This window comes from Bubalus bubalis, chromosome 2, assembly GCF_019923935.1.
Source record: "Bubalus bubalis isolate 160015118507 breed Murrah chromosome 2, NDDB_SH_1, whole genome shotgun sequence".
Classification (NCBI taxonomy): Eukaryota; Metazoa; Chordata; class Mammalia; order Artiodactyla; family Bovidae; genus Bubalus; species Bubalus bubalis.
The window spans coordinates 29,809,659-29,870,606 of NC_059158.1; the positions used below are offsets into that span (position 1 = coordinate 29,809,659).

A 60,948-nucleotide genomic window follows, 5' to 3' on the forward strand; every position below is an offset into this window, starting at 1 on the left:
GCTGAAAACTGCTGCTGATTCTGTCTAGTTGCAATCACAAAGATTTCTATTTTTTAAAATAATACTTGGCAAAACTAATACAATTATGTAAAGTTTAAAAATAAGATAAAATTAAAAAAAAATAATACTTCTACTTAAAGATTATGAGTGGATTTGAATCTTCTTTCATACTTCCAATTCTCAGCCTGATTCTTATTTTTATCTTAAATATTAAAATCGTCATGACCAAAGCTTCCAAGCAACATCTTCCTCCAGGACCCAGACCTTTACCAATTATTGGAAATCTACACTTCCTTAATTTGAAGAGGCCATATCAAACCATGCTGGAGGTAAAGAAATAAATAGTTTTTCATTTCATGTTTATAATTTCCTCAATCATTTTACCTTTGTGGGTTTACTAGCTTGTATGTATTTAAAACTGCTTCATATAATGTATAATGAGGGAATTAGATTCAAAATTAATAAAGCTGCTTTAGTTTTTAGTTTTTTTTAAATTTGTATATGTAAAAATATTAGTCAATACATTTCTATTATTTAAGGTGACATTTTTATCCTAAAATATTTATGACACAGAACTTTTATCTCAACTATTTCAATCTACGTATTTCATATATACCCTCCTATGAAGGGACTGATCTGTGATCATAGAGACTTTTAGTTAATTACTCAAAACAGTATGTGCAAAAGATACAACCAAGAGCTTGTGTGGCCCCAGAAACTGAGACTTGGGATTTAGTTTTGAGCTTGCATTAATTAGCTGTGAGAATTTATGTAAGAAGTTGGCCTCTGTTTCCTCATCTTTAAAATTACAGGGCTAGATCAAATGCTTGAACAATTTTCTTCAATTTTCACTTTACAGATTTTATAGTTCTTGACTGTGGGGTAGGATGGAAGGAAAGAAAGAAGGAGGGAGGAAGGGAGGAAATTTATAGTTGGCATTTGTCTGTTAATTTCAATTTTTAAGTTCTAAAGGGCAGATAATCAAAATTGAGTTCTGCTATATTCTATAACTTCCTAGCTTGAAAATCCTCACACAACATATATTGAAGAGAAGAACAGTACTTTACCTCAATGGGCAACTTAATAATAATACCAGTTTGTATTGTAGTTTTTATTTTACAATGACTGCAAGGATTCCACTCACTTTGTACAATCACTCTAGGAGGAAAATAGGGAGTTGTTTTTATCTCAGTTTTACGTATGTGTAACTCAAAACAAAGGTCCTTCTAGTCAAGGCTATGGTTTTTCCAGTAGTCATGTATGGATGTGAGTTGGACTATAAAGACTGAGCACCAAAGAATTGATGCTTTTGCAACATGCTTTTGCATGTTGGAGAACTCTTGAGAGTCCCTTGGACTGCAAGGAGATCTAACCAGTCCATCCTAAAGGAGGTCAGTCCTGAATGTTCATTGGAAGAATTGATGCTGAAGCTGAAACTCCAATACTTTGGCCACCTGATGCAAAGAACTAACTCATTTGAAAAGATCCTGATGCTGAGAAAGATTGAAGGTGAGAGGAGAAGGGGATGACAGAGGATGAGGTGGTTGGATGGCATCAGCAACTCAAAGGACATGAGTTTGAGTAAAGTCCAGAAGTTGGTGATGCACCGGGAGGCCTGGCGTGCTGCAGTCCATGGTGTCACAAAGAGTCAGACACGACTGAGTGACTGAACTGAACTCAAAACAATTGACTTTATTTACTAACTAAAGAATTAGGGAGAAGGCAATGGCACCCCACTCCAGTACTGTTGCCTGGAAAATCCCATGGACAGAGGAGCCTGGTGGGCTGCAGTCCATGGGGTTGCTAAGAGTCAGACATGACTGAGGGACTTCACTTTCACTTTTCACTTTTATGCATTGGAGAAGGAAATGGCAACCCACTCCAGTGTTCTTGCTTGGAGAATCCCATGGACGGAGAAGCCTGGTAGGCTGCAGTCCATGGGGTCGCACAGAGTCGGACACGACTGAAGCGACTTGCAGCAGCAGCAGCAGCAGCAAAGAACTAGGACTTGAGTTTTTTAATCTTCTAAAATTATTTTATGGCTTTTTCTCCTACATTCAAAGGTCACATAACACAAAGGTTAATTTCTCGGAACAATTTCTTTCAATAAAGTCCTTCATCTAATTCCATATACCCCAATCACATTTGTTTCCTCAACATCCCTGTCTTTGCTTACATATTAACCAGCCTAATCTCTGTACTACTTAGTCTTCCATTTTTTTTCTCACTCCCACCGCTGTACTATTGCTTTGTGCTCATTTCACCTATGAAATGTCTTCTCCCTTCCTCTCCCTCTGCTGTCTACCATTTTTCTTCCTTAAAATTTACCTAAGTTTTGTTCTTTGCTGGAAACATGCCATGTCCTCTTTTTTTTTTCTTTTAACTGCTGGAAAATTGTTTTACATGCTGAGTTCATTTCTGCCATACAACTATGCTCATCAGTCATCATTATGGATATATCCCTTCCCTTTTGAGCCTCCCTTCTCTCCCTGCATCCCACCCATCTAGGTCATTAGAGCACCAGACTGGGCTTCCCATATCCTCTTATACTCTTAATAAACAGTGGTTCTTACCTGAAGGACTCTGTCCTCACAGTCTCAAATTTTCATATTTATTTTAATTTTCACTTCCTTATAAGATTGATCTTAATTTACATTATCTTCCTAAATTGTAGCGCCCTCCTGCAATTCCTGTCACAATCCTAAAGTTGTTTTCTAAAATCAAGTATCTTAAAGAACATTAGCAGTCCCCATCTCATTTCCTACTTGAAGTGAGTGAAAGTGAAGTCGCTCAGTCGTGTCCGACCCTCAGCGACCCCCTGTACTGCAGCCCTCCAGGCTCCTCCGTCCATGGGATTTTCCAGGCAAGAGTACTGGAGTGCGGGGCCACTGCCTTCTCCGTTCCTACTTGAACCCTTAGTCCAGTTAGGACCACAGGTTCTGTCCCAGCAAGTACAAACATATTATTTGCTGAACTTTGTCCCTTACTAGCTGTGTGACTTCTTGGCCACAATACCTTGCCTATACAGCAAGGATGATGATAAGATCTACTTCTCAGGTTGGTAATATGAATAGAAGTAAATAATGGTGCTGGGAATAAAGTTAAAGAGGCAACAAATGTTGGTTCTTACTATTTTTCATTATCAAAAAAAATGGAATTTTTTGAGTAAGAAGTGTTATGTGGAAAACAAAGAATTAATTTGGTTTTCTGTGGTCATAGCATCCCACAAAAGACAGGGCATGAGTATGGTTGTCAGGTAAGTCAGGTCAGTGTGGTAGTCAGGAAAAGTTTTGCCTCTCTAGAACCCTGCATGGGCATTTTCTGAGACCCAACAAAATATACTAGGGAGCAGGACTTTCCTGGTGGTCCAGTGGCTAAGTCTTCATGCTCCTAAAGCAGGGGGTCCAGGTTGGATCTCAGGTCAGGGAACTAGAGCCTACATGCCCCAATGAAGAGTTTGAATGCTACAAGGAAAGATTCCTCATGCCAAAATGAATATCAAAGATCTCGTGTGCTACATTTAAGACCTTGTGCAGCCAAATAAATTTTAAATATAAAATAATTTTAAAAATAATTTAAACTACCAATTTATATATATATTAGGGAGAAGCTATACATCAATTTCACAATATTAGGGCACTGTTACTACGAAAGCTCAAACAAAATGGAGCATAAGGATGGTCCATAGAAGATTGATAATACTGTAAATAAGGCTGAAGCAGGTGTAAGTAACCACAGGAGTATCTTTATAAACTAGCACTGTTCTGGTTTAATAAGGTCATAAAACTGGTTAGTTTGTTGAAGTAAATTACCAAATATTTAGAACCAGTTCACTTGTTACTATAGCACAATGCTTTAGTTGCTTTTCTTTTTCTTAAACATCTAAGCTCTCCCAGAAATATGGCTCCATTTATAGCATCCAAATAGGGCCAAGGAAGGTGGCGGTACTCTGGATATGAAACAGTGAAAGATGTGCTGGTTAATCACACTGATCAATTTGGGGAACGGTTTCATATGCCTATATCTGAAAGACTTTTTGAAGGAAAAGGTATTAAACTCTAAACTTAAAATATATCCTTGTGATTAAAACTATTAAGTCAGTTTCCTTGTATTCTCTTGCATAATTTCTTTCATGATGGAATTTTTCCTTCATCAGCATATATACATTACACAAATAGGATTTACTCCAGAGAAAATTTATGATTTATGGTTTTATTCTTATTATATATAATAACTAATTTTAGTAAATGAGTTAATTAGTAGCTAGCTACTTGCTGAAAAACACGATACCAGGGAAATGCAATGATAGAGAACAGAGACCACCCACTTAAAGAGGTCACAATCTAATGACTGCATAGACCCATTAAACAATACACTTGCTGCTGCTGCTACTGCTGCTAAGTCACTTCAGTCGTGTCCGACTCTGTGCGACCCCATAGACAGCAGCCCACCAGGCTCCTCTGTCCCTGGGATTCTCCAGGCAAGAATACTGGGGTGGGTTGCCATTTCCTTCTCCAATGCATGAAAGTGAAAAGTGAAAGTGAAGTCGCTCAGTCGTGTCCGACTCTTACTGACCCCATAAACTGGAGCCTACCAGGCTCCTCAGTCCATGGGATTTTCCAGGCAAGAGTACTGGAGTGGGGTGCCAACACTTAGTGTTGTAAATATACTGAAACGTATTTTTACCTGGATAAAGTTGTTGCATCTTGTTCATGTGAATCTTTCTTAAATGCCTTGATAAAATCCAGATATTCTACTTTTATGGAATTTCATTTATCTAATGACCCTCTTGCTTCCCTGGTGGCTCAGTGGTAAGGAATCCGCCTGCCAATGCAGGAGACGCAGATTCCATCCCTGGGTCAGGAAATTCCCTTGGAGAAGAAAATGGCAACCCACTCCAGTATTCTTGCCTGGTAAATCTCATGGACAGACAGGCCTGGCAGGCTACAGTCCATAGGGTCACAAGAGTCAGACACGACTTATCAACTAAACAAGAATAACTCAGTTATTAGATGAGCTGTTTAACACTAACACTTTAACTCGTTAACACTAACTTAATAACTCTTTAAAAATGGAAATGATGTTACTTTGACCATTATTTTTAATAAACAAATATTGGCTCCGAGTAAATACCACTGAGCCATTTTAATGCAATGATCTTTTTAAAAAGTATTTCCCACATTCTTGTCCTCAAAACACTAATTCCATGAGATGTTAGTAGATATTCTCTGTGAAAAGGCAGCATCAAGGAATTTGAGAAATCCTACATGTTAGACATTGAATCCTCTTCGGATGCATGGGTTTGTCTTTATTAGCAAATTAAAGCTTCTGAGAAAAACACCAAAGCCTGTTTAATTTTATTTAATGACATTTTCCCTCCCTTATAAGCCGTTGGGGCATTTCTTATTCTTGGAATTCTCATGAATGTCTCATAAAATCAGCATTGGGAAGCATTCAAGATTCTTAGTCTGTAGATTCCAGGATTCACCTTCTCTTTTTCCTTCTAGAAATTTGGAACAGCTTCCTGTCTCTTGCTTCTGGCATCTCTGCTCTTTTCTACAATACCTCAAATAGTGTTGGCTGACTTCATGGTTATATATTAAATTGCTTTGATTTTTATCAATATTAAAGCTAGTAAAGCCACACAAGCGCTTAGGAGAGTTAAAATAGGGTTCCTGACAAATCACAGAGGGAGCCTGGCCCTGCCAACACCTTGTTTTGGGCTTCTGGCTTCTAGAACTCTGAGAGAACATATTGCTGTTGCTTTAAGTCAAAAAAGAGCTAGTATTCTTTTTCCTCAAACAAATCATTTATTCTAAGAATCAAGCAGAGTTTTTGTTTTTTTTAAGTGACCTAACTGGTCATAGAAAACATTATTCAAAGAGGAAAATGACTACTTTCCACCAGTCTAGTAATCCAAAACTATTGAAATGGGTCTACGCATTCTTATACCTATTTTGACTAAGCAAAAGAAAACTTCAATATTTTTGTTACCATTGAACCATTTTAGAGTGTTTATTTCTTCATCTTAAATATATTTAGGACTTTGAGACTAGTATTTAAAAGAAGTTCAATTACTCATGGTGCTAAATTAATGTTATTCATATTTTCACCCTGATAAAGCTGTACCTTGCTCATGTGGCTCTTTGCTAAATGTCTTATTAAATCCAGATACCTTCCAGTATTAGAGTATTAAAGGACCACAGAAGTCCCTCTATCTTTTAGAGAATAGCAGTAACCTCATAGCCATTCTGTATTCTAAAATGTGAACACTTAAATATACAGGTGAGATAGTTTAAAGAGTCATATTTGATGAGTTTTATGTAGTACAGTATCCATAGACAGATTAACATTTCATTAATATAAGAACTGAATGTGAACAGAATCGAACCTTCACCCAAGGTCTTTCAAAGAAAGGCATACCCTGACATGAGGTAGCAAAGCAACTCTGCAAATATTTATCTTTTTCTTTTAGATTTTGTATTGAGAATAGCAAAGTTGGTTCTACCCCATTGCTAACACCTAGGGTGACTTATGGAGACAGCAATGGCACCCCACTCCAGTACTCTTGCCTGGAGAATTCCATGGACGGAGGAGCCTGGTAGGCTGCAGTCCATGGGGTCGCTGGGAGTCGGACACTACTGAGCAACTTCACGTTCACTTTTCCCTTTCATGCAGTGGAGAAGGAAATGGCAACCCACTCCAGTATTCTTCCCTGGAGAATCTCCGGGACAGAGGAGCCTGGTGGGCTGCCGTCTATGGGGTCGCACAGAGTCGGACACGACTGAAGCGACTTAGCAGTAGCAGGGTGACTTAAGTCTATGCTAATTTCCTAATTTTGGCTATCAGTCAAACTCAGCAATTCCTTCCGTATCTCTTAAGCTTCCCTAGAAAAAGAAGAAAAATGCATACAGAGGAAGGTCTGGGGCTGGGATCTGAGCCAAAGGAATAATGCCACCATCCCACAAACTCCACCAGGGAAAGATGCGGTTAACCTTAGCAACCCTCTCTTTCTTTAATTTTCTAAAAGTTATCATATGCTCCAACTCTTGTAAGAAATTTCTCTCGTATGTTTATTATTTCCTTTTGACATGCACAAATTCACATGCCTGTTTAGTCAATAAATATTGACTGCACATCTACTATATGCCACAACATGTGTCTCTAGAAACTACGAATAGGTGCTATATACAGATTAGGTATACATAGCAGTAATGTGGAAGCTTGCTCACAACCTTTGGTTGTGACTTTTTCTTTGGGTAGTCTTTTGTCTACTCGTCTCTATGTTTCCCCAGCAACAGAGACTTTGTCTTTTATTGTTCACCAATCTCTTAATCTGGAGAAGGAGATGGCAACCCATTCCAGTGTTCTTTCCTGGAGAATCCCAGGGACAGGGGAGCCTGGTGGACTGCCATCTATGGGGTTGCACAGAGTCAGACACGACTGAAGTGACTTAGCAGTAGCAGCAATCTTTTAATCACATCTAGCATGATGCAAGCATAGCGTACACACTCAATAATTGCTTATAGAATTATCTGTTGGAGAAATAGAATTTTAAAAAAAATCTCCAAATCCAGAAATCCTTCTCTCCACATAGGTAATAGAGAAAGAAAACAATTTTATTACTGAACTGCGTTAAACCAGAACGTGGTGTGTATCACATAATCTGCTAAGAAATTGCAAAACCAGAAAGATATCTCACCATTTTATATAACCAAGCAGATACAACCTGTTAAAAAAATGTTATTAAGATAAAAGAGAATTAGTGTTCAAGTAAGAGGATTTGACAGCACTGTTAAAAGATAAACTGAGGCATATTACCATTTGTCACTACTAAAAGATAAACTGAAGCATACTAAACATTTTGAGTTTATTTAAGCAAAAATCAACTTGAATCTGCCAGCATCCATTCTAGAAGCAAGGAAGGAACATCGAGAAGCTGTACAAAGTGAAAAACTTTTATAGTCAGAAGGGAGAAGGAACAAGGAAATTATACTGGGCAAAAAAATACGGTTATTTTAAAGTTATTTTCCTTTAGGGGATGGTAGGGGTCTATCAGGCAGATGACCTAACTAGCGTGATCAGGTAGTTCCTGATTAACTGGTTTTACGGTTCCACTTACGGGACAACTAAACTATAATTAACTCACCATTTGGTGACTTGAGGCTTAGCATAACCGACTCCATTTTTGGCCTGTTGTCTTGCTCTTAGCAACACACAGAGTTCATCTTAGATTCACTGGGTAATTGGGGTGACCATCTGTATTAGCTGGCTTTATACACAGGAAAAATAAATTTCTCATATCTTTTTCACAGGAGGTAGTTTTGCAACTTAGAGTCTTGCCAGTCACCAAAGTGAGTTTCCTCTCCTTTCAGAGATACTGATGTTTATGTTCCAAAGAAATGGCTCCCAGGTCACTGAGAAAGACATTCCTAGGTCATAAAGCTGACCAAAAGACCTATGTAGTTTTCAAAACGCTGAATATACAATTCAAAGAGAGGAGGAAGTACTTATAAAGTTTCCTAAAGTAAATACTCCAAGAGAAAGAGAAACTTCTGCCCTTACTTTCAATAGAGAGAATTTAATTCTTTTTAGTTTTTATTTATCATTGGAAATTAGATTTTAAAAGCTTTGAGGAAAAAAGAATGTTTTCCTTATTACAAGGAATTTTCTTCTCTCATAGTGACACTTTGAAAATTTTAAGATTCACCTTGACCACTTCACGGAACTTTGGAATGGGCAAGAAGGCCCTAGAAGACACCATTATAGAGGAAAGCCAGCATCTTATAAGGAACTTTGAGTCTGACAAAGGTGTGTAGGATAAAAAAAAATCTTATTTTTTATGAGAAAGAAGTCAACAAAAGGTATATTTTTAATTATTTATTTTGACACTGTTTCAGACTTGTAAAAAAAATTCCAAGAATATACAAATAATTAACAGTATCTTTCTAGTCTTCTCCAAAATTCCCTAATGCCATCCTGTTACCTTTGTTATTTTTTTCTCTCCCTCTTTTTTGAATTGTTTGAGATATTCTGCAGAAATGCTGTCCCTTTATTCTTACATATATTCATGTATTTTCTCAAAATAAGCAGACATTCCCATCTATTTCCAAAGTCCCATTTTTCAAAATCATAAAATTAACATTAACATGGAATCATTAATTAATCTGAAGAATTTATTCAGATTTCATCACTCATGTTCTAAACAAGTCCTGGCTCACACATGGCATTCAGTCATTATGTCTTCTGCCTTCTTTAATCTGGAACAGTCTCTCAATTACAGGTATGTTTCTTATCCCTTTAAACAATGTAGAGATAATTCCAGGTTACTTTTATCAATGTGAGGCGATAAATAATCCAAAAACTCATTTTCATGTCAAGCATTTTGTCATTTCCTTAAGAAAGTGAGCTCATTCCTTATTAAAAATGAGTCCATTTGATGGGGAGGGAGGAGGGAGGAGGGTTCAGGATGGGGAACACATGTATACCTGTGGCGGATTCATTTTGATATTTGGCAAAACTAATACAATTATGTGAAGTTTAAAAATAAAATAAAATTAAAAAAAAAATGAGTCCATTTGAATATTATCATCACTGATGCCAACATGAATATGGAGAGAAGTTATCAAAGGTAGATGACCCTGAGATGAATGCAGAGGAGAATCAGAAGCCTTGGGGACCCACATGCTAAATTGCAGTCCCTGTCCATTTAGCAGAAGCTCTTGGCAGTTTGGAGAAAGTACATTCAGAAAGACCATTATTCCTTCTCTAGTGCTAGGCTCCTAACAGACATTAATTTCTCAAGGCTATGTATACACAGCAGGCCATAAGCCCTTGTTTGTATATGAGGAAGAAACCATATTCTTTATAAGAATTTCCACTTCGGCTTTACATTTAAGGTAGGTGCTAATGTTAAAAGTGAATCTTAGCCACTAGAATGCGCTTCACTTGAAAATAAATACACATCTGCTGGTACATGTTTAATACTCTGAACAGTTTTCAGTGATACTGACAAAAATAGAACCCAGTGGCAGAAGAGGCTAAAACAAGGAATTGCTCTGGATGAAGTTCTTTAAAATATGATCATTTCAACCATCTAGATATCCTATTTTAAACTTTTAAAATTGAATGCAGCCTAGAAGGTTGAGATATTTCCCCAGAAAATATGCATTAAACTCCTACACACATGTGTACACCCACACTGAAATGCCCCTCACCTGGCCCATTCTAACTTCTTTGAGTCAAAGCAGCTTTTCTTTGACATACATTTTTAGTTTTCCTTGTGGCAATCTTTTAAGCAAATTCTGGGTATTTTTCAAGGTCCAGCGTAGTCTCACCTCTCCTTGTAGGGCATGGTCACCAATAATCCCTTTTCTCTATGAAATCCTTCCTTTGACAGTCTATCCCAATCAGTCTGGAATTGGTTTAATACTCTGTGCATACAGTTTTCTCCTACCACCCAAAAGTAGACCGTTCCTACTAAGTCTTTCATAAACTAGAATGGCATAAAATGAAGAAGAAAATACCTTGAGATTCATCTTAATAAGGGATGCACAGAACATATCGAGATAAAGCACAGATGTTCACAGATACAGTTCAAAGCTATGGCGGCTTGATGCTGAATGTAGTTCTTCAGGAAGACGCTTGGTGGCGCCACTCAATCCATGTTCCAGCTGCCTTTTCAAGGGTTTGCTGCAAAAAACAAAATCAACAAAACAACAGAAACTCCACTTAAGGATTTTTGCTTTTTTTTTTTTGTAAAAGCAAAAATAATCTTCGGATTTCTTTTGGTTTACAAAACAAATAATGTAGATCTTTTGTGAAAGTGAAGGGGCGTTAAAGCAAACTTTTGAGAATCGGCCACCTGTATTCCCAATCTGATTAATGAGTTCTCTTGCAGGAAAGCCCCTTGAGGTCAAAACACTAACGAACGCTTCTGTGGCTAACATCAACGTGTCTGTGTTGCTTGGGAAAGGGTTTGACTACCAAAACACCCCATTCCTAAGACTCTTAACCTTGATAGATCAAAGTGTGAAACTCATTGTCAGTCCTCCAACTGCAGTACCTGTATCCTTCTTATTCACTTTTACTTCCTCTAAGGTGCCCCTGACTGTTTAAGAGACCATGAAAAAGTACTTATTAGAGAATCACCATTTCAAAAATATACCTTTTCTGAAACATTGAGTATTAACCTGCTTGGTTAAGAGATCTGATCAGTCTCCCATCACAGATTACTGCTTCAAGTATCCTATGATGTAGGGATTGTGAATTACACCAATAAACAGTTTATTATATGGCTTTAGTAGATTCTTACCTTCTTGACCATCTTCAATCTGTCCTACTAGTTATACATGAAATGTGGATAAGCCATTAATGAGCAAGGAGCATTCAGTGGAATCCACTCAGGAAAGTGAATTTTAACAGAAGAGGACTGTCAGTTATCACAAAAATTATAAAGCACTAAATAAAACCTTAATATTTATTCTGAGCCATGTCAATGCACAATAGTTCTGCAATCCAGTTTTTCACATTTATGGATTCAGTTGCTATCTTATAGAACATATGAAAAAAGAGCCTTGTCCATTAGTTCTCCTTTTTAATAATACCATGGACAATCGACCATATTATTTCACTTTGAAATTTAAACTCAACATAAAAATGCAGATTTGCTCTGAACACAAGTGCTAGAGAACACTGGGTTGGACAACAATGAGGACTAATTTTATTTAACTTTGATCTTTTATCTCTGGTTTTATTAAGTCACTTGCAGGGGTTAATAACCCCTTTGTGAATCTGACCAAACATATAAAGCATGTCTCTCAGAAAATGAATACACTGATAAATACTAAATTTAACAAACAGTGAACTTTTTAAGGGTCAGGGAATATTGGACTTAAGTGATATTTCTCTGAGACTTGTGGACAGTCATCCTGGTGCAAATTTTAAAAAGAATTATTCTGATTCTTCAAGGGAATGATAGTCATAAATTTGTTGTTCAGTCACTAAGCCGTGTCCGACTCTTTGTGACCCCATGGACTGCAGTGTGCCTGGCTTCCTTGTCATTCTCTATCCCAGAGTTTGCTCAAACTTCTATCTGTTGAGTCGGTGATGCTACTATCTACCTTATCCTCTGTTGTCCCTTTCTCCTCCTGCCCTCAGTCTTTCCCAGCAACAGGCTCTTTTCCAATGAGTCAGGTCTTAGAACATCTGGTGGCCAAAGTATTAGAGTTTCCGCTTCAGCATCAGTCTTTCCAATGAATATTCAGGACTGATTTCCTTTAGGATTGACTGGTTTGATCTCCTTGCAGTCCAAGAGACTCTCAAGAGTATCCTCCAGCACCACAATTTGAAAGCATCAATTCTTTAGTACTCAGCCTTTTTTATGGTCCAATTCTCACATCTGTACATGACTACTGGAAAAGGCATAGCTTTGACTAGACAGACCTAGTATACCACACTGAACCAGAATAGTTTGACTTGGAATCACCTGGGATTTTGCAAGCAAAACACTTAGATTTATAACTCTGACCATAAAGCCAATATTGCTTTTATATCTAAACCCTAAGTACATACATCTATGACCAGAAGTGTAACATGCAAAATACTTTGGGTACACAGAATTTATTGTAAGTCATATCAATATTTATTATATGTTAACTGAATTCTGATAAATGAAATCCTGTTGTCTAGTCCAATCTGCCACTGTTAATTGAGATAAAATCTAAGTCTATAGGAGATGCTATTTCTATAATGCTTGTAGAAATAATGGTGTCATTCCCATTATCGCAAGCATTACATATGTATATTTAATTTACTTTGTTGTTTTTTATTCTCTGAGCTTTTCAGTGTGTTTCCTGTTTTGAGGTTCCTCCTAAAAACTTATAAGAATATACTCAGGAATAAAGATGAATTATTTTCCTTTATAAGGATGACTTTCCTCCATCACCATCATAAACTTGACAAAAATGATCCAAGAAGCTTAACTGATGCTTTTTTGGTCAGACAGCAGGAGGTAATGGCATTTTCTTCAGGGGTAACTTTAGCATATTATTTATTATTTGATTTAGTTAACAGCATCTTCAGGAAAAATACTTCTTTCAGAGAAGAAAGATAACTGGACTCAATAATAATAGATTTGTACACTACAAAAAACATTACTTATTACATTTTGCATTCTCACATATTTTCCACTTCTTTTCGTATCACTCTCTGAAGAAAACAAGATATATATGGAAGACCTCAGATATGTTATCTTGTGGAATTAATATTCTCTTTTCTTTGCAGTCTTGAAAAATATGTTTCAATTGACAAACTTGAGAGATCATTTAATCTTGTTTTAAAGAAACAGTGCCAGTAATATTCTAATCACTCACTTAAAAACTTATTCCCAATCTTCCTAAATGAGAAACAGACTTTCCCAGTTTTTAGAATTACTTATTTTTTATTAGTATCTGGGATGTGCTTTATCCTAAAATTCTGCACAACAGTCTCAAAAAATTTCCATTCAATTGAGGGAAGAATGCAAGGTTTTATTCTTTAAATTCACGAGTTGTGATGATTATCCAGATAAAATTATTTCATCATTAATTATTCCTTTTCCTCTTTCAGGAGAAAGACACATCTACTGATTATTTCAATGATGATACTTCGGTGGTACTTGTTAATAATCTGTTTGCAGCAGGTACAGAGAGCACGGTTTCCACTCTGTGCTGGGGGATTCTGTTCATGTCACGATATCCTGAGATCCAGAGTAAGTCTCCTAAGATGCAGGGCATTGTCTTAAGGAGAGGAAGCAGAAATCTGTTGGATTGGACAATGCAGAATTCTAGAGCCATCCTGGATACCTTTAATTTGTACCCTTGAGGAGAGTTTGTACCTTTAGTCTCCTTGTGATATAAGAAAGCAGATTTGCTCTCTAAACATCCTGAGATGATCTGAAGGGTCCCCAGAGGAGTCTAGGAATAGAGGACTGGGGGTGGAAGCAATGTGGGGTAAAGATGAGTCAGAACTCAGAGTACTTGGGTTTGACTTTCATTTTTAAAGAAAGTGGAGAGACTGTTCCAACAATCCCTCCCACCACAGACCCTAACCATTCTCTCTTTTACCCAGAAAAGGTCCGTGATGAGATTGCCAAAGTCATGGGGTCCACCCATCCTTGAATGGCACACCGAACTCAAATGCCATACACAGATGCTGTCATTCACGAAGTGCAGAGATTTGCTGATATCCTGCCCACAGGCTTACCCCGAGCAACCACCACAAATACTATATTTGAAAACAACTATATTCCAAAGGTAAGGGCTTAAGAAGGGGGATGAGGGGAGAGGGCAAGAACATCAGAATGCTGCTCAAAATCACAGAAGTGCTGAGATGAGCTGTCAGGCAATCTCTGCCCTCCCTCTGGTCCCTCCATCCTTCCTTCTTATTCCCTCCCTCCCAGTTTCCCCTCACCCCAGCCATTCAACCAGAGGTAATGGAATGTCTACATACACAGTAGGTGATATTTGCTCAGTGTGACTTTATAATGTATGATTAATTTTTATGTCATAGCTGAGGAAGTTGGGGTGGCTTATTTTTGAGGATTTGTTTTGATGGGCTTGTTAAATTTAGTATGTCTGCTGTCACAGTCTCTGGAGATAAAAGATCAAGGCTTTTGGCACCGCCAAACCCACCAGGAAGGCTCACAGTCACCAAATGAGGACTTTTAAACTCCCGCCACATGAATTTATCAAAAGTTAAATAACATGCTATTATCACACCGCAGATACATGGTTAAGTCAGAATTTGTTCCTAGTTCTGAATCCAAGGTTTGTGTTTTTCAGCAGGTACCAGATGAAAATTTGTTAGAGTATATGAATACCCTGCTGCTGCTGCTGCTAAGTCGCTTCAGTCGTGTCCGACTCTGTGAGACCCCAGAGACAGCCTCTTACAAGGCTCCTCTGTCCCTGAGATTCTCCAGGCAAGAACACTGGAGTGGGTTGCCATTTCCTTCTCCAATGCATGAAAGTGAAAAGTGAAAGTGAAGTCGCTCAGTCATGTCTGACTCTTAGGGACCCCATGGACTGAAACCTACCTCAATCTCAAATGCCATCTCCCCTTTCTCTACTTCCTGTTCCTTCTAGAATACACTGCTTCTCTAAAATTGCCAACTGAGTCATTGTATGTCTCTAAGAGCCACCTTTTTAGGAAGGAATTTCATCTCTGTCACTAATAACACTTTTATCTCTAGGGCACTGAGGTCATCTTTTTGTTGACCTCTGTACTTTGAGATCAAACACAGTGGGAAAACCCAGCCACCTTTAACCCTGAGCATTTCCTTGACTCTATCGAGAAGCTTATCAAGAAGGAAGTTTTCATACCCTTTTCAGTAGGTAAGGTATCTTACTTTAGAAAAGTGATTCAAAAAATCTGGAGAGATTTGGCCCTGGCTCAAGGCCAGGGCTAAGGTTCTGTAATTTGCCATGTGGCACTAAACTTCAGAAATATGGAAGAGTTCTTCCCCAGCTTTCAGTTGGCTGTAGGACATTGGGCATTGGAATGACATTTTCTTATGGAATCCTGGAAGATTCCTTGTGGCTAAGGCTAGCGCAGAGCCTTGGGAATTTGAAGAGAAAGTTGAGCAGGGCAACCATGGGTAAATCCACTTCATCTATAAAAAGACTTACTTTAATTGTGCAAATACCAGTGTTTCTTTTAGAATTTCTTCTTTCTTTTTTTGCAGTATAGTTGATTTACAATGTTGTGTTAGTTTTAAGTGTACAGAACTATGATTCAGTTAATATATACATATATCTATTCTTTTTCAGATACTTTTCCCTTATAGGTTAAGCTGAAACTCCAGTACTTTGGCCACCTCATGCAAAGAGTTGACTCATTGGAAAAGACTCTGATGCTGGGAGGAATTGGAGGCAGGAGGAGAAGGGGACTACAGAGGATGAGATGGCTGGATGGCATCACTGACTCGATGGACGTGAGTCTGAGTGAACTCCGGGAGTTGGTGATGGACAGGGAGGCCTGGCGTGCTGCGATTCAAGCGGTCACAAAGAGTCGGACACAACTGAGCGACTGATCTGATCTGATAGGTTATTACAACATTTGAGTATAGTTTGTTGTGCTCTACTGCTATACGAACTTATTCCAGTTTTTAAACATCTTGACATTTCCCCCAATAATCCATATTTTAAAAATAGTACTAGCCAAATACTCTTCTTCAAGTGCCTTAGCATGATCTAGTTTCTAGTCATACATGCAGTCTCAGGTCTGAGACTCGTGACCTCATGCTTGGCGTTCTAGTCAGAGTCCTGTTTCTTCCCACCCTCCAATGTATCACCACACCTGACTCATCTTCCCTGTGTGCCTGGCTCACTTCTCTCCGTGTGTACCAGAACTTAGATACAAAGATGTCATACGAAGGTGAGACCTCCTTTAGCTCACTTTCCTATGGGTTCTCATCACATACTTGGTTTTACCTGTCATAACCCGTTTCACATTAAAACCTTAAAAGTGTCTCCCTCAGGGGAGCCCAATTAATTTTCTCTTTCCAATGCTTCAACTAGCAGACAGAGCTTATAAAACTCACAAGAGGTTGACTGACTCACACATTCTGAAGGAGAAGAAATCATATACGGATGGTTTCCATCTTTGTCCACACCATTTTTTCAGATTTTTGATCTGTAACCATCCACCTCTTTAGGTTCCATTCACTACCATCCACCTCTTTAGGTCCCCTCTCTAGTGTGCTGGGGAGTCACTGGCCAAGATGGAGCTTTTGCTTTTCTTCATGAGTCTCCTGCAGAAGTTCGCCTTTGAGCCACCCCCTGGGGTCTCCCATCTGGACTTGGACCCAACCCAGGATACTGGTGTCGTCATCCAACCAATGCTTCACAAGATATGTGCTCTACCCCGAGCCAGGGTCTGCATGCCAGCTACTGTCCCAGTTCTCTGTTATTTTGTGGTCCTTTGCACCGACTGCGCTGTTCTGCATCTTGACAGCTGTGTACTCTGCCAAGTCCTTCACTGCTTCAGCAGGCAGTCACATCATCCCAGAGGTCTCTAGTGTTAAGTCAGATTGGGTTCCTCTGTTAATCTCTGTAGCAAAAACCTCCTTACTGCCATTCTCCAAGACAGTACACATACACAACATTTGACAAATAGAACCTTTACTAGTGCCGTAAGGTTTTGCCCTTTAGTCCGAGAAACTGTCTTTTTCCTCCAAGGCATATGAGACATCTATGTATTACTAGCTCTAATTGCTTGGGGCAGGGGAGGGGGTGCAGTTTTAATTGGTTGGTGCAGGGGAGGGGGGTGTTGTATAATGCTTTGTCTAGAATGCTCATGAATATCTTTAAAACTGCAGTGAAGAGAATTTAACTCTTAAGCGAGGGTCCCATTAAACATAAGATATTGGCTTCATTCATTGGTTCAATCAACATAGGATGACTAATAACAGATCATTGCTTGTGAGTATGACCAATTTGCTGAGGTCAGAAAATGAGGCTCCAGCTTCTGACATAACTGGAACTTGAAGACCACCCCCCTTCTCTATGTTCAGTGCTCTGAGTCCCAGTAAAGTCATACCCAAGGGACCTATGAGCAGAATAAAGAAATCATTGTCAGTTCCTGTGAGACACAAAGCATCTTTAGCCTTTACAAATCAAATGGATGTCCCTAATATCAATATAAACAATTCTCCCCTGCTCTTATCTGATTCCTATCAAAGCCAAAATTGTACTGGACAGGGTTAAACAGTAAAAGAAGGTTTTATTTAAGGCTATTGAAATAGGAGAGAGAGGCCAGAATTTAGTCTGAGCTCAATTCAACTGAAACAAGGGAGGGAACGGTTTTTAAGTGCTAAAGGTTTTTAAGTGAGCTAGTGGATTCAAGGGATTAGATCTGATAGAGTGCCTGAAGAACTATGGATGGAGGTTCCTAACACTGCACAGGAGGCAGTGATCAAAATCATCCCCAAGAAAAAGGAGTGCAAAAAGGCAAATGGTTGTCTGAGAAGGCCTTACAGGTAGCTGAGAAAAGAAGAGAAACAATAGGCAAAGGAGAAAAGGAAAGATATATCTATCTGAATGCAGAGTTCCAAAGAATAGCAACGAGAGATAAGAAGGCCTTCCTAAATGATCAATGCAAAGAAATAGAGGAAAACAATAGAATGGGAAAGACTAGAGACTTCTTCAAGAAAATTAGAGATATCAAGGGAACATTTCATGCAAAGATGGGTGCAATAAAGGACAAAAACAGTATGGACCTAATAGAAGCAGAAGATATTAAAAAAAAGGTAGCAAGAATACACAGAACTATACAAAAAAAGATCTTAATGACCCAGATAACCACAATGGTGTGATCACTCACCTAGAGCCAAACATCCTGGAGTGCAAAGTCAAGTGAGTCTTAGAAGGCATTACTATGAACAAAGCTAGTTGACGTGATAGTATTCCAGCTGAGCTATGTCAAATCCTAAAAGATGATGCTGTTAAAGTGCTGCACTCAATATGCCAGCAAATTTGGAAAAAACTCAGCAGTGGCCACGGGACTGGAAAAGGTCGGTTTCCATTCCAATCCCAAAGAAAGGCAATGCCAAAGAATGCTCAAACTACTGCACAATTGCACTCATCTCACACGCTAGTAAAGTAATGCTCAAAATTCTCCAAGCCAGGCTTCAGCAATATGTGAACCATGAACTTCCTGATGTTCAAGCTGGTTTTAGAAAAGGCAGAGGAACCAGAGATCAAATTGCCAACATCCCCTGGATCATGGAAAAAGCAAGAGAGTTCCAGAAAAACATCTATTTCTGCTTTATTGACTAGGCCAAAGCCTTTGACTCTGTGGATCACAATAAACTGTGGAAAATTCTTAAAGAGATAGGAATACCAGACCACCTGACCTGCCTCTTGAGAAATCTGTATGCAGGTCAGGAAGCAACAGTTAGAACTGGACATGGAACAACAGACTGGTTCCAAATAGGAAAAGAAGTTTGTCAAGGCTGCATATTGTCACCCTGCTTATTTAACTTCTATGCAGAGTACATCATGAGAAACACTGGACTGGAAGAAACACAAGCTGGAATCAAGATTTCTGGGAGAAATATCAATAACCTCAGATATGCAGATGACACCACCCTTATGGCAGAAAGTGAAGAGGAACTAAAAAGCCTCTTGGTGAAAGTGAAAGTGGAGAGTGAAAAAGTTGGCTTAAAGCTCAACATTCAGAAAACGAAGATCATGGCATCCGGTCCCATCACTTCATGGGAAATAGATGGGGAAACAGTGGAAACAGTGTCAGACTTTATTTTTCTGGGCTCCAAAATCACTGCAGATGGTGACTGCAGCCATGAAATTAAAAGACGCAGACTCCTTGGAAGGAAAGTTATGACCAACCTAGACAGCATATTCAAAAGCAGAGACATTACTTTTCGAACAAAGGTCCATCTAGTCAAGGCTATGGTTTTTCCTGTGGTCATGTATGGATGTGAGAGTTGGACTATGAAGAAGGCTGAGTGCCGAAGAATTGATGGTTTTAAACTGTGGTGTTGGAGAAGACTCTTGAGAGTCCCTTGGACTGCAAGGAGATCCAACCAGTCCATTCTGAAGGAGATCAGCCCTGGGATTTCTTTGGAGGGAATGATGCTAAAGCTGAAACTCCAGTACTTTGGCCACCTGATTCAGAGAGCTGACTCATTAGAAAAGACCCTGATGCTGGGAAAGATTGAGGCCTGATGGAGAAGGGGACAACAGAGGATGAGGTGGCTGGATGGCATCACTGACTCAATGGACATGAGTCTGAGTGAACTCTGGGAGTTGGTGATGGATAGGGAGGCCTGGAGTGCTGCGATTCATTTGGGGTCGCAAAGAGTCGGACATGACTGAGCGACTGAACTGAACTGAAAGCTGTATATTGTCACCCTGCTTATTTAACTTATATGCAGAGTACATCATGCGAAATGCTGGGCTGGATGAAGCACAAGCTGGAATCAAGACTGCCAGGAGAAATATCAATAACTTCAGATATGCAGATGACACCACCCTTATGGCAGAAAGCGAAGAGGAACTAAAGAACCTCTTGAAAGTTAAAAGGGAGAGTGTAAAAGCTGGCTTAAAATTCAACATTCAAAAAATTAAGACCATGGTGTCCAGTCCCATCACTTCATGGCAAATAGATGGGGAAACAAAGACTTTATTTTCTTGGGCTCAAAAATCACCACAGATGGTGACTGCAGCCATGAAATTAAAAGACGCTTGCTCCTTGGAAGAAAAGCTATGACCAACCTAGACAACTTATTAAAAAGCAGAGACATTACTTTGCTGACAAAGGTTCATCTAGTCAAATCTATGGTTTTTCCAGTAGAGTTGGGCCATAAAGAAGGCTAACCACCAAAGAATTGATGCTTTTGAACTGTGGTGTTGGAGAAAACTCTTGAGAGTCCCTTGGACTGCAAGGAGATCAAACCAGTCAATCCTAAAGGAAATCAGTCCTGAATATTCATTGGAAGGACTGATGTTGAAGCTGAAACTCCAGTACTTTGGCCACCTGATGTGAAAAGCTGACTCATTGGAAAAGATCCTGATGCTGGGAAAGATTAAAAGCAGGAGGAGAAGGGGGTGACAGAAGATGAGATGGTTGGATGGCATCACCAACTCAATGAGCGTGAGTTTGAGCAAGATCCAGGAGTTGGTGATGGACAGGGTAGCCTGACATGCTGCAATCCATGGGGTCACAAAGAGTCAGATACAACTAAGGGACTGAACTAAACTGTGAGCTAGTGGAAAAGTCCTGGAGTGCAGAGTGTGGTCAATGTGTCCTGCACACTGAATTATTCTTTCATTTGCAAATATTTTTCTCTGATTCTAGATCTGTGTTTGCTCATTTTTAGCAACAGAAGTTAGGTTTCTACTCACCCTTAGAGCCTGGGCGATAGGGACAGTAAGTTCCTTAAAGGTTACATCTCCACAGGATGTCTCCCATGTCCTTGAGACATCCCTATATTGTAAAACTGGCAAGAGATTTTGAAAAATATTTACATCTTAAAGGGGCAGAGAAATAATTCATAATTAAAAGTGTTCTCAAGTAAATTCTCTAAGGAAAAGGGAGGTCAAGGTCTAGAGTCAGAAACTAGCCTGCTTAAGGTTAATCAAGGAGAGAAAAGTACTAAGGCCTTGGTCAACCCCAATCCAGCATTCTCCACAAACCCATTTTAGGATGAGTCAGATGGGGGACTTTCCTGGTGGTTCGGTGGTTAAGAATCCACCTGCCTATGCAGGGGACACGGGTTTGATCCCTGGTCCGGGAAGATCCCACGTGCTGCACGGCAACTAAGCCCTTGCACCACAACTACTGAGCCATATCCTAGAGCCTGTGTTCCAACACGAGAGAAGTCACCGCAGTGAGGGGCCCACGCACCGCAGCTAGACAGCAGCCTCCACTCACCACAACTAGAGAAAGCCTGTGTGCAGCAGCAAAGACCCAGAGCAGCCAAAAATAAATAATAATTTAAAAAGAAAGGATGAGTCAGACTGGGGAATACTCAGGTACCTTGGCTTCCCAGTGGAACTAAATGATAAAAAACAAAAAATGGGGCTTGCTAATTTTAATTTGTTTTAGCGTATTCAAGAGACAGCTGTATTTTCTGACTTGCCCATAATACATAATTGGTGTTCAATAATATATAGTTAATTCTAAATCTAAAGTCAAAATTAATTCATGGACTGCTTTCTTTTACAGAGATCAACAGAAACAGCTTTGATTCAAAATCAGGAATTTGAGTTCTAATTCCAATCCTTTCAGTTCCCCATTTTTATGACTTTATGACTACATATTGGCAGAGGGATACTTAGTGAATGTGACACCAGAAGCAGATGATTTTTAACATTAATATGAAAAATGATATTCAATAGTAATCATACAGTAAAGAATTTTGATCCTTTGGTGAGTCTGATATAATTATTATATATGAACAACTGTCAAGCAGTTAATACACTTTAGTAAAACTGTCTAATTTTTACATTTAGTAGAAATGTCTACAAAAGAAACAGAAACTACTAAATTATACCATTCATGGAATGTTTTCTTTTCCTGATTCATTCTTTAAAAAATCAATAAATAATTTCATGTTAATTATCCAAATCCAATAAAACCATTCATGGGTGAACTAAATTTTCACTTATAGTACAAAAAATATTACATTTCAGTGTTTCCTTATCTAAAGTTTTATACATAAGTCACAGATAATATCAGAACTGAAGTAACTCGAGTTCTCTTTCTTAATCACTACAACTCCTGTGTTACAAAATTATACTGACTCTACTGTTGAAATACAGGAATATATAGGGGTTGGAGACACAAAGTGCATTCCAAGTGAGTAAGATTCTGAAGTCTTAGGAACTTACTCTCTAAATGAATGCATGTAGCTGATTCTATGTGTGTGTGTGTGTGAGAGAGAAAGAGAGAGAATGTGTGTGTATATGTATACATGTGGTTGAGAGAGAGAGGGAGAAAGAGATTGATTGGTGGGACAACACTGAAAGTTCTTATATTATCTTCCACACAGAAAAAAACAGTAAAGGAAAATAAAGATATGCTCATTGGAGGCTTATGTCTGAATTGTTAAACTTCAAACAGTAATCACAGGAATTTTTTTACAATTTAGATTAACAATAGGTTTCTTCAGAGACAAGTATTTTATAACTAAGCCCATAGTGATAATAAAAAAGCCGATAGGCTTTTAGTCCAGCGTTTTCATTATTTTTAAATTTCTGAAGATGATGTACTGCTTACTTTTCACTCCTGGGATAAACCCCGCTCATTGCCTGAAGATAACTCTGTCACTGAATACAGGTCACAGAACCTCCTTTCTTCTACTCCTATATTTTAAGATTACTTTACTTGTTAAGTTTGTACATTTTCCCATCCAGTTGGGATGTTGGGATGGAAAGATTGTAAAGCCTGAGCCTATATAACCTCTGGAATCTTAGTCAATGTTGAGGCTGGCTTGGGAAGTCCATAGGCTGGCAGATGGCTTCTTTCTGAAATGTGGACATCAGTGGTCAGGGAATCCTTACACAAGGTGTCTGTGTTCACAAGTCTTCCCTAAAAGTCCTTTGATTTAAAAATCCTCTGGTGCCCTATATACCTCCTTGTCTCTCTCCCAAGTAAGCTGAATTCAGGGTATTCATTTGTACCTACTTTTTCATGGACCCAGCAGGCTTTCAAAATAAACTCAAAGTCACAAGATTTTTTAGAAGTGAGACATATGCCTAAAGATTATCTAACAGGCACGCAAATCAGCTTTAACACTCAGGGTTCTGAGCCTGGGGCAGGTTTGTCCAACAAATCAGCCTTAGGATTAGGCTTGTGCACTTAATAGCCTCAGTGATCGATCAATGGATTTGCCCTCTGCCTACACGGACGCTGAGCAGTTCTTATTTTACTCTCAGTGAGGTGGCACTAATCCATTATACAGCATTTTGGGTGTCAACAGTCAGGGCTGAACTATGCCAGAGTATAGTTCACTCCATAAAGAAACTCCTTGCAATGCTGATTTCTAAGAATTATAATGTGATTTTCTCCAAAAAAAGAATTCTGTGACTGGACCTTCCAGAATTCTGTAACTGGGTCGTCTAGTTTCTGTCTTCAAGATGAGTGATGAACACTATAAATGGACAATAGTCAGATCACATGTGATAATAAAAAAAAAAAAAAGACAGAAAAATAGTCTTAGTAAACACCACTGGTTTGAGAAACTGACCTCAAGTCCTCTGAAACAAAAAGTGAGTTTTTAAGCACTGAGGTTAGTTGGTCTCTGAAGTTTTGAAGCTGAGTCCTGACTCCCTTGTAGAAACTAGGACTTGGGGCCCTCATCTTTCTAGATTATATTTCAAAGGAATTGCTTCTGGTCCTTGAGACAGACAGTCCTGCTCCTGGGTTGTAAAACTGGCAAGAGGTTAGGAGATTTATATCTCAAAGGGGCAGAGAAAGAAATTTACAATTGCAAGTTTTCTCAAGTAATGCTGAAATGGCTGCAAGATCCTATGGTCTTCCCGTCGACATCCTCCACTTGCCTTTTGTCTGTGGAAAAACTTTAACCAAAGAACGAGTTTAATCAGAGAACTGGGAAAACACCGAAGCAAAGAAAAGCAGGACAAAACAATAATAGTTTAGCTATTAATACTAAGCAAAGTTAAGGACCTTTAGTTGCTTTTCGAGGGTTATAGATAATATTCTGAGCCATATCCTGTGAGCAGTGTTGCAGATACCGAAATCCCCACCAGGCAGAAGCTAACTACATGATGACTAGACTGTAGCCATGACTTAAGCAGCCACAGTTCCAAGTACTGGCCTCAAGGAAACAAAATGACTCTGGGACTGAAGATTAACTGTACTTAATCATGATGACACGAGTCAGACCACCGATGACCAATTTCAAGATGACTGTCAGAGCTGATGGTGCTGTTTCTTGCACGTAGCCACCACCCCCTGTCTATAAAGGCTCTAGCCCGCTGGAGTTGCCAGTGGGCCAGCATCTAAAATAAGGCGAACTGTCCTTTCCACCAACCTTGCTTTGGAATTGGCATTTGAGTGGCCAGCAGCCTGATCCCACTTTCAGTTAAAATGATCTAAGGAAAAGGCGCTCAGAAGCTATAGTCAGGAAAAAACCTGAAGTTTAGCTTGAGCTGAGAATAAAATTAACATCATCGTGGTCACTATAAAAGTTTCCCTCTACCATGCCTGCCTTCGCTCCCCTGTCCAGTACAGGTGATATTAGCTGACTCCCTTTCTGTAACCAAGCTCTGAATGAAGAGCCTCTGTTTGTCCTATTTTTTAAGGCTGCAGCCTCCTGAAAGTACTCAGTGGATCTTAGAAATCTAAGTTTGAATTTAAATTAATTCCCTGCTTTGAAACTAACCAAGTCTTATGTTTTGTTAACTATTAGCTACATTGTGCCTAATAACTGATTATAATTCCCTACTCTTTCCAAAGTAAACTGGATTGTTTCTTTCCTTATCTTCATCTATAGAAACAAAGTTATAAAGATTCACCCTCCCTAATTAAAGAGCAAAGTACTGACCACAGTTTTAAGAATGTCAGGGTGTTCAAGAGTCGCAGTCTTTGTTTTCTTATCTGAATCAGTTGATTCAAATTCAGGCTCCACCTTCCCCCTACTCCCTCCCAATTCATTGCTAGTGGCTGGCAAGTCCTGACTCAGCCTGTTAAGTGTTGTAATTGGGCTTTCTTAAAGACTTCCTGCCCCACTTCCCTTAGGGAGATTTTTAAGTATTGTTTCACATTATTAGACAATAAAAGAATCACATTTCTGAAATAGTTTGACCTTCAATAACCAATCAGTCTTTCATTAGGAAAACTTTAGAATAATAAGGCTTAAAAAAACAAAAAGACAAAACTTTTTAGAGATCTATTTGCCAATTCACACAGCAATACATATTTCACTCTTTTGTAATCTCTAAATGTTTTCATAATTCTACAGTGTTATTTCCACAACATTGTTAACAATTACTGAGGAATATATAAAAAATAATTTTTTTTCAGTTTTTGTAAGTGACAGAGTAGGATACAGTAGTAAATATAGCATATATGTCAATACCTGTCAAGCTTTAATGTGACTCACCCAGGGATCTTGACAAAATGAGAAATCTGATTCAACAGACTTAAGAGTGGGGCCTAGAATTCTGGATTTCTTAAAAACCCGTCCTTTAGGATGTCCAAGTTGCTGGTTCACAGACCATACCTTAAATAGGATCCTAGTATGCATTTGTTTTGGAGAAGTAAATGGCAACCCACTCCAGTGTTCTTGCCTGGAGAATCCCAGGGACGGGGGAGCCTGGTGGGCTGCCGTCTATGGGGTCGCACAGAGTTGGACACGACTGAAGCGACTTAGCAGCAGCAGCAGCATGCATTTGTTTGGAGAAGGCAATGGCAACCCACTCCAGTACTCTTGCCTGGAAAATCCCATGGACGGAGGAGTCTGGTAGGCTGCAGTCCATGGGGTTGCTAAGAGTCGCACATGACTGAGCGACTTCACTTTCCCTTTTCCCTTTCATGCATTGGAGAAGGAAATGGCAACCCACTCCAGTGTTCTTGCCTGGAGAATCCCAGGGACGGGGGAGCCTAGTGGGCTGCCGTCTGTGGGGTCGCACATTGTCGGACACGACTGAAGCGACTTAGCAGCAGCAGCAGCATGCATTTGTTAATATGCATTTGTTAATATGAAGACAATGCTCAGATTTTATATAGTTTATGCTCAGAAAAGTTGTATATTTATATGCACATATATACATACATTAAAAAACCAAATACATAAAACCAGACTGGAAACATACCAAATATTAAAAGAGATCTGGGGTCACAGGTGAGTTTTTGTTTTATTTCATGTTTCTTTTTCCTCACAAACTAACATTTCCTTAAGTTTTTTTGCAATGAAAGTAACTTTTTCTGTTGACGGAGAGCTTTTTCTCTTTATCCTTTCTCTCTTTTTTTTTAAGCAAAAAGGCACACAAGAGCTAGTGACGACCAACAAGAATAAGATCAGCAAGTGGAATGTAATGACTCTCAAAGTTGACGGAGGCTGTGGACAAAGGTTAAAACAGGCTGACACTTGCTTGATCAATGGCAGTTACGTGGCTGTCGTATGTCTTTGGCCACTTGAGTGGTCAGCTGGCTTCCGAAGTCGTTGCTGTGATTCATCCACATAAGACAGCTGTAGATGATCCATTTTTGGTGAGGTGGAAGTAAGACCAAAGATCCAAGACCCAGTCATTCTCAGAGACTTGGCTTTAAGTCAAGTTGGCATTGAGGATGCCCAAGCTTCTGTCTGGCTTCACTCCCAGGACACTGTTAACTGGGAGATTCCTCAGCTTCTGTCCATGACAGGGTTCTGCTCAGGGATCAGGAACACCTGTGAAGCAAACCCAACAGGACTTCAACTTATGACTTTCTACATCAGGGAGACAGCTTTTAAAAGAAAATCTATAAGCATATTGTAGGCAGTTGGCAGGGAGGATGATAAGTGCCTTAAAAATAATTTTGACTTAAAGGAAAGGAAATTAACCCAAACATTTGTATTACAAGAATTTGGCTGACTAGAATAAATACATTTTTGAAAGAAAGGAGATGAAATGAAAATTCTCTTATTCTGCTTTTCCGAGATGACAAGGGTGCCAGATTTCAAATCCCAGAGGGCAGATAGACTAACCTGACAGGTTCTAAAGAAAGTACTGCAAGCTTGTAGCTGCCAGAGAATCAAGCAGTCTGTGAATCCTCTTCAAAGGCTATGAAGCGCAGCGCAACTTAGGCCTCTTAGACTTAGGATCAATCTTATCACAAGCTGGGGAGAAGGGGGGCTATTACTAAGGAATTTAAGGAATGTATTTACTGATCTATTAAATGTTGGGAAAAGCTAGAAATAAACCTCTTCTTCCAAGAATGCAGAAAAAAGTCCATAAAAACCACTCATTTAGGATCTATGCGTTTTTTTGTGTTGTGTGCCTTCTGACGCTTTTTATTAAACAAAAGCCTAAAGTGAACTAAACAATAAGAAAAACAATAATAATCGTTAACCTTGAGCATTTACTATATGCCAAGCACTGTTCAAAATATTTTTTATCTAACTTAATCCTAGGAAAAAACCCTGTAAGGTTGATACTATTTATTATTCTTATTTAACAATTAAGGACCCAGAGGCACAGAGAGGAGAAGCACTTGCCCCAACGCTCAAGTTAGAGGTGGAGTGGTTTCGAACCCAAGTAGTTCAGCTCCTGAGTTTGCTCCATAGAGAAGGCAAGGGAAAGATACTACCGTTTTGGGTCAACTTTAAAGAGGCTTTTTGAGAATTCCCTGGAGATCCAATGGTTAGGACTCAGCGTTTTCACTGCTGAGGGCACAGGTTTGATCCCAGATTGGAGAACTAAGATCCTGCATGTCATGCAGACAAAAAAACAAAAAAGCAACTTTTCTTGTCTATATTCAAAGCTCCACCATGTGGGGCACAAGTTGACTCTCAACAACTTATTAAGTCAGATCTGAAATTTGTCTGCTAAGTTAAACCTCACATTGGAGCCAGGCAGGGTTGTTAGGTAAAAAGATAATTCATTTCATGGAGTCTATATTACTTTTTTGACCTGCCAAGCAATTTTGAGCACAGATGAGCTCTCAAGATACTTAATTCCTCTCCAGTGAGGGTCACACTGGCCTGAGAACTGCTAGTAGTGAGTCTCCAGGCTACAGGCCTGGCCAGACTCAGGAACACCAAGGTGATCTTAGTATTTCTCATAAACATGAGTCAGAAAACCCAGGCTGCCCTCACTCATCTCTGACTCCCTAGAACTAAGTCCTAAAGGCCATCCCCAAACTTTTACAAGAGAGATGACCAGATCATATTATCTACTTAATAAGCATATGCAGTAACTAGCTGTGTGACCACTTGACCTCCAGGTCTAGGTTGGCTCATCTGTGAAGCAGGGATGTATCTTACCTGTCTTGTCTGGCAAAAGGTGGATCAGACCACATCTGAGGGTCTGTCAAGCTCTAAATTGAAAATAAGGGGCAAAAGAGGAGTCTGGGAGGGGGCCATGTTCAATAGTTTACTCCTCAAGAGTCAGAGTCCCCATTTGTTTCATTAATTCCTGCAGTAACCAGATACTCCTTCAGTTCATCAGATCATCTCTAGAGGGGGTGCCTTGCTCCTCACACACCTTCAAACCAGGCCCCACTACTAGAGTTAATAAAGATGGTGTTTAACAAAAAAATTTTAAAAATAATAATAATAATAATGACTTGTTTCAATAGCATCAAAAGAAATTTTTTTCCCCAACAGCATCAAGAGACATGTATTTTTGATTTGGTCTCGACTACAAATCTTAATAAGAAACTCTGAGTAAGATATAGTCATTTTATGGCAAATTATACATTTCTATCTACCTTTATCTGCAGTATTCCAAACATTAAAATAACTAAATTTTTCATATTAATGGCATTTTTACTGAACTAAATTAGATACTTTGGGGTTAAAAGTGAAGTGAAGTGAAATCGCTCAATCGTGTCCGACTCTTTGTGACCCCATGGGCTGTAGCCTACCAGGCTTCTCTGTCCATGGGATTTTCCAGGCAATAGTACTGGAGTGGATTGCCATTTCCTTCTCCAGCGGATTTTCCCGACCGAGGGATCAAAGCCCGGTCTCCCGCATTGTAGACAGACGCTTTACGGTCTGAGCCACCAGGGAAGTTTGGGGTTAAGTCTTTTTAAATGGCATTTCACTTTCAAAGTTCTGCCTTCCGTTTTCCCCCCTTCTTTTCCTAGAGCCTCTTTTCTTCTCAACACTTGTGTTAGTCGCTCAGTCGTGTTTGACTCTTTGCGACCCCATGGATTGCAGCCCGCCAGGCTCCTCTGTCCTGGGATTCTCCAAGCAAGAATACTAGAGTGGGTTGCCATTTCCTTCTCCAAGAGATCGTCCCGATCCAGGGATCGACCTCTGGTCTCCTGCATAGAGGAAGCCCTAACACTTATATGTGAAAAAAAAGAAAACAAGTAGAAAGATGTGCACATCAGAAGAGTAACAAAAAGAGATTTTGTTTACTGACTGCTTTGTTTTTCATTTTATTTTCCCATTTCTTTTTACTTTCTATTTCAGTTTTAAAACAAACCTCTCTCCCAGATAGTCCCACCTCCACCCGTTGGCAGAGAGCCAACCTCAAACTTCCCTTCCGTTTTCAGGTCTCACAGAGAAAGGGGGCGGAGGCAGAAAAGTGACCAATGAAAAGGAATTGCAAAATAAGAATTAACAATAGATTTTCTTATTTTAAAATTCCCGCGTTCTACAAATTTGAAAATATATCTTTCTCTCTTCTAAGGTCCGCAGACCGCACAGTATTTAAGGAGGTATTTGTTGCTTACAGTTCAGTCTTCATTGGGTGCCCTGTGCCTTCCTGGAGAGCACGGCCAGACTCTTAAAATGTTCTTGCTGTTTTGTTAATCACAGGATGGAGTTTCCGGAAGCGCATTTTCTTGATAAGCGCTGCTTCACCTTACCCGAACATTCCTCGGGCTCCTCTAGCCCACTGAACCTTGTCCGGGTATCAGGTTCGTGAAACGATCCTCTCTGCGTGGACACGGGTGCTTCTCTTTGTGCCGAGAGCGCGGGGTTCTCCAGGGATCCTGACGCCCCGCAACGCGTCTCACTCCCTGTTGGTGCGGAAAGTGACCGCGGTCATGGAGCGCTCCTCTGTCAGCGTGGTCATGCTACCCTTCGCCCATGCGACCTCCAGGACTTCTTGTGTCACCTCATAATCCAAGACCCGCACGAGCAGGGGTTTGGGAGCTCGAGAGGGAGCGTCTACACGGCTGCCAGAAATTCGAATTTTCCGTGGAAAGAGAGGAGAAGAGCAGTTGGGTTCCCGGTCTTGTCCTTGCGCTTTGAAAAGGTCCTCCTCATCGGCCACTTCTTCCGGCGCGGCGTCCCTCTTAGTCCCCAACCACCTCTCCGGGTGCAAAAGAAAGAGCACTTTATCTCGGACCCAGGAATCACAGTCCGCATTCTCCCCCACCTCGCGGTCCTCCTGGGCGCCGCCCTGCCTGCGGCTCGATTCCGCCGCCAAGAGGTTCGGGGCACCTGGGGCCGAGGGAGCCCAGCGCCCCGCCTCGGGCGCAAATAGCTGGGAGCGTTGCTCGCTGCGGGGCGAGTCTGAGAGATCTGGAGCCCCGCGGGGACCCGAGGCCCCCATTCCAGTATGAGGGCCATTCATTCGGTGATTCTTCCACGCAATTTTGCAGCGAACGCCAAGCCAAGCTCCAGAAAGCGCGGGACAGATGGACGTGGGCGTGGCCTCGCGCGCCCCGCCTCCCGGGACTCGGACTGGCCACGCCCGCTACAGTATTGCGCCCACGCTCTCCGGTACTCCCGACCTTTAAAGGCGAAAAGCCTTCCCTCCCAAACATCCCCCGCTCAATCCCGCCCCTTCCACATCCTACACAGCCTTTCCTCCGCCGCCTCGGATCGCACTTCGTCTGCTTACCTGTGATCCTAGCCCTGCAGCTGTGGTCTCATTTCCGAGTCTCTCTCCTCTTTCTTCTCCGCTCTATACTGATTTCCAGCCCATCTCCGTTTGTCTCCAGATACGGTAGACACTTGGACTGCACACACACACCCACTTCCTCCTCGAAATGCCAAGCACAAAGTATGCCTTCTTTCTAAGGACTCTCCTTGGAGTGAAGGAACAAGGAAGTAAAAACCAAAAACCACTAATTTAATAAAGGACTTCTGATAAAAGTTTGCTTGACTCCGAACCCACCCCACCAGGTTGCCAAGCTTATCGAACGTAGCTAGAAATGTGAAACCCTTTGAGAAATGGCTTTTGGCCGTATTCACAGTGCTCACACTGGTCTTTCGTTTTGGTTATGATCTTGCTTGTTCCAGGAAGGGGCATTAGTGCCTTTGATCAAATGGAAATAAATAAAACCAAACCGCTAAAAGAATTTCAGGGTTTAAAATTTTGTGTTCATTTTTAAAGTTTCACATTTCACTACTCCCCTACCTCCTCCTCCCCGCCCCCGGCCCCGCAACACACACACACTTCTTCTCTTTAACCCCCCAAATTAAAATACATGTATATGAATCTCTGGGTAGACTTTCAGAATCTAATTTTTAACAGGCCCTCTGAATTGGAATACCGGAGAAGACTTGACAGTCGCTTGGACAGCAAGGAGATCAAACCAGACAATCCTAAAGGAAATCAAGCCTGAACATTCATTAGAAGGACTGATGCTGAAGCGCCAATACTTGCCACCTGATGTGAAGAGTGGACTCATAGGAAAAGACCCTGATGCTAGGAAAGATTGAAGGCATGAGGAGGGGGTGGCAGAGAATGAGATGGTTAGATAGCATCACTGATTCAATGGACATGAATCTGAGCAAACTCTGAGAGATAGTGAGGGACAGGGGAACCTGGCTTGGTGAAGTCCTCGGGGTCGCAAAGAGTCTGACATGACTTAGCCACTGAACAACCACAACAAGATCCTCTGACACGCTTAACTTTGCTAAAGGCTAATGGTGGAGAACTAGCTAACAGAAAAAAACAAACAAACTTAGTTTCTGATTTCCAGTTCGAACTTTGTTTCCAGGTACTTGCTTTATTAGAAAGTGCTGTTTTCCTGTCTGCTTTAGAAAAATGACTGCAATGGTGGAAATTCCTATTGAAGGACCAAGTAGTATGGTGAAAGAGATATTTTGGAAAGAGAGAACCTTCTGAGATCTGCCAAGACATTAAAAAAAAAAAATGTACAAGGAGTAAGAAAACCTGAATCATACCTGGCTAATTTGATGCCTGACCTGGGGCCAGTTACTGCTAAATTACAGTTAACTGAAGTTTTTGAGTGTTTTAGACACTCTATGTATTTAAACTCATTTATTCTTCACAACGAACTAAGGAAGTCGCACTATTCCCATAGTTTCCTTGAGAACTTTGAAGCACAAAGAGGTTAAAAATCAAGCACCAATAAACAGTAGAGTCAGGATTCTCACAAGTTTAAAGGCTTGATCCCATTTTATTAATAAATTACTTTCCTGTTTTAAACCTGTGACTTCATGTTCTTTTCATTCCGTTCATTTGCTTAACCAGTAATCACTGAGCTTATACTAAATGTCAGCCACTGTTCTAGGTGATGGGGACATGGAGGAGACAACTGCTTGCCCTCTTGGAGTTTTTATTCTTTACATGAGTTACATACATTGAATCCTCTGTCCAAAAATAGGAGATATTTATTAAGTTAACTTAATGTACATGAAAATCCACTGCAGGTTAATGCCTTCCCTACTCTCAAGGATTCTATTTGGGGAAGGACTTAGAATGTGGACTCTTACCAAGACTCTGAGCAAGCCTCATGCTAGTGGTTCATGAACAACATTATGAGAAACCTTACCAAAGATAATACTCTAGACCAGAGATAAACTCTAGGACTTTTTTTTAATTTTCTGCTTTCAAGTGGCAATAAGAACACTGTGTTTTCCTTCCTTGCAGGAGTATTGGGAGAATTCGAAGAAGGTGTCTGTATTCTGAGGGAAGTATAATGTAAACTATAAGATTTATAGATTTTAAATTTTCTTGCGGATGGGGATTGGATGAGGGATTACAGTGGGGATGGGGAACAGGGAAAATCTATTTGCTGAGGAGTGAAGCTGACTCACGCATCACATAATACCTGAATTTTTAGATGTCAAGAAGTTGTGTATTAACGCATAAAAGAATATTAAGAGGAAATGTCAAATAAACCTCAGTGAGAGAATGTCTAAAAAGAATATAAAACAAAGAAATAGGCTGCTTGCCTTCAGGAGAGTGGTATCTGCTGTGCTTTAGTATCTTAAAGTACATAAAAGCCTGATAAGGGGCGCTGACAAACTAAACCCATTTACTTCCCTGCTGAATGGCCACAGATGCAAAGAGCCAACTCATTCAAAAGCCCCTGGTGCTGGGAAAGATTGAGGGCCAGGGGAGAAGGGGGTGACATAGGATGAGATGGTCAGATGGCATCATTGACACTATGAACATGAGTTTGAGCAATCTCGTGGAGATAGTGAAAGACTGGGAAGCCTGACATGCCACAGTCCAAGGGGTCGTAAAGAGTCAGACGTGACTTAGCGACCAAACAACAACAAACTCTAAGGAAAATAGACTTTGTCCTAAAGATATTAGGAGCTGACAGATTCATTGGGAAAGTGAGAATACTAGACTTTAAAATGGGTAGAGATTAAAATTGTTGCTGGGGGAATAGGGAGTTGATACAATCGAAACAGATTTCTTTGCTGGACTGTATGAACTTTCCCCTATGGCACTTACTGAGGAGTCAACTTCTAACCCTAATCCTAACCCTAATTTTTACCCCTATGGCACTTACTGAGGAGTCAATTTCCCACTCAGAAATATCCACCTGGCTGAATTTATGCAACCTGCCTATCCCATGACAATATGGGACCATAAAAGAAAAGATGCAAAGAAGCCCTTGGCTTCTGTAATGGAAAAGCAAGCAACTGGATTTACCACGTAACAGAACTGTACCATAGAGATAGGTCAGCATTCCAGAAAAGAAGACAGGGTGTTGTTAAGAAGTTTATAAAAATTTTGCTAATTATAACTATAATTATCTATTATAACTATATATTTTTATGTAATTATAACTACATAACATAAATTATAACTATAATTTATAACTAACTGCTATAAACAGAATTTGGATATGGGAATGACAGATAAGGAGGGTATTCTGAATAAAACATTATGAGCAATGGTGTGATGGTGATTATGGAGGCAAATGTAGAGAATAGTTTTGTCTTTGACATTTCTCTTCTCTCAAGTCTAAAATACTTTCCATGATTTCATCCATTCCCATGGCTTCAGTTGCAACCTGTACTCTGATGATTTGCCAGTTTATATCTCTATTATAGACCATGATGCTTATTTCCAGACTTGAAGTAATAGATTGTATTATTGTCTCAAATTATTTACTTCCTCATCTTGAAAGAGAGTTATACCAGCCGGCTTCTGTAGCATGTGACTTGCAATACTCCTTATGGGAATAGACTCCTCCACCCCACCAGTGTTGATGTTACTTTGGTCATGTGACTTGGTTCAGCTTAAACAGTTGTGTCATTGGAGGCATCTGAGCAGAAAGGAAGAGTCACTGCAAGATTGACCCAGGGCATTTCCCCATCATAGCTGCCATCTTGGCTGTGATCTGGGAATGAACAAAGTACATGGCACAGATCTGAGTAATCTCAAACAGAACTGCAGCCGCTGATACATATTCTAAGCAAGAAACAAACTTTTGTTATAGCAAACCAATACAATTTGGGAGTTTTTTCTTATCACAGCCTAACTTAGTGAAAAATTATTCTGTTCTATTTTTTATTTGACACTTCTTTTCATTGTCACTTGACAACTAAAATAGTGCTTGCCATGTTAGTAAACAAAGGATATTGCAAACCATCATATTAGAGCCACCTGGATGGTAAGCCCTAAGGGAATTCAGGATACAGAGGAGCTGCCCATTTCCAAGCTCATCTAGCAGTCAGCTGCTACAACCACATCAGACTGTGCACCTGAGAAAATTCAGGATGAGAAAATACAGGATACTGGCCCTAGATAGCTGAGGAGCATATCAAAGGAATGACTGAAGTGAGCCCAGATTCTTACATCTTCCCAAACACAGAAAAGCACTAAATTCCTTAACTTGAGACATTCAGTTTTCTTTTATTAACAGTAATTTTTGATGTTTCAACTACCTGATTATGTTGCAAAAAACTCCTATATGTCCTGACTTCCCCCTTCCTCTTTAGGGCAGTCTTTCAATGTATTTGAGATGCTATCTCCCAGACTTGAAATTCTAAGAACGTCCACTGAATAAAACATGACTCTCATCTTTTAGGTTCTGTGTTTGTTTGTTTGTTTGTTTGTTTTTCAGCCAACTCACTCTAAACCCCAAATGTCTAAACTTGAGCTCTCATTTATTCTTTTAAATCAGTCCCCTCTTTCAAGTGTTCCTTATCTCAAGGGTTAGCATAACTGACAATTCTAATATCTTTCCTTTCCCTAAGAGGCTACACCCACTGTACATGTCTAATATTTAACCAAGTGTTGTTACATGTGTATGTGTCTGTCCCTCCATCTCCAATCCTCACAGCCTCAAAAATAAAGTCAGACTCTTAGACATGACATAAAATATTTTCATAATCCTACTCCAGCCTGCCACTGTTTACGGTTGAATGAATAAATAAAAGAAGAAACAAGCCACCTAAATGAACACAGAGTGAGATTTGAGACCAGGGTGAGGTTATCGTGTATAAATAAAACCCAGTCTGATTATGGATGGACCTTGAAAACCACGAGCCTTTTAGAAGAGATTCTAACCATATTTCCTTTGACAACTAATATTCTCATGACTCGGACAACTCAGACTGTGCAAAGAAAATCTACACTGGACTCTCAGGAGACTTCGATGGGCCATGTTATCTTGAGCAAGTCTCCCAATGTCGCCAAGCCCATGTTCTCATCTGCAAGATGTTAATTACACCTGTCCTGTGTGCTTCCCGGGGTTGTGGTGGAGAACAGATGAGCCCATTCTTCTAGGAGCACTTGGAAAACTATGACACTTGCAAAATATTTTAAATTTATTTTTAAAAAGTAATTATTGACTTTTTTAGAACTGGGAACCCAAAACATGCTTTTATTTTCATTTGTTTGTTTATTTGTCTGTTTTGCTGTTTTTGATCACTCTGTGTGACTTACAGGATCTCATTTCCCTGACCAGGGGTTGAACCCAGCCCCTTGGCAATGAAAGTGTTGAATACTAATCACTCAGCCACCAGGGAACTCTTCAAACTGTTTTTTAATGAAGTCCTAAAGGAAAGGTGCAGAAGTCTAGAGCCAGAGAATAAGTACCAGACTTATAATTTTAGAATAAAGGAGCTAATGTTACTAGCTGTAAACTGAAGGGGAAAACAGGAAAAGAGGGAACATGGCAGTTTTGGGGATATCAAGCAGCTTTGTCCAGAGGTCTGAAATAAAATAGAAACTGAAGGCAATTAAAAAAAAAAAAAGCAATCTTTGTTTTTTTTGTATTTTGTATTACCAAAAATTGTGTTCCTAGGAGAAAAGAGACTTAGTTTACCTAACATGTGGCCCTGAGACTAATTTGCTATATATGCACGATATGTTTTGAATGAAACATTTAAGTACATTGTCTTTTCACTCCATAGAGAGGAGAAAGAAAGTGAAAGTTGCTCAGTCGTGTCCAGCTCTTTGCGACCCCATAGATTATACAGTCCATGGAATTCTCCAGGCCAGGATACTAGAAGTGGGTAGCTGTTCCCTTCTCCCGGGGATCTTCTCAACCCAGGGATAGAACCCAGGTCTCCCACATTGCAGGTGGATTCTTTACCAGCTGAGTTGTCAGGGAAGCCCAATAGAGAGGTGGTGACCCTTAAAAGATGTCTGCTTGGCACTTTGAAAAGACAAAGGATGCTAGGTCATGTAGCACTCTGAGTAGTAGCTGCTTAAAGGGGATTTTAAAACTATAATTCATTGTCAGCTGCCTACATTATCCAAAGTTTTAAAGTATATTCATCATCGTCCTCTCCTGTCAGAGATTAGGATTTAAGACCAGGCTCTATTATTGAGTGTGAATAAGCAATTTATTAAACAGGAAATTGTGCCATTAGTAATTGAATTGGCATTTTATGATGATATTAAAGAACCAGTGTTCTATACCCTACATTCATCTTGAATGTAAACAAAATTTGACCTGTTCAACAGTGCATGCATGCTCAGTTGCTAAGCTGTGTTTGACTCTTTGCGATCCCATGGACTGTAGCCCACCAGGCTCCTCTGTCCATGCGATTCTCCAGGCAAGAATACTGGAGTGGGTTGCCATTTCCTCCTCCAGGGAATTTTCCCAGCCCCAAGGATCTCTTGTGCCTCTGGCACTGGTAGGTGGATTCTTTACTACCAAGCCACCTATGGCAGCCTGTAGTATTATTCCAGAGATAATTCAATTTTGACTCAATATGGGTGAGTCAATATTTATGAAATATTTCAAATAAAATAATTACTTAGATTAGTAAAATAAAGGTCATGATTTAATGTATCCAATCATGAATCATTTATAGTCGAACATTTTTAATGGGGCAATTGTTATTTTATTAACCAATGTGCATGTAATCAGGTAAGGGATATAACAGTTGTAAAAAATCCTCAGTCATATTTTACACCTGGAGAGATTTCATTCCCCAAATATCTATCTGTTATAATGCACTACGTTATATCAAGAATGGATAGAAAACGCTGAGTCTCTCGTTAACCAAGTCTGAAATGAGTTGACCTGGAATATCCAGGAACTCAAAGAAACTGTTAGTAATAATCCCTCATTATCTCTTATTCATACTTCATAATTCACCCCTCCAGGGCAAGGCTTGGGTAGAATGGTATAGTAAGTTGAGTTGATCAACTCAACTCAATTTTTCACTCAATATGGGTGAATTAATGAGTTTCTTTTCTCTACTACCCCTTCTTTCTCACCTCTTTTATTATGGCCAATCATGTCATTTTCAATGCCATAAATTCATTAAGAAAGGCATAGGATTTAGCCCTCCTTCAGTTTAAAACTTCTGATATGTACCCTTTCCTGCTTTCCTCTGACCACGCTTTGTGTCTTTTTACCTCTCCTCTGCCCTTTCTCCTCCTATTTTTTTTTTTTTGTCTTTTAAGCAGTTCCTTCCTTCCTTTTTATTGTGATATAGTGCAGAATTTGAGAGAGACTGGTGAAGCTCAACTCCCTGTATATAATTCCTATCCCTGCCATCTACTAGCTGCATAAATTAGTCTTGAGGATTTCATTTTTTCTGGCTCAAGGTATTCTTTCTATTTCTCCTTCCCTTTTTTCTGTTCTTCAGCCTTTTTCTCTAAGAGTTCTAGTCTCCCTGAAAGATATTTACAAAGATCTGACAATCAGGGATTATCATGGAGTACGGTCACTTGTTGCCCTTTCAGTCAACACAATTAAAAGATTGTATCTTTAATCTCAGTTTTATGGGGGTTTTCCTGGTGACTCAGATGGTAAAGAATCTGCCTGCAATACAGGAAACCCGGGGTTCAATCCCTGCTTTGGGAAGATCTGGAGAAGGGAATGATAACTCACTCCAATATTCTTGTCTGGAGAATTCCATGGACAGAGGAATCTGGTAAGCTGCAGTGCATGGGGTTGAAAAGAGTCAGACACAACTGTGCAACTAACACACACACTTACCCAGTTTCATACATTGTTCAAAAGTCAAAACAATATGAAAGGGATATATTCCGGAAGTCTTACTCCCATCCTTAACTCCACTACTTGTGTTCAGTCGCGTAGCACTGTTTGACTCTGCAATGCCTTCCTCCACTGTTTACAAGTCATTTAAAAATTAGCTTCTGATTTAATTTTCCTGTATTTTTGTTAGCAAAAGTAAGAAAAATTAGCAGAGATCACACTAATTTTCTCATTCTTTCTTATAGACTTTTGTACACGTAGTTTTCTTTTTCCATTTAAAAACATATCATGGAAATTACCTCAGGTTATATCACAGAGCACTTCCTCATGATTACAAACACTTCATTGTGTAGATGTCTCATAATTCATTCAAATTGACTTTGAAGGATGGAAATTTAGGTTGTCTCTAAAAGCTTGATATTACAAAGAATAATATGGGAGTGAATAACCCAGTGCAAACACTGGCTTTAGATTTCTGGAGGAATCCTCAGTCTAAATTTCTGGAAGTTGAATCATGGAAATGCACATGTGTTTTATTAGATGTTACTGAATTCCCCTCAGTGGCATTGTAGCTTTCCTACCCCTACTATCCGGAGAAGGCAATGGCATCCCACTCCAGTACTCTTGCCTGGAAAATCCCATGGATGGAGGAGCCTGGTAGGCTGCAGTCCATGGGGTCGTGAAGAGTCAGACACAACTGAGCAACTTCACTTTGACTTTTCACTTTCATGCATTGGAGAAGGAAATGGCAACCCACTCCAGTGTTCTTGCCTGGAGAATCCCAGGGACGGCAGGGCCTGGTGGGCTTCCGTCTATGGGGTCACACAGAGCCAGACACGACTGAAGCGACTTAGCAGCAGCAGCAGCACCCCTACTATCAGTTTATGAATATGCCTATTTTTTATAACTTCAAATTTGTGTTCTCAATATTTTTTTATTTTTGCCAATCTGATAGGTAGGAAAAGATATCACATGATAGTTGAATTGCATCTTTCATTTATGTGAAGTTAAGCATCTTTTTCGTATAGTCAAGGCTGTGGTTTTTCCAGTAATAGTGTATGGATATGAGAGCTGGACCATAAAGAAAGCTGAACACTGATGAATTGATGCTTTTGAACTGTGATGCTGGAGAAGACTCTTGAGAGTCCCTTGGACAGCAAGGAGATCAAACCAGTTAATCCTAAAGGAAATCAAGCCTGAATATTCATTGGAAGGACTGGTGCTAAAGCTGAAGCTCCAATCCTTTGGCTGCCTGATGCGAAGAGCCAATTCATTGGAAAAGACCCTGTTGCTGGGAAAGATTGGGGGCATGAGGAGAAGGGAGCGACAGAGGATGAGAGGGTTAGATGGTATCATCGACTCAATGGCCCTGAGTTTAAGCAAATTCTGGGAGATAGTGAAGGACAGGGAAGCCTGGTGTGCTGCAGTTCATGGAGTCACAAAGAGTCGGACATGACTGAGCAACTGAACAAAAAAACATTAGGACCGTTTTGTTTTTCTGTGAATTAATCATGCCTTTTGCTCATTTTTCTATTGGGTTTGAGTATTTTTTCCTCTCACTGTTAAGGGCTCTTTATATTTTACTGAAAATAATTTTCTATTGTAATATAAATTGCAAATAGTTTCTCCTAGTTTGTAATTTGTATTTTGACATTAGATTTGGTCTTTTGCCATTGAGGAATCACACACACGCACACATACATATGTATTTTATTTATCCAACTTAATAGTTTTATTACTTCTGAATTTGGAAAGATTTTTCTTTCCAAATGATGATAAAGGAACCAACCAATGTTTTCTTCTAGTATTTGTATGACTTATTTATTTATTTATTTGTATCTTGGATCAGTTTGGAATTTACTTTTGTATAGATATGAAGAATGAGTACAACTTTATTTTACTTTTTTTTCAGATTGCTATCCATTTGCCTCAGATCAGATCAGTCGCTCAGTCGTGTCCCACTCTTTGCAACCCCATGAATCGCAGCACGCCAGGCCTCCCTGTCCATCACCAATTCCCGGAGTTCACTCAGACTCATGTCCATAGAGTCAGTGATGCCATCCAGCCATCTCATCCTCTGTCGTCCCCTTTTCCTCCTGCCCCAATCCCTCCCAGCATCAGAGTCTTTTCCAATGAGTCAACTCTTCGCATGGGGTGGCCAAAGGACTGGAGTTTCAGCTTCAACATCATTCCTTCCAAAGAAATCCCAGGGCTGATCTCCTTTAGAATGGACTGGTTGGATCTCCTTGCAGTCCAAGGGACTCTCAAGAGCCTTCTCCAACACTACAGTTCAAAAGCATCAATTCTTTGGCACTCAGCTTTCTTCACAGTCCAACTCTCACATCCATACATGACCACAGGAAAAACCATAGCCTTGACTAGACAAACCTTTGTTGGCAAAATAATGTCTCTGCTTTTGAATAGGCTGTCTAGGTTGATCATAACTTTCCTTCCAAGGAGTAAGCGTCTTTTAATTTCATGGCTGCAGTCACCATCTGTAGTGATTTTGGAGTTCAGAAAAATAAAGTGTGACACTGTTTCCACTGTTTCCCCATCAGTTTCTCATGAAGTGATGGGACCGGATGCCATGATCTTCGTTTTCTGAATGTTGAGCTTTAAGCCAACATTTTCATTCTCCACTTTCACTTTCATCATGAGGCTTTTTAGTTCCTCTTCACTTTCTGCCATTTGCCTCACTGCCACTTATTTAAAATTCCATCTTTATCTGAGTGACTTGAGATGTCACTTTGATCTTACTTTAAGCTTTCTTATGTACTTGTTAATTTCTGAGCATTCCCCTTCCCACCCCAACTCATTGTTGTGCATAATCATGTACCATTACTACACTTTACATGAGTTTTATAGTATATTTTAATATTAGTGGGGTTAATCTCCCTTTTAACCTATTTTTTCAAAATTTGTATTGTTATTTTTGTATATTTATTTTCCATGTTCCTAGTCCCAGGAATCTGCTGAAAGGAAATAGTCCAAAATGTAAAAAAATTCTAAAGAAATAGAAACAAGAGCTAGCTCTTTGAGAAATAATCTAGAGCTAAAATCTGACATCTAGTGTTCAGTGCAGTAACTGCATGGTACTAACTAACGTCTGACAGTCCTATTGCAATTAATGCCTTATAACAGTTTTCAATGGCACCCCACTCCAGTACTCTTGCCTGGAAAATCCCATGGACTGAGGAGCCTGGTAGGCTGCAGTCCATGACACGACTAAGCGACTTCACTTTGACTTTCCCCTTTCATGCACTGGAGAAGGAAATGGCAACCCACTCCAGTGTTCTTGCCTGGAGAATCCCAGGGACGGGGGAGCCTGGTGGGCTGCCGTCTATGGGGTCACACAGAGTCGGACACGACTGAAGCGGCTTAGCAGCAGCAGCAGCAGCAACAGTTTTCAATTGAGTACTGTATACTCAAGCAGCCTTGTTAGGAGAGAAAGCTCCACATCAATTAGTAAGAAGGTAACTCAATGTTAGCTATTCTTGTTTGTAACGTTTAAAATCACAAGAGCCTGAATAAGGGGGAGTGAGCAAAAGTTCACTCAAGAAGTGAACAAACTTGGAACAGGGTTGAAAACATACCTGCCACCAGCACTGCTGAGGCTGGAGGGGCTAAAGGAAAAAAGGAGAGGCTGGGAGTGGCTTCCGTCTCCTTTTCTTCTCATTGCCATTGACAGTAAGGTCAGAAAAAGCAAAGTGCTGTTAGCAATTGGGTTTTATAGTTGGAGCCAATATTTCTACCAGAGATTGAAAACCATGGGTGATTAGAAACCTGGGGAAAGGGAACTAGGCTGTTGATGCTAGCTAGACTGTATTTTTTTTTTTTTTTAGGGCTTCCCTGGCAGCTCTGTCCGAAAGAATCCTGCACTGCAGGGGACCTGGGCTCGATCCCTGGGTTGGGAAGATCCCCTGGGGAAGGGAATGGCTACCCATTCCAGTATTCTTGCCTGGAGAATCCCCATGGACAGAGGAGCCTGGCAGGCTGCAGTCCATGGGGGCGCGAAGAGTCGGACAAGACTAAGCACAGCACAGCACAAAATAATTCCAACGCTAACATCCCAGCTAGAAGGGAGAAATCATCTTTGAAAGTGGTGCAGTGTGATTCCATCAGTTGTGTTTTACTTTCAGCTTTAATTTTTCCCTCCTAGTGAGACCAAACAAATTGACACGTGGGAGTTTGTAGGAGAGAAAGGCTTACTGCAGGGCCATGCGAGGTGGTTCATATCTTTAAAAAGTCCCAGCTCCCCAAAGTGTTTCAGCAAAGCACTTTGAAAAGCCAGGTGAAGTGGGGTGGGTTGCAGGGTCAGCTTGTGCACAATTCTCTGATTGGCTGATGGTGAGGAAACAGGGTGGTGTCACATGGGTTAACATCAGTCCTTAGGCTCCAGGAAGCCTGGAGCTGTGTGCTCATGGTTGTCTAGTAGTTAACATCTTCCATTTGGTGAGGGAGGGGAGTGGTTTCATATCTGCAAAACAACTCAGGAAATGTACAGCAAGTACTATTATCTAGGTACTTCAGAGAGGAGCTCAAGTAGAGGATGTGGGGAAAGGCCTGTTCCCCTCCCTGCAAAGGCCCCATGGGGTCCTGCTCAGTTACATTAGAGTTTAATGCAATAAGCGAAAACTAGGTATTATCACAGACAACTGAAAGACAGGTAATTTATAGTTCTTTCATGTTTTTGTAAAAATTAAAATCACCAAACAAAAATTTGTGACAGAATTGCAAAGTGAGTAGAAACAAAGCTTGTGTTGCTGGATAAGATTCTGTTCTAGAGGATATATAAATGTCTTCCGAACTGCTGTGTCTTATCCTGCTCCCAAAGTTTGAGCAGACTGAATTCTCCGTTCCTCTTCTGTATTTCTTCTCAGTGGGTCTGATGCAGAGAGAACTCTTATCCTCACTCAATGCAAAGACAATTGCAAAATCCAGTCAGCATCCACCCTGAGCAGACAAGCACACACCTCACAGTAGCTGAGGATGTTGTCTCTACTGAGTCCCCAAAGAGTTCCAAGCTGCTCGAGAGGCCAATAATAATTGAAAGTCCAGGCCTCATGGGACTTTCCTGGTGGTCCAATGGTTAAGACTCCATGTTTCCAAAACAGGGGGCACAGGTTCAATCCCTGGTTGGGAAACTCGATCTCACATGCTGCTACTAAAACCTGTCATGGCCATACACACACACACACACAAAGTACAGGCTTCAGAATCTGACAAACCAGGCTCTGATCATGACTTCAAATCTCCATAAATCTTAACGAGTCATTAAACCCCTGAGCCAGACTCCCCATAATAAAATAAACACACACATATATTTATTACACATAAGTATATATAAAATTTGGCACAATTATCAGCATGCAGTTAAGTGTTAAGTAAACAGTAGGCACATTATCATTAGGAAGAAATAAGGCACAAGGCTGTATTAATGAGACTATGTACCAGGTGGGAGTAACCCTCTGTTCATTAGTGCTATAGATACTGCATGTCCCTGGGGTGGAAATTAGACCACATTCTCCTGAGAGACTTATGGACTCCAGTTCCTTAGAACTCTTCCCTCCAGCCCCAAGGATAAGTCTCTAGGTAACCACTGGCTCAGGATGACCTAAGCATATATTCACTCCCAAGGAATCGTTTTCATTATAACTGAAGCTCTCCTTCAGCCAGTTTACTTTTCTTAGAAAAGTGAAAGTGAAGTCACCCAGTCGTGTCTGACTCTTTGCGACCCCATGGATGGTAGCCTACAAGGCTCCTCTGTCCATGGGATTTTCCAGGCAAGAGTACTTGACTGGGCTGCCATTTCCTTCTCCATTACGTTTCTCAGAATAAACACCTAAAATTTAGATTTCCTCTTATCTTTGTAGTTGAGATTTGTGTAACCTCTGCACAATAAGAAACCATATAAGCCATATATTTTCTATATGGCTAAGTCAACTTTAGCCAGACTAGACAAATCCAACCATTGTTTGTGTCAGCTTTTATTGCAGATAGAAGAACATAGCCCGTGATGTTTATCTCTTCCTTTACTGTCCTTGAAAGATACACAGACAGAAGAAATTGGAACCCAAATTAAAAAAAAAAAAATACTGACAAGAATAAAAGATGAAGGAGATGTTGATTTTATTATTTAATCATTTAAACTTCTTTTACATTTCCTAAAAAGATACATGGTCTAGTGAAAAGAAAACAGCTTGAAATCAACATAACACCATTCTGGCTCAACCTCTAGCACCGGTTATCTATATAATCTTGAAGAAGTCATTTGTTTTCTTTTGTCCACAAATATTCATATGTAGTGAGAATAAACTAAAGTTTATTATCTTACCACGATTCTCTGAGTATTACATATGCATACAGAAGTAAGAGGTGAAAATATATGTATATGTATGTTTATATTTGCATACCAAACGCACACTTACATAAACAGGCCTCTTAGTTTTCCATAAGAAAGCTGATAATGAACAAGGGGACTGGAATAGGTGATAGGCAATGTCCAGTCTTATGCTGATAGCATCTGCTTCTAGCTTTTAAAATGTTCATGTGTTCATTCCTCCATCCAAGGCAACTGAGAAATGGAAACTTGCTGGAAATACAAATTTTCAGGCCCGACCTCAGACCCATACTCAAACTTAACTGAATCAGGGGCTGTGGGGAGAGACTCAGCTAGCTTTGTTGCAACCTGCCCTCCAGGTGATTCTGAAGTGCACTAAAATGTGAGAACCACTACATTTAAACATTCCCAGGGAAGAACTATAGGCTAGAGGAGAGACAGGAATTAAAGGGGGGAGGGGGGAAGGCAGGATAGTCTATAGAGATCCTGAGCCACAGGTGGTAGGAAGAGATTTGGGGAGACAGAGCAGTGGCAGGCACAGGAGAGGGTTATTTACGGTTGTAGGACACCGGTGTGGTTGTAGAAAAGCAGGCATCAGCCCAAGGGAAATAATAATGCAGTATCCAGGTACTCCCATGTTAGTCATTGGTTCTCATGCAGTCATTTCTGCTCCTGTGCTAAGACTGATGGCTTTAGAACCTTCTTCCTGCAGTGGATCCTAAAGGAAGATAGTTATCCTGTTTCTAGTCACAGCTGTTTCTGACCTCTATCGTCACTACCATAGAAATTTGAGACAGGGAGAGTTAGGGCTTCCCAGCCTAAGCCTGTTTGTCTTCTGGCCTTTTTCAACAATTTAAAGTCCCCCTGGTTCTAGTTTTAATTTTTCCCTCATTGGCAGCTAAGGAATGTGTGCATATTCAGAAAAAGGAAGCGAACTCCTGGAGTTCCAATGGGCTAGGGGTGAACTTGCCCGGAGAAAGCTGGAGGGGTGAGAATCAGCCTATGGAACCGACAAGGCAAGAAGTCGCTGTGGATGCTCTTACCGAGGTTAATGGATGCAGTGTTGTCATCCACGATGTTGCCTTGACAGGGGAATCCCCGGCTTTGCAACTTTCTGGCCAACATGAGGACCACCAGCCGATTATAACCTTTCCTGCGATGCTCAGGCATGGTGTAGCCATGGCACATGGTGGCAAACTGGTCCATCATAGACCAAGACAGGGGATTCCCCTTATCATCACGGACACACACACTGGGGAAGCAGGAGATGAGGCTGGTGATGTACCGGCGACACTGTTCATTGCCGCCCCGAGACCAAGTCTGGTTGAGTAAGTCAACATCAGCAACACTCAGGGAGGTTACTTGTACGGAAGAATTCATTCTTGAAGAAAATGACATGGGAAGAAATATGAACTCGGGATCATATGACGACATACAAGTATTTCTCTCTTTTTTATTCACTTCAAACCTTGCGGGATCCTAGTTCTTCCGCCAGGGATCAAACCTGGCCCCAGCAGTGAAAGCACCCCATCCCAACCACCAGACCTCCAGGGAATTCCCCAACTACTTCTCTTTTTACATTGATTCAAACTGAGAAAGCATCTTGGAGATAGTGCCTAGCAAATACTAGCATATTTTCAATAAATAAGAATCCATCACTTACCACTTGCAAACATCTTTTAGGATTTCATTTCTAACAGGATGAAACACTCATTATATTGAGTCTAAGTCTTTCCTTCAAATTTTATGCCCACTTGTTATTGTCCTCAGAATAGATGAAGGCAAGGATTTCATTTTTCTGGAAAACAAACCTCAGACTTGTTCTTATTAAGTCCTGAGTCTGCTGACACCCTCTCTGAGGCCTTGAACAATTCCAGATACTTGAGCCTCTAATCTTCTTCTTGATAATAATAAATGTTTTAGGATAGGACTCCTACATTTATGCAACCATGTCCACAAAACAAATATAAAGTGCATAATGTTCTAGGCATTTGTAGGTGCTTAAGAAATGCTAGCTCTTTCAGACCTTTCCCTAAACATTCTGGAAAAAGATTTCAAAATCCATGGGCCTTAAGATTAAAAAAAAAAAAAAAGGACAGAAATTATTGCAGTTTCTAAGAACTGACACAGGTTATTTAGTTCCAAGTCTCTGGGGGCTGGTTGTGTTTTGAATTTTCTTTCATGCTTGAAGTTATCAATATCCAAAGATAATCCCCAGTTAAGAGGTTACTGATGTCTTTCTCACTACGTCCTTTTTTAAAATATTTGTTTGACTGCACCAGGTCTTAATTTCAGCATGTTGGATCTTTCAGTTGCAGCAGGTGAGATCTAGTTCCCGAGCAGGGATTGAACCTGGGCACCCTGAACTGGGAGCATGAAGTCTTAGCCACTGGACCACCAGGGAGGTCCTGTACCATGTCCCTCTTTATGAAGTAAAAGTTTGTGTTTTCTTTTATTAGTGGTTATGCAATGTTAGCTCATATTTCAGGTATTCTGTGAGACCTGGAGCTGGGCCATTCACCTAACCACTAAGCAGGGGGAAAGAATATAAATAAATGCAAGCAATAACTGGCTTAACAGGATTTTTTCATTTAATTCTCGAAAATAGACTTCCAAACAAAGTCAAGGAAGCTTCAGGTAGTGATGTCACTATAAATAAAAACACTAAACCATGTGTTTCAGGAGGGACATTCGAGACAATGACCTGTGAAGGGTGGGTATCCAAAATAAAGTGTACAAATTTGGATAATGATTTAGGTTTTAAAGACAAATTGTCTAACTTCCTATGCAGAAAGGAACAATTCAAGTAAAAATTTGATTTAAAAAAGTCTGACAGGGGATTGAAGACAATTTTAAATAACATCTCAGGGATACGACAGCAAACAGAGTTGCTGTTGAGTAGCTCAGTCGTGAGCGGCTCTTTGCAACCCCATGGACTGCAGCATGTCAGGTCTCCTTGTCCTTCACTATCTCCTGGAATTTGCTCAAACTCATGTCTATTGAATTGGACAGACTGTGGGAAACTCTAAAGGACAAATAGCGTGATTTTTTTTTTCAATCAAAAATAACATAAGAAATAAAAAAAGATGAAAGGGGTACCTGTCTGTCAAAAGAAACTTAAGAGAGATGTTAACCAGTTGCATATAATAACCAGGTGCTTATTCAAAACAAATAAAGTGCTCAAAGTTTTATGATAATTGGAGAAATGTGACTACTAACAGGTCATTTTATATTTAGGAAATAGTGTTCACAAAGTTTTAAGGAAAGAGCTAACAAAGCAGGCTCGAGGCCACTGTTTTTAGAGAACCTGCTTGCCAGGTTGGCCTTTTGCTAGGTGGCTGGTAATTTGGATTTCTGGGGAAGTCCTGCCATTCTCAGAACGGGTCAGAGTGGTTAGCTTGGCCTGTTTGTACAAGTGATGTAATTTATGCTGAACACCTCTTTTCCTCCTGGGAGCCTAGGAAATTGGTGCGTGCTTGGCAGAGGGTACCTCCAGTAAAAAAATTTTATCTGTGTTGTCACAACTCATTGCTGGGAATCAAATGCATACTGCGTGACTCTGCTCAGGGAGGCCTCTGGGAAGCTTGTGCCTGGTTTCCTCTGGACTTTGCCAAGGCACCTTTTTCCCCATGCTGGTTTTGCTTTGTATCTTTTCATTATAATAAGTTATAGCCATGACTAAATATATTGAGTCCTGTGAGTCCTCTTAGCCAATCACTGAACTTGTGGGTGGTCTGGGGGACCCCTGACACAGAGGTGATATTACTATTGCACTTTAATAAAAAAAATTCTTGGGAATTCCCTGAGTGAATTCAATGTGTTCACTTTTGGGGCCAGGGTTCGATGCCTGATGGAGGATCTATTAATAAGATCCCACAAGCCATACTATGCTGTTCTTAGTTGCTCAGTCATGTCTGATTCTTTGTGACCCCATGGACTGTAGCCTACCAGGCTCCTCTGTCCATGGGGATTCTCCAGGCAAGAATACTGGAGTGGGTTGCCATGCACTCCTCCAGGGGATCTTCCCAACCCAGGGATCGAGCCTAGGTCTCCTGCATTGCAGGTGGATTCTTTACCATCTGAACTACCAGGGATTAATAAGATCCCACAAGCTGTGAGGCCTGGCCAATAATAATAATAATAATAATAATAATAATAATAATAATTCCTTTGGAGGTATAATATTTAAGTATAATGGAATAATATATAAGATATTTCCTTTAGAATAAATCAAGGGGTGGGAAAGCTAGAGGTCTGGATAAAAGATTTCTAATAATTCTTGTACTTTTTGAAAATATACATGTATATTTAATGAGCACAAGCTTGGTTATATTTTTTAAATTCAATTAATAGGAAAATGCATTGTTGAAAAGGTTACAGTTGGAATTGAACAAAGGACAAACAAAATTGAGAACTGCATTATTTTGTGATTGAAAGAGGCAGGGGTTTAAGATTTTTTTTAAGTATATTGGTTTTGGAGGTTAATTACACTAGTTTCTCAACTCTTGTGTTTGAAAATTTTCATGACTGAAAAAGTAACAATAGAATCCAGTTGCTTTATGTGACTTAAAGTGTCCCTTCTTTTCTAGGTTTAGTCTTGTTTTGCTCAATAATTACTTCAACATACACCACAGAAGTGGAGAAAGTAACATTCACTGAAGTGGTTACTTTTCAGGTATCAAGTTTCATTTGCTTACAAGAAACATGCAAAGAAGATATTATACATCAGTTTTTAGGAAGAATTGACTGAGGCTCAGAAAGGTAACCTGGAGAAGAAACTGGCAACTCTCTCCATTCTTCTTGCCTGGAGAATCCCATGGACAGAGGAGGCTGGCAGGCTGGAGTTCACGGGGTTGCAAAGAGTCAGACACACTGAGCGACTAACACACACACACACACACACACACACACACAGAGAAAGGTAAGGCAAAATGGAAAGTAACTAGTGCATGACAGATCAGGGACCACAAAGTAAAAGAATGCAGATATAAACTAACACATGTTCTGAAGGGCTGGATCCTGGAATTAGACTTCTTTTGATTGTTTCTGGCTCTACAGTTTGCTCCTGTGTGTTATTTCAATTCTGTTTAAAAAGGGAATAATAATGGTACTGCTTTATAGGGTTGTAGAAAGGATTCAAGAGGCCATGTATTTAAAACTTTAAAACATTTAGTGCCTGGCATAGAAGACACATAAGTCAGTTAAACAACTTCATCCCTGAAACAACAAAAAACAATTATAACCACCTTGGGTGCAGACAGCAGAAGTTATTTAGAATTATTTGAAGGAGGAGGATGCCCAAGAAATGACTTTTTTGTGTATTCTGTGAAAAAACTGTCCATAGTTAATTACTATGGAGAGAGACACAGATTTGATTTTGCAGGAAATTATGAGCAGTCAAGCACAGCAAAAAGGAAAAGAGTAAACACATACACACATTTAGATTCAGTCACCTAAATCCAATATTCCTTAATGGTATTAAGTACTCCAGGTACTGCAGTTTGTACTGCCATAGCATAAGTTCTCCCCCAGAGGAAGCTTGGTTTACGTACAAGAAACTGGTGTCTATAGTTGAAATCGGAGGTAAGCAAGAGGCCTTGAAGGAAGCTAGCTTTACATCCACCTGCTTTGAGTCAGCAACAGCTTTGGAAACATCATATAATTCACTCTGCAGCCCTATATGTGGAAACACACAATGAAAAAAAAAATGTGGACGCTTTATCTGAAAATGCCAAAAGGAAATTTGTTTTAGTATTCCTATACTTGGTATCATCAATACCACCAGCTTCCCACCTTGTATTATCCTAACCACTGTGTATTCATACATATATTATCAGAGCTACTCCTTTGTCTGATTTTCAAGTCTTGTATGAGATTTTCAAATTTCCATGTTGATCATGATCTTCCATGGGATTTTCTGATGGGACTATCCCTTAAGAATTTGTAATGCTTTATGGGAACTTTTTATTTTCCTGACTTCTCAGATTGATCTTAAGCCCCTGAGGGTAAGGGATGCTCTGGAAGTATTAAAGAGCTTCAATTTATTTGGCAGGGCAATCTTACTTTAAAGACTGTCTTTCAGTCTCCTGCCTAAACGCCCGTCACAGCAACGTCAATATATAAACTTAGACTGGTGAGGTTTATTCTGAACTTAACCACCCAGCACTCACTCATTTGTCATAGCTATACTGTATTCTCTATAAACCTTTATTCAGTACTTGTTGTAAGTAAAGTACTGTGCTGGGCATAGCTTCAGATCGGGACACAAGAATGGCATGGTCTCTGTTCTGATAGTAATTACAGCATGACAAGGGGCTTGTTTACTTAAAACTGACTGTCTGCTTCTCCAAATCCTGATCTGCTCTGTCCTTTCCATTCTGGCTGCTGATTGCTTAAATGCTCTGGAAATTGACTTTCCCACTTCCTTTCATATCTAATTGCTTGTTTTCTTCTCCTAGGAAATCACTTCTTGAAGAAAACATGAATGGCAGGTCCTGGTGAACATAGACTGTGCTCTGAGCCTCGGCTTCTCCATCAGGGAGTTAAGTCTAAGAAAAGATAAGCAAGTCTTCAAGTTAATGCTATTAAAATCATAGATGCTGTGGCTAGCACTCCATATTAAAACACTGAATTACATCTAAGTGGTAGTGAGCTGTGTTGACTCAAATTGTGGATGGTAGTTCCAACAGAATTTTTTTCTTCTAAGTTAGACTGAGTCAATTCTTTCTAAAGGTCATCCTAACATTAAAACAAAACCTTTTAGACTTTTCAGATGTAACAGGTAACAAAAACTGCGTAAAAGGGACAGCTTAATTAAAAATAATTACATACATTTTGACTACTTCTAAAGCCACAGAATAGAATTTGATGAGCTCCCTTCTATGTATCACTCTCCCAATCTTTTAATCACAATTCCTTCTCTCTCCTCCAAAAATAATCATTATAACAATTTTTAAGATAACCATTTTTTGTTTTCTTTACAGTTTTATTATCCAAGCCTGCATCCTTAAACACTGTAGTTTGATTTTGCCTACATTTTGTCTTGTGAGTCTTTTCATAAACAGATCTTCTTTCGATTCCCACTAAACTCCTCTCTCCCCACTTTAAAAGCTTCTTTTGTTGGAGAATCCTGATTGTTAGGGCCCTTTAATCACCAAACAACAGGATTTGTTGTTTAGATTTTGCTGATCATCTCTCCATGGTGCTCTGGATCATGTCCTTCTATCTGTTGACAGGGTATCATTTTTAACAAATGATTTTCTCCTTTCTCCTTGAGAAAGGAATCTCCACTTCTTGTTCTGCTATTGACCACTCCACCTCCTTAGAAGGGGAAGGGTTGCTAACTAAATAAGCCAGAACTTGGGACATTTTTTTGGTTCATAGTTACCAGTGAGCAGGCGTTTGAAACTTTCAGGCTGGTGCTCATATAGACAAGCTCTCTCGTCCATGCAACTAGCAGTGAGCAGCAAGCAGGGCCTGTCTGGGCAATTATGCATGTTTTTGTTTTCTGTGTATGGCAAACACAAGGAGTTTGGCTCCTCTGAGTCCATTAGAGGATTAACCCTGATTTAACATTGTTTATGGATGGTTCTTAGATTAAAAATGACAAAGGCATTCCTATGCAGGGTGTGTTCTTACTCTAAACACCCAGTACTGAAGCAGCTTCACTGGCTAAATCGTGATCTATCCACAGCCCAACTAGTAGTTCTGACCTAGCCTGCACTTAGGAAGAAAGTAAAAGGCTGTTTATATGTAGCTGATAGGCTTTTAGGGAGACGAAGGCAATGGCAACCCACTTCAGTACTCTTGCCTGGAAAATCCCATGGACGGAGGAGCCTGCTAGGCTGCAGTCCATGGGGTCGCTAAGAGTTGGACACGACTGAGCGACTTCACTTTCACTTTTCACTTTCCTGCATTGGAGAAGGACATGGCAACCCACTCCAGTGTTCTTGCCTGGAGAATCCCAGGGACGGGGGAGCCTGGTGGGCTGCCGTCTATGGGGTCGCACAGAGTCGGACACGACTGAAGCGACTTGGTAGTAGTAGTAGTATGATTTAGAGATGTTATAGAAATGGCACCTTTTTAGGTTCTCTGAATAACAATAGTAAAGACCCTGATGACTTCTTAGAAGCTATTCAGTGTCCTAAAGAGATTACAGTTCTTACCACAGAAACCTACAGTTGAGACCACATCAGAAGTCAAGAGCCGGTATTGCTCTACATGGTAAATGAGGGGTTTTACCATTCCAGCTATACTAGGTGCTATAATTCACATCTCTCCCCACCAAACCCTCAGGAAAGATGACTATCAATTAAAATGAGTGTAACTCACAACTAATAGCTCAGCCTTCTAAAAAAAGTATTGGCAATTAGAGGGATGGTCTCTCCATAATGATGAATTCAGGGGATTTGAGGATATTAAGCAATAATACCAAAATCCATCCAGTTACTGCCATGACTTTTCACATCAAGGGGGAGATATACTCATTTCCATATTAAAGTAATCCTGGTGAGATTTTTCTAAATTAATTAGATAAGCAAGTGGTTGACTTATGCCTCACTTCTAACCAGAATAACAGGGGTAAATCTGTAAATGTGTGAGAGAGTTTAGAACTGCCTCTATAAAGTCTTTTTGAGCATTTGCAAGGGGATTTTTTTTTTTTAATATATACAACATCTCAAGTTTTTAGGTTATGAATTTATATAAATCATTATAGGTGGACAGAAACTTTTCTTGTAGAGGGCTTCAGCTACTTCTGGCTGATAAAAATGACCAGAATTTATATATCTAAATGGGGGTTCCTACCTTCTTGTCAAATGATCAAGGAACTCATTTCACTGGAAGAGCTATACACAGTAACTTCATTGCCTATATCAACTCCCAATCATTATAAAAAGTTGAGAGAGCAAGTGATACACTGAAGCCAAAGCTATCCATCCAAATAATCAAAAGTCTTAATCTGTTTCAGTCTTGGCCTAAAGTTCTTCCAGAAGCGTTGATGGTTATGCAGTTATCTCCTTGGAGCCCACATATACTCTTTCCTTATAAAATCATTTCAGTTTATCCTATGCAGACCGGTTGATTATCTTTTTCAAGAATCATTTGCTTTAGAAAGAAGAAAGGCTTACCTATTGGCTTAGACTTAAATTAGATTTACTTTAAAAGGTTATGATAGGAAAGGGTTAGAAGTAATAAGGAGAAATATCCTGTGATATTCACCAATACCATTTTTTGAAAGAAAAAAAAAATCACTTAAAAACAGCCTAATTTAAATGGCCTCTGCCAAACCCAAAGGCCAAATCTCATTAAAAAAAAAAAAAAAAGTATTGCTATAAGACTGTAATACATAAGCTGTTAATATATAAAATGTATGTAAGTGTATTTGTACATATGTGTGCTTATATGTGTGGAAAGTGTGTCATATTTATATATCTGAGAGATATGACAAAAAGAAGAAAAAAAATGCCTGTCTAGTGTCTTGTACTTGACCCACCTTGTATTTGAAAGACTTGGTCCCAGTTGATAACACCATGTTCTTCCAACAGCTGTCGGTAAGCATTGACATCTTTGTAGAACACAGCATAGGCATTAGTATAATGATCCAGGTTGTCTGTCTCAGCCTAGGACAGAAGACATAATCACAAACAAATAAAACACACCACCTTTGATCACGTGAGCCTCTCCTTTGTCTCAGAGGCAGAATGGGGAGGATGCTGTCTTCTTCAATCTTCTTTCATATTTATCCATATGACCAAAGTCAATGATCATAAGGAATCATCAACCCAGTGGGAAAGCTAGTGTGTACAAGCGTATCTGTTTCATGCTTCTAGGGATTATCAAACACTAGAGAAATCATCCTAGTGACACATTTAGACTGGAGGTTTCCATATGTCTGATACTCTAAAGCCAGTCGAATTAGAAGCTAATGGTGAGGTGTATAGCTTGTTAAGCTATGACGGTTACGATTTCCCCTTTACTTCATCTTTTCATTTCAGTTGGTACCAATTCTTTTTGCCTTTTAAAACTGTACCTCTTTCTGTCGCCGTGTGATGATGGCTTTGAAGTCAGGCCATGAATCCAACACCACTTCCTTTTGAAAGGGATTCCCACGATTTATGTTCATCACTGCTCCATAAACCTGAGGCAGAGAACCCAGAGGAAAAGCTAGTCATATTATTAACCATTTCAGATGCTTATTGCTCTTTTCATTTCTTGTACTACTGCAAAGTTATGGCCATGAGGGGAAATTATAAATATACACACATATATTCATAACCCACACACATATAAACTTCTCCCTTGTTATTTCATCAGTGCACATGGAAACTGTTAAAATGTCTATGACAGTCTATGAAAATGCTCCCAAAACTTAGTGTTTTTGTAGCACAATGGTGAGAGGTACCAAATCAAAAGGCTTACCAGACAGGGACTTGGAACATAGGTTAGTAATACTTAATGAATCAGCGTCTGATATCTAGATTTAGAGTTCATATGCCTTTTAAAAGTTCTATGGATAATTTTGATGTGCAGCTGTTTTTGAAGTTTACTACACTATCTTAAAATCATATGTGAAGTACAACTACTCTTTCAACCCTGAATTACAATTAAATATCAGTTGAGACTGAGATACTATCCCCCAGAGAAAGGCCAAAAAGCATATCCTGCATTTTAGATTTGATAGAGCAGGTCTGTATAAGCATTCCCTGAGGGTTGTAACTATGTCTTATTTACTATTATATCCATGGAGTCTGACAGAGCTGACCAAATTCTTATTGACTAAACAATACTGAAGTATCGTTAGAATTCTGTTCTGTGATTTTTCACATTTTTTTTCCACTAAGAATCAAAGATATCTGTCCCATAAAGCAACTTTCATATGTTATCTCTGTGCTTCTAGAGAAGACAAAGTTGTAGTGGTAAGGATAAGAGCTAAGCTATAGGCCAGTGTTCACAGCAGCATTTTTGTAATACTGTAGACAGAAACTGGAAACAATATCCAGCAACAGTGGAATAAATAAATAAATTGTGGCATATTCCTACCATGGATTACAAAAGAGCAACATGGTATCGAGCTTGTCCAGCCAAAGAAGCTAAGTTCAAAGAGATACTTACTGTGTGATCCAGTTTATATTACATTCAAAGACAGGCAGAATTAAATGATGACTTTAGAAGCTGATAGTGGTTACTGTGGGAGAACAGGGAAAGATATTGACAGGAAAAGAGTATGGAGTGGGGGAAGAATGGTGTTTGATGTACTGTTCTTTCTTGAATGGAGTAGAAGTTACATAGATATTCACTCTGAGAAAATTCACTGAGCTGTATCATCATGTTTTGTGCACTTTTTAGTGTTATGTGGGTGCGTGCCAAGTTGCTTCAGTCCTATCTGACTCTTTGTGACCCTATGGACATAGCTCTCCAGGCTCCTCTGTCCATGGGATTCTCCAGGAGTGAAGAAATCCTCCAGGGGATCTTCCCAACCCGGGTCTCTTATGTCTACTGCATTGGCTGGCAGTTTCTTTACCACTAGCATCACCTGGCAAATCCCTGCTAATGTTATACTTCAATGAAAAAAGTTAAATTGTAAGGGCTTCGGAGCCTACATTTTACCTCCTTTATCACTATCTTAATTCAAATCACTCATCTCATCTCAATGCCTAGAAGATGATCCAACTCTCTTCTGTCTTACCCAAACTGGGACCTCACTCAAATTTTCGCATAGACTGTATCTTTCCAAATGTAGTCTAATACTAATGCGCAACATGGATCACACTTAGCGAAAATCCACAAACTAAAGTAACCTGGAAGGGTCATGCTTGTTCTCTTCATGATTAAATTCTGGAATTGATGATCTTACGTGTACAGAGTAATACACTTATTAAAATGGTTTCACATGAGGAAAGCATAATCCGTATTCAAGAATGTAACTTAAACATGATTGAAATGTTCACAAGTTTAGAAGAAAAAAGAAACCTCTTTACAACATTCAGAGTCTGAAAAAATAACTAGTTTGTAAAAGATCAGAACCAACTGAAAGCTTTGGCATTGGTTGAAACCACAGGAGGAAGGAGAGGGTGGGATAAATTGAGAAACTAGCATTGACATATATACGTTATCATGTGTAAAACAGATAATTAATGGGAAGCTGCAATATAACACAGGGAGCCCAGACTGGTGCTCTGTGACAACCTAGAGGTGTGGAATGGGATGGGGGAGGAAGGCTTTACAGGGAGGGCCCCTAAAGAATCAGTCTATATAATATAGAATCAGCCTATATTATGACTGGTTCGTGTTGTTGTATGGCAGACACCAGCACAACATTGTAAAGCAATTATCCTCCAATAAGAAAACAAACAAATTCTTTCAATAATTTATTCATCCAAAGAGTGAGTGTTGAGGGGGGATGCAAAGTGGCTAGGAGGGAGTAAAGATGCTAGAGGAATGAGCAGGTAGAGCTTGTGAAGGAAATCTGGAAGGTTATTTAAACATTTAAGCCTAAAGACTTCGCTGGTGGCTCAGACAGTAAAGTGTCTGCCTACATGTGGGAGACCTGGGTTCGATCCCTGGGTCGGGAAGATCCTCTAGAGAAGGAAATGGCAACCCACTCCAGTACTCTTGCCTGGAAAATCCCGTGGACAGAGGAGCCTGGTAGCCTACAATCCACAGGGTGGCTGAGTCAGACACAAATGAGTGACTAAACTAAATTTTAAGCCTAAAGTGAGATTATAAAATACGCAGCTATAAATTCCAGTGGATGGAGGAAGAGGAAACAACTGAGACTATATTTTCTTTATCTTTTTTATTCACTAAAGGACTTAGTGTTTACTTAAAGGGTATTTTGAAACGATGGTCAAAGAACAAAGCCAGGCATTATATAACAAAGAAATCATTAAAGGAGGATAAAGAGATTTAGGGACAAAAAGACTCAGGGTAGGAGAAATAAGAAATCAGGAGCAAAGAGCTCAGCAGCTAGGAAAGAGGAGATTTCTCATAAAGGTGTCTATCTGTGCCTATACGGTTCATTTCCTTAATTCTTACTTCAGATGGTGCTGTGAGAGGCAAGCATTTCCAAAAAACACTCAATTTGAAATGTGATAATCTGGATTTAAATCTGAATTCTAGCACCTGGAAATGGGGAAGTTATTTAGTAATATTATCTATAAAATTTTAATATAAATATATGCCTATTCAGAGGTTTTAATATTACAGAGGAATTAATTTTAGAGGGGGATTGATTAGGTGTTTTTGAAGCTCAAATGAGATAATGTGAAAGATATTAAAAAAAAAATTATACATACCATTCAGGCCAAGTCAACTAATCTGAATTTAGAAGTCCCTTCTGCCATTTAATAAAATTTAGAACTGAAATTTATTTCATAAATAGTTCAGTCCAGCACAGCCTGAATTTTCCTAGAAGGTATCTAGCAAGACTGTCAAAAGTATAACTAACTGCAATGTATCCCCCATCCATTGAATCAGTCTCTAGAAGTAGAGGATTGGGAAACTGTATGTTTACCAAGTACTCCCAGAGTCTTACCATTAGGAAAATTTGGGAAACAGCTGTAAGTCTGATGTTATTTCACAGATTAATAAAATGAAGATAGAACTATTCAATGTTTCATACCTTGAGTGATTCAGGAAAGTGACTCTTCAGCATTTTTTCCAGGAGCAGTAATTTGGTAGAACAGTTAAGAACCTGCATCTTCTCTGGAGAGTGGAGAGCTAGTAATTCCACACCTATTTAAAAACATGAAAGGATGTATTTAATTTTTGTCTGTTAATATTTAAATCTACCCAGAAAGATCCTTGAAGCTTTTTGTTTGTCTTTTTGGTTCGTTTCTTTGTTTGTTTAAACTGGGCTTCATTCAACTTTTTCTCATATAAAATGATATGGTGGCTACAACTGGAGCCGGGGTCTTCTGCAGAGAAACTCTGGTGTGGGTCTTAAGATGGTCGGTGAATTCCTAATATGAAGACTTGGTGAATACCATCTCTTTCAGGAGTGAGCTAGATGTAAGTCTTGGAAATGGCATCAAAAGTTATTTAGTGGTTAGAACTCCCTGCTTTCACTGCCAAGGACATGGGTTCAATCTTTGGTCAGGTAAATATGATTCAGCAAGTGCATCCAAAAAAAAAAAAAAAAAAAAAAGGGAAAGTTGCCCATGGAGGCAGTACAGACCCTGGCAGAGGTACAGAAAGTCACCAGTTCAAGCTATTGTCAGTAACTTCTTAGACACAGGGGCTGGGATGATGCTAGTGCCGCTGGGGACAGGGATGTGGTACTCCAGGACAAAGCCAGAGCATCCAGTCACCTTGCAAGGGTTGGGTATGGAGCTTGTCAGTCTCCCCAGTAGCCTCACTGCATAGGGATAAGGGTGCAATTCTTTTTTTTTTTTTAATTAGAGTGTAATTGGTTTACAATGTTGTGTTAGTTTCTGCCATATAATGAAGTGAATCAGCTATATGTATACATTATCCCCTCCCTCTTGGACCTCCCTCCCACCCCCTCAATCGCACCCATTTATGTCGTCACACAGCACGGAGCTGAGCTCTCTGTGCCCTACCGCAGGTTCCCAGTAGCTATCTATTTACATATGGTAGTGTATATATGTTGGGCTTTCCTGGTAGCTCAGCTGGTAAAGAATCTGCCTGCAATGCAGGAGACACCAGTTCTATTCCTAGGTCAGGAAGATCCCCTGGAGAAAGGATAGGCTACCCACCCCAGTATTCTTGGGCTTCCCTGGTGGCTTAGATGGTAAAGCATTTGCCTGCAATGCGGGAGACCTGGGTTCAGTCCCTGGGTTGGGAAGATCCTCTGAGGGAGGGCATGGCAACCCGCTCCAGTATTCTTGCCTAGAGAATCCCCATGGACAGAGGAGCCTGGCGGCCTACAGTCCATGGGGTCGCAAAGATTCGGACACCACTGAGCAACTAAGCACAACACAGTGTATATATGTCAATCCTAATCTTCCAAATCATATCATCCTTCCCTTCCCCCCACTGTGTCCCCATGTCTTTTTTCTACCTTTGGGTTGCTAGTCCTGCCCTACAAACAGGTTCATCTGTACCATTGTTCTTTTTTAAGATTAATTCTGAATGCCACCTTCCTCTGAAGAGGGAAGAAATAGAGAGAGAAGGAGGCCCTGGAATGTGTCAATCAGAACCACTGGAAATGGGAAGTTCACAAAACTGGATCCTGGGGAGTTGTGAGTGTCTACACTGGGTTAAGCCTTCCATTACACATGTTCACTGTACTCTGAATTCTTCCTTCAGGACATGCCAGCAGTTGTAATTTACATTTATTTGTGTTTTCTTTGGTATAAGCCTGTCTTAAGTAGCCTGTGAGCTGCATGAAGAAAGACCCATGTCTGCTCTGTGCTCCACTGTATCCCCAGCACCTACCACAGGGCCTGGCATATAGTAAGGGTCGCTGAAAGTAGTTGTTGAATGCATGATATGAAGCTCAGAGGAAAGTCTTAGGTTAAGTAGGGAAACTTCTTTTCACAATGTGGGGCAAAGACAAGAGAAAAACTTGAGTGGGTCAGGTGGTTAAGAGGAGAGAAATACCTAGCTTAAAGATGAATCAGATGTGAGCAAAGGCTGAGGCTCATTTTAGTCCGATAAAATTAAGGGATGTAAAGGGCCTAATGGAGAAGGCAATGGCACCCCACTCCAGTACTCTTGCTTGGAAAGTCCCATGGACGGAGGAGCCTGGTAGGCTGCAGTCCATGGGGTCGCTAAAAGTCAAACACGACTGAGCAACTTCACTTTCACTTTTCACTTTCATGCATTGGAGAAGGAAATGGCAA

At 39.9% G+C, this 60,948-nt stretch overlaps 2 protein-coding genes and 1 long non-coding RNA gene across 4 annotated transcripts; all 3 read right to left on the reverse strand.

Moving 5' to 3' along the window:
• Nucleotides 1-8,901: 8,901 nt before the first annotated feature.
• On the reverse strand, nucleotides 8,902-31,565 carry LOC123329694. Its single transcript, XR_006545218.2, has 3 exons — nucleotides 31,026-31,565; nucleotides 10,527-10,692; nucleotides 8,902-9,298 (listed from the first exon to the last, which is right to left on the reverse strand). It is a non-coding gene; the product is annotated as an uncharacterized LOC123329694 (long non-coding RNA).
• On the reverse strand, nucleotides 26,249-30,962 carry C2H6orf141 (chromosome 2 C6orf141 homolog). Of its 2 annotated transcripts, none has more exons than XM_006041281.4 (2): nucleotides 29,908-30,962; nucleotides 26,249-26,914 (listed from the first exon to the last, which is right to left on the reverse strand). In XM_006041281.4, the coding sequence occupies exon 1, from the start codon at nucleotides 30,753-30,755 to the stop codon at nucleotides 30,189-30,191; it is 567 nt and encodes a 188-aa protein (XP_006041343.3). In that variant the 5' UTR covers nucleotides 30,756-30,962; the 3' UTR covers nucleotides 26,249-26,914; nucleotides 29,908-30,188. The 2 variants fall into 2 exon arrangements, with proteins under 2 accessions (XP_006041343.3, XP_045018812.1); XM_045162877.1 differs by having other exon boundaries at nucleotides 28,490-30,962.
• A 13,349-nt stretch (nucleotides 31,566-44,914) lies between the features above and the next one.
• On the reverse strand, nucleotides 44,915-59,097 carry GLYATL3 (glycine-N-acyltransferase like 3). Its single transcript, XM_006041280.4, has 5 exons — nucleotides 58,764-59,097; nucleotides 55,173-55,280; nucleotides 54,636-54,762; nucleotides 50,695-50,818; nucleotides 44,915-46,523 (listed from the first exon to the last, which is right to left on the reverse strand). Exons 1-5 carry the CDS (start codon nucleotides 58,839-58,841, stop codon nucleotides 46,097-46,099), a joined length of 864 nt encoding a protein of 287 aa, XP_006041342.4. The 5' UTR covers nucleotides 58,842-59,097; the 3' UTR covers nucleotides 44,915-46,096.
• Between the last annotated feature and the right edge of the window lie 1,851 nt (nucleotides 59,098-60,948).

Excerpts from the sequence above, each read along its gene's own strand:
- C2H6orf141 (XM_006041281.4), bottom strand. The coding sequence starts at position 30,755 with ATGAATGGCCCTCATACTGGAATGGGGGCCTCGGGTCCCCGCGGGGCT.
- GLYATL3 (XM_006041280.4), bottom strand. The coding sequence starts at position 58,841 with ATGCAGGTTCTTAACTGTTCTACCAAATTACTGCTCCTGGAAAAAATG. Across the intron at positions 54,763-55,172 it reads TCACACGGCGACAGAAAGAG|GCTGAGACAGACAACCTGGA; the intron begins GTACAGTTTTAA and ends CTTCTGTCCTAG. Across the intron at positions 50,819-54,635 it reads CCAAGTCTTTCAAATACAAG|GGCTGCAGAGTGAATTATAT; the intron begins GTGGGTCAAGTA and ends TTCCACATATAG.